The 70,257-nt window shown below is 42.1% G+C and overlaps 13 protein-coding genes and 1 pseudogene across 13 annotated transcripts; 5 read left to right on the top strand and 9 right to left on the bottom strand.

The window, feature by feature from the left end:
- Positions 1–26,893: 26,893 nt before the first annotated feature.
- Positions 26,894–27,205, bottom strand: LOC142150851 (histone H4). The gene has a single exon (XM_075206026.1). It carries the CDS (start codon positions 27,203–27,205, stop codon positions 26,894–26,896), a length of 312 nt encoding a protein of 103 aa, XP_075062127.1.
- Positions 27,206–28,565: 1,360 nt separating this feature from the next.
- On the bottom strand, positions 28,566–29,115 carry LOC142150244 (histone H2B 1.1-like). Its single transcript, XM_075205452.1, has one exon. It carries the CDS (start codon positions 29,092–29,094, stop codon positions 28,714–28,716), a length of 381 nt encoding a protein of 126 aa, XP_075061553.1. The 5' UTR covers positions 29,095–29,115; the 3' UTR covers positions 28,566–28,713.
- A 280-nt stretch (positions 29,116–29,395) lies between these two features.
- LOC142150243 (histone H2A type 1-like) lies at positions 29,396–29,804 on the top strand (annotated as a pseudogene).
- A 765-nt stretch (positions 29,805–30,569) lies between these two features.
- LOC142150242 (histone H3) lies at positions 30,570–33,214 on the top strand. Its single transcript, XM_075205451.1, has 2 exons — positions 30,570–30,676; positions 32,775–33,214. Exon 2 carries the CDS (start codon positions 32,788–32,790, stop codon positions 33,196–33,198), a length of 411 nt encoding a protein of 136 aa, XP_075061552.1. The 5' UTR covers positions 30,570–30,676; positions 32,775–32,787; the 3' UTR covers positions 33,199–33,214.
- Positions 30,587–31,404, bottom strand: LOC142150241 (histone H1B-like). The gene has a single exon (XM_075205450.1). The coding sequence runs from the start codon at positions 31,379–31,381 to the stop codon at positions 30,788–30,790; it is 594 nt and encodes a 197-aa protein (XP_075061551.1). The 5' UTR covers positions 31,382–31,404; the 3' UTR covers positions 30,587–30,787.
- Positions 33,215–33,896: 682 nt separating the features above from the next.
- On the bottom strand, positions 33,897–34,208 carry LOC142150850 (histone H4). The gene has a single exon (XM_075206025.1). It carries the CDS (start codon positions 34,206–34,208, stop codon positions 33,897–33,899), a length of 312 nt encoding a protein of 103 aa, XP_075062126.1.
- Positions 34,209–50,385: 16,177 nt separating this feature from the next.
- On the bottom strand, positions 50,386–50,845 carry LOC142150240 (histone H2A type 1-like). The gene has a single exon (XM_075205449.1). It carries the CDS (start codon positions 50,827–50,829, stop codon positions 50,437–50,439), a length of 393 nt encoding a protein of 130 aa, XP_075061550.1. The 5' UTR covers positions 50,830–50,845; the 3' UTR covers positions 50,386–50,436.
- Positions 50,846–51,139: 294 nt separating this feature from the next.
- On the top strand, positions 51,140–51,577 carry LOC142150239 (histone H2B 1.1-like). The gene has a single exon (XM_075205448.1). It carries the CDS (start codon positions 51,144–51,146, stop codon positions 51,522–51,524), a length of 381 nt encoding a protein of 126 aa, XP_075061549.1. The 5' UTR covers positions 51,140–51,143; the 3' UTR covers positions 51,525–51,577.
- Positions 51,578–52,857: 1,280 nt separating this feature from the next.
- On the bottom strand, positions 52,858–53,169 carry LOC142150849 (histone H4). Its single transcript, XM_075206024.1, has one exon. It carries the CDS (start codon positions 53,167–53,169, stop codon positions 52,858–52,860), a length of 312 nt encoding a protein of 103 aa, XP_075062125.1.
- A 1,448-nt stretch (positions 53,170–54,617) lies between these two features.
- LOC142150238 (histone H2B 1.1-like) lies at positions 54,618–55,079 on the bottom strand. Its single transcript, XM_075205447.1, has one exon. The coding sequence runs from the start codon at positions 55,077–55,079 to the stop codon at positions 54,699–54,701; it is 381 nt and encodes a 126-aa protein (XP_075061548.1). The 3' UTR covers positions 54,618–54,698.
- Positions 55,080–55,380: 301 nt separating this feature from the next.
- LOC142150237 (histone H2A type 1-like) lies at positions 55,381–55,991 on the top strand. Its single transcript, XM_075205445.1, has one exon. The coding sequence runs from the start codon at positions 55,396–55,398 to the stop codon at positions 55,786–55,788; it is 393 nt and encodes a 130-aa protein (XP_075061546.1). The 5' UTR covers positions 55,381–55,395; the 3' UTR covers positions 55,789–55,991.
- Positions 55,992–56,548: 557 nt separating this feature from the next.
- On the top strand, positions 56,549–59,291 carry LOC142150236 (histone H3). Its single transcript, XM_075205444.1, has 2 exons — positions 56,549–56,660; positions 58,760–59,291. The coding sequence occupies exon 2, from the start codon at positions 58,773–58,775 to the stop codon at positions 59,181–59,183; it is 411 nt and encodes a 136-aa protein (XP_075061545.1). The 5' UTR covers positions 56,549–56,660; positions 58,760–58,772; the 3' UTR covers positions 59,184–59,291.
- LOC142150235 (histone H1B-like) lies at positions 56,702–57,389 on the bottom strand. The gene has a single exon (XM_075205443.1). It carries the CDS (start codon positions 57,364–57,366, stop codon positions 56,773–56,775), a length of 594 nt encoding a protein of 197 aa, XP_075061544.1. The 5' UTR covers positions 57,367–57,389; the 3' UTR covers positions 56,702–56,772.
- A 588-nt stretch (positions 59,292–59,879) lies between the features above and the next one.
- Positions 59,880–60,191, bottom strand: LOC142150848 (histone H4). The gene has a single exon (XM_075206023.1). The coding sequence runs from the start codon at positions 60,189–60,191 to the stop codon at positions 59,880–59,882; it is 312 nt and encodes a 103-aa protein (XP_075062124.1).
- Positions 60,192–70,257: the final 10,066 nt, after the last annotated feature.

Here is a 70,257-nt window from a genome sequence, read left to right as displayed (position 1 = left end):
CACATCCACCCAAATATGGCAAGCAGCATGTGGGGGTATAAATTAGTAGACGCATGCTGTAAACAGATTAGACCGCTCAATTTATACACGGGATGAAATCGATGTGGCCCCATTATAGCTAATATAAATTACAGACTGAACGATGGCGTCGATAATCACAGTATTGTGCAGAAACAAGTAATCATAGGTGTGTGTGTAACGTGATATTAGGGAGCTAAACCTCTCACGGTCCTGGACATTAGTCGTACAGCTCTTTACAGACATAGTGGGCGGCCCTTAGAAGGGCCTTTGTGGTTTGTAATGGGATAGACAAAGAAATTAGCCTCCGAATCCGTACAGAGTGCGACCCTGACGTTTCAGGGCATACACGACATCCATGGCTGTGACAGTCTTTCTCTTTGCGTGCTCTGTGTAAGTGACGGCATCACGGATCACATTCTCCAGGAAGACCTTCAAGACACCGCGGGTTTCCTCGTAGATGAGCCCAGAGATGCGCTTCACACCTCCCCTACGAGCTAAACGACGGATAGCTGGTTTAGTGATGCCCTGGATGTTATCACGGAGAACCTTCCTGTGCCTCTTAGCACCGCCTTTCCCGAGCCCCTTGCCTCCTTTACCGCGTCCAGACATGATGTAACCTTCAGTCAAAAATGTTCCAACTGATACAGTTTAGCTGCGCAACAAGCTTCTTTTATGCAGCTGGGTCGGACCTGATAGGGGACATAAGAGGAAGGGGGCGTGTCCAGTAGGCAGCGGTTCTTTGTACGTTGTGTGACGCGGGCTTCGGTTCCCCCCTTATCACTGATTCGCTGAGCGCTCAACCGTTTGCGAATTTAAAATTCCCGCTCAGTCGCTCCTATTGTTTGCAGTGTATAGCTTACGAAGTAAAGCAATTTAATGTCTCCTTTAGTTGATCGATTGTACATGGCTGTGTGCGCGGTTTTGGGTTGTTTGACTGCATATTATGTAAATGTAAAACATTCTAATGGTTTAAGCTACAAGATAATCATTATGATAGTTCACAATGTAGTATTTGTAGTAAAAACCCAAAGACTAATCCTCTACAAAGTAAGCTGAGCAAAATATGTTCGCTGGCATCTGTGTACTTCTCTGGCTTTATCAAATTCCTTCTCTTAATTATTTTTCAACACCAAGAGCAGGGTGCTGGGCATAGTTGAGATGTATATTTAGTCTGCTTGCAGCCTCTCATGCCCATATTGAAGGTACCTTGACTCAGCACTGTCCATTCATTCTGTAACACAGGCTGCAAAGTAACAAACACATATTACTATATATTATTTTTAATTAATTTTATAGCTTGAGATCTCTCAAGATACATAAACAAGTTTTTGATCACAAGTCAAACTGCATCTTACAGTGGTCTCCACCTGCACACAGTGGATACAGACATGTTGGGGGTAAACCAATATACATGAACAATGCAGCCTTCAGTGCAACATCAATTAATTAGGAACAAGAGGAATCTCTGTACTTCAGGCCTCAGTGGTCACTACCTACTGGTCACTTGATATCTTGTATTCTCATGAATATTAGTTCAGGAAACAACATGGCTGCCTCACTGCATACATGAAGGGTGTAATTTAAAGAGGACCTGTCATGTTTTACAAGCCTGTTTCACATGGGAGTGATCAACATACTAAGAACATACCGAGCAGCAATCTGTCCCTCCAGATGAGATCAACATGTCAGCCGGGCTGTTTACCACACTGGCCGGGTTGTTCAACGTGATAACCACCAACACCATGGAAGCAATTGATTCTGGAGGGACAGTCCTGCCGTCCCACATTTAAGGACTTTTGTCCTGATTCGGTGACAGTTGGGAGATATGTCCCACTGAGTGATGCCCCTTCAATGTCACAAGTACTAGTGGCCGGTGTGTGCAGCACCTAAGGGATGTTTTTAGGGGAGCAGGCTGGGGACGTCCCAGCACTTCCAAAGCCAATGGGGCATATTTAAGAAAGCACAATAGTGCTCTTACCGTGAAATTAAGGTCCCTCTGTGTCCTCCGCATATTTATAAAGGGTGCATCGTAGCAGATATCGTGGATATATGCTGCTTTGCACTCCTCTACGTTTTTGGGAGCAGTCACCGAATAGTATGGTGACTTCTCTTGGCCGTAATCTAACATGTTCCGAAAAAAACTATTTTTTGGGGGGAAACTTGTCTTGATAATGTACGCCAGCTGAAGCTGGCGCTTATTATCATAAATGTCAGATTTCAGTGCTGTCAGATTTCAGTGCTGTCAGCTCTGGTCCGAAGAGCAGAGCTGGACAGCGCATGTGTGGAGGGATCACATGATCCCTCGCTGTCATTCACCGCTGTCTCTGCAACTATAGTTGCAGAGACAGATCGGGGATGTTTTTTTTTGCGCATGTGCAGTTTTTCGAACTGCACATGCGCAGTTCCAGAGTAAAGAAAAATGAAGAACACCTGGAGGAGATCCGTGGACACCGCATTCGGAAGAGGCGGGGTAAGTGTGATTTTTTTTTATCACAGGAACAGCAGTTTATCGCAACTGCTGCTTCTGTGATCCGTTTTTAATAAATCTGAGAAATAGTTCAATCCTTATCCATCCGATAAGGATTGATAACTATTGTTCATTTTTGCCGATGATTGATAAATGTGCCCCAATGTGAGGTGACCATGGCCCTTCCTTGTGCGCACACAATAACACTTTATTACATTACCTGCTTCCAATTCCTTCCGCCTTCTATCCAAACTACATCTCCCAGAATGCAGCTCGGCATTGACAAGGGTTGCCGGGAAAGCGGGCTCTATAATAAAGCGGACATCTCAGCCACAAGTAGCTTATTGGACAGCAGGTGGCGATGTTGTAATACTAAACTAGCTGAGAAGTAATTTCTCATGAATGGTGTTTCTACTTTATAACGTGTTTGTTTCAAGTTTCACAAGAACTTTATAAGCATTAAAGCACCATTATAAAATTAAACAACACTTTTTTTTCCATTTAAAAGCAAAGTAATATAGTTTCAGAGACGACACAAAACAGGAGAGGAAGGGTTTTAGTATCACATTATTTATACTAATTTCATGTTTAAGAGGTATAGAAATACTCTTCTAGTTTTTTTCTTCCCATTAATTCACTGCTAAATCTAAATATTGTATTTACAATTTTTATCACTGAAATAAATAAAAGTTTAATTCGGGCTGCATTTGGATGGACCATTGATGAGGCTGAAGAATACACCATCATACCCAGACCACCAAACTCTCCTTTACTGAAATTCAAAACTGAGGGAAGAGATACACAAATTAAACTGTTGCGGTACTGTAAGTCTCAGTGTAGAAGGGTATCCTGAGGAAGACAGCACTGGAGCCAACAAGGAGGTTAAAAAAGAAGAGGATTCTGCTTACTAGACCTCTGATCAAGGGCAGGTAAGTCTGGGCTCCCGTACGCTCTCACCGGGATTGACAACAGCGAATCTGAACATGATAGCGGTCAGCCAATCAATGACCAGCCAGTCCCGGCTCTTAGTCGACCATTTGAATTTTGCTGAGTCCAGCGCAGCCTGAAGAGGACAGAGTCACTTCAATCAATTTCAGCACCGAACAGGAGAAGAGGCACCATTGGCTGGAAGGACTGGAAGAAGTGGAAACGGTTGGAGAACATCTGATTCCTGCGCGGAGCAGGTAACTATGATTTACATAATGTGGGCACATCTATAGGCACTAGGACCGTGGAGTAGATAGTCATGTACAAGGCCCGGGGGCTTTTTAGGTGTATTTCAAGACATTAATATTTGGGGTACAATTGGCCAGGCCATGACCCTGGGGGCCGGGGTGGATTCAGGCTTGGAGCCTGTCCTGCATTTATTAGGTTTAGAGCCTAGGTTGGGCACGTGAGTCAGGCTTAGAGCCTGTAGCCATATAATAATTTGGCACTATGCCTACGTCTGTATCACCACTAACCACCAGGGACTGTTCCCCTCGCTCGTAAGATCCGTTTAGAGATACGTGCCCACTAGCATAGAATCCACTGTCACCACCATGTTTACACCAAGCTGTCTGCATGTAAGTAAGAGGGGTATACGCACTGTTACCCCAATTGTACTATTTGTGTTTCTGTGTTTTGCCCTCACAGCTGCTGAGAAGCAGAGTACACGGCCATCAAAGAGACATGACGCTCCAGGTGAGTGGTCTCTGTCTTTGCTGCTTGTTTGTTCTTGTGTGTTTTGTGCTGGTTTCTGGCAGGGTGTTGTGCCGATCGGTGCCTATGGATAGGTGAACCTGAGTATGGCAAGACCGTGAGGAATCAAAGATAATTAATACACCCCCATGTGGTGCCTGTTTGCGGATATCCCTGTGGTCAGAGCTGGATTAAGGTTCTGGTGGGCCTGGGGCACTTAAGACAGGGGTGTCCCCTATTGTCTGATATGGTCTTCATTTTAGACAAATAAACAGGCAATACTGTGTGCACTACTGATAGGTGCACGCATCTCTGATATCACGAGCAGTACAGTGTGAAGCAGGACTTACCTCCCCACTGTCCTTGCAGACAGACCAAATTCTGACTAAGCGAGACAGTCACCCAAATTCTGCGCTGCCCCATCATCTTCAGGACAGTTGGCAGATGGTCGTGCTCTCTCCTACCTGATCTTGTCACATTCCACCACCTGCGGCTGCTGGTGTCTTTAGATCAGTTGCTGCTTGTGTGGATTCTGGGATGTCGGGGCCCTATATGGGGGGGGGGGGGGGGGGGGGGGGAACGGGTACATAAAGTTTAGGAGTCCCCAAACAGTTCCATTAATAAATCCATAGCACCCCCTTTAATAATTAGGCCTCCCTCCCTGCAACCAGCCCTACATTTGAAATTAAGTAAAATGAATACAATTCACATTTAATAATAAGGGTGTGCACCGGCCACTTTTAGTGTTTTGAGTTCTGATTAGCTTTAGGTTTTGGGTTCTGATTTGTTTTGCCAAAACACCCGACTCAAGGTTTTGGTTCTGATTTAGGGTTTTCGGCTCTGAATTTTTATTTTTTTTTAAGAATAAAAACTGTTTTTTTTTTTGTTTTTTTTTTTGTTGTTTTTCACTCCTACGCTATTATTAACCTCTATAACATTCAATAACAATAATTTCCACTGATTTCCAGTCTATTCTAAACACCTCACATCTCTCAATATTGTTTTAAGGCCAAAAGGTTGCACCGAGATAGCTGGATGTCTAAGCTAAGCGGCACAAGTGGGCGGCACAAACACGTGGCCCATCTAGTAGTGGCACTGCAGTGGCAGACTGGATGGCAGTTTGAAAAACTAGGCTCCAAAGAGCACATAATGCCAAAAAAAGAGGTGCAAGATGGAATTGTCCTTGGGCCCTCCCACCCACCCTTATGTTGTTGAAATAGGACATGCACACTTTAACAAACCAATCATTTCAGCGACAGGGCCTACCAAACAACTGTGGCTGAAATGATTGGTTTGTTTGGGCCCCAACACCAAAAAAGCTATTCATCTCTCCCTGTACAAACTAAACAGGCTCTACTGAGGCAAGATGTCGTCCTCATCCTCAACCTCTGATTCCTCTCCCCCTACAGTGTGTACTTCCTCCTCCTCACACATTATCAATTTGTCCCCGCTGGACTCCACAACCACAGGTCCCTCTGTACTATCTGGAGGGCAGTGCTGTACTTGATTGAGGAATTGATAATTCATTTTTATGAACATCATTTTTTTTAACGTTCTGAGGAAGCAACCTCCTTCGCCGCTCACTGACCAGGTTCCCCGCTGCGCTAAAAACTCTTTCCGAGTACACACTGGAGGGGGGGCAACTAAGGTAAAATACAGCCAGTTTGTACAGGGGCTTCCAAACTGCCTTTTTTTTCCTGCCAGTAAGAATATGGACTGTGTGACATGTCTACTTGGATGGTGTCAGCAAAGTAATCCTCTACCATTTTTTCATTTGTGACAGCATCCAATGCAGCTGATCGAGATTGTGTTGGAAATTGACGAGGAGGGTTTTGCTGGTGTGCATACATCAGGACCAAGGGATTTAGGTGTCCCTAGACTGCTGACGGTCCTAGCCACAGTTCCTGAACTAAACACTGAATTATGAAGGTTATTCAGGTGACATATGAGGGAGGGTGTCCCTAGGTGGCCAAGATCCTTACCCCTGCTTAATTGAGCTTTACCTATGGCCATACATTTCTTGTCCGGATTGGGATATAAATAATTCCAGACCGAAGAGGTGGATTTCTTGGTCTTCTGGCCAGGCATGACAATGGGCTTTTTCTTCCCATGGACAACAACTGTTCCCCCCCCCCCCCCTGGTGGCTCATTTAAGATAACCAATTGAGCATCCTCCTCGTTAAGTTCCTCCTCAGCGCCAGCTACATCAATATCCTTATCCCGGTGTACAACATTGACACCTTCATTATCCAAACCTGGATCTACACTGTGGGTGATCCTTCCAGCATATGCAGAGGGCGTGCTGCAAATGGTGGTAGGAGCCACCTCTTCCCGTACAGTGATGGGAAGGTCAGGCTTCACAACCACTAACACCCTTGGACTCGCCTTGGGGATTTGTGATGTCATCTGTTTAAAAGGCAAAGTTGTTTGCTGTGCTGTTGATGACAGCTTAACTCTCTTAATTTTTTTTTGGAGGGGGGGGAGGAGGAGGGCTTAGATCCTTGGGTGAAGCTAAATCATTTATCCTTAACATGGGCCAGGGCCTAAGCCGTTCCTTGCCACTCTGTGTCGTAAATGGCATATTGGCAAGTTTACGTTTCTTTTCAGATGTTTTTAATTTCCTTTTTTTGCTAATTTTAGTGAACTTTGGGTTTTTGGATTTTACATGCCCTCTACTAGGAGATTGGTAATCGGCCTTGGCAGACAACGTTGATGGCATTTCATCGTCTATGTCATGACTAATGGCAGCAGCTTCAGCATTAAGAGGAAGTGGGTCTTGATCTTTCCCTACTTTATCCTCCAAATTTGTGTACTCCATTATAGTTTAATTTCTGGTACCAATATTTCTGGCCTGCAAGAACAGTGAGCGTATTTCAATTTTGCATAATATTTCTGGACTGCAAGAACAGTGAACGTAGGAAAATATTGCAGTACTAATATTTCTGGACTGCAAGAACAGTGAACGTGAGTAAATATTGCAGTACTAATATTTCTGCACTGCAAGAACAGTGAAAGTATTTTAATTTTGCAGTACTATTATTTCTGGACTGCAAGAACAGTGAACGTAGGTAAATATTGCAGTACTAACATTTCTGCACTGCAAGAACAGTGAAAGTATTTTAATTTTGCAGTACTAATATATCTGGACTGCAAGAACAGTGAACGTACGTAAATATTGCAGTACTAATATTTCTGGACTGCAAGTACAGTGAACGTACGTAAATATTGCAGTACTAATATTTTTGGACTGCAAGAACAGTGCATGTAGGTAAATATTGCAGTACTAATATTTCTGGACTGCAAGAACAGTGCATGTAGGTAAATATTGCAGTACTAATATTTCTGGACTGCAAGAACAGTGAACGTACGTAAATATTGCAGTACTAATATTTCTGGACTGCAAGTACAGTGAACGTACGTAAATATTGCAGTACTAATATTTTTGGACTGCAAGAACAGTGCATGTAGGTAAATATTGCAGTACTAATATTTCTGGACTGCAAGAACAGTGAACGTACATAAATATTGCAGTACTAATATTTCTGGACTGCAAGAACAGTGAACGTACGTAAATATTTCAGTACTAATATTTCTGGACTGCAAGAACAGTGAACGTAGGTAAATATTTAAGTACTAATATTTCTGGACTGCAGGAACAGTGACCGTAGGTAAATATTGCAGTACCAATATTTCTGGCCTGCAAGAACAGTGAACATAGGTGTATATTGCAGTACTAATATTTCTGGCCTGCAAGAACAGTGAACATATTTACATTTTACAGTACTAATATTTCTGGACTGCAAGAACAGTTAACATAGGTAATTATTGCAGTAATAATATTTCTGGACTGTAAGAACAGTGAACGTATTTTAATTTTGCAGTACTAATATTTCTGGACTGCAAGACAAGTGAACGTAGGTAATTATTGCAGTACTAATATTTCTGGCCTGCAAGAACAGTGAAATTATTTAAATTGTTGGTACTAATATTTCTGGACTGCAAGAACAGTTAACATAGGTAAATATTGCAGTACTAATATTTCTGGACAGCAAGAACAGAGAGCATAGGAAAATATTGCAGTACTAATATTTCTGGACTGCAAAAACAGTGAATGTATTTTAATTTTGCAGTACTATTATTTCTGGACTGCAAGAACAGTGGACGTAGGTAAATATTGCAGTACTAATATTTCTGGCCTGCAATAATAGTGAACGTAGGTAAATATTGCAGTACTAATATTTCTGGACTGCAGGAACAGTGATCGTAGGTAAATATTGCAGTACTAATATTTCTGGACTGCAGGAACAGTCACTGTAGGTAAATATTGCAGTCCCAATATTTTTGGCCTGCAAGAACAGTGAACATAGGTATATATTGCAGTACTAATGTTTCTGGACTGCAAGAACAGTGAACGTAGGTAAATATTGCAGTACTAATATTTCTGGACTGCAGGGACAGTGACCGTAGGTGAATACTGCAGTACTAATATTTCTGGACTGCAGGAACAGTCACCGTAGGTACATATTGCAGCACCAATATTTCTGGCCTGCAAGAACAGTGAACATAGGTATATATTGCAGTACTAATATTTCTGGACTGCAAGAACAGTGACCGTAGGTAAATATTCCAGTACTAATATTTCTGGACTGCAAGAACAGTGAACATAGGTGTATATTGCAGTACTAATATGTCTGGCCTGCAAGAACAGTGAACATATTTACATTTTACAGTACAAATATTTCTGGACTGCAAGAACAGTTAACATAGGTAATTATTGCAGTACTAATATTTCTGGACTGCAAGAACAGTGAACATAGGTAAATATTGCAGTACTAATATTTCTGGACTGTGAGAACAGTGAACGTATTTTAATTTTGCAGTACTAATATTTCTGGACTGCAAGACAAGCAAACGTAGGTAATTATTGCAGTACTAATATTTCTGGCCTGCAAGAACAGTGAACGTAGGTAAATATTGCAGTACTAATATTTCTGAACGACAAGAACAGCGAGCATAGGTGAATATTGCAGTAATAATATTTCTGGACTGCAAGAACAGTGAACATATTTTATTTTGCATAATATTTCATGACTGCAAGAACAGTGAACATAGGTAAATATTGCAGTACTAATATTTCTGGACGGCAAGAACAGTGAGCATAGGTAAATATTGCAGTACTAATATTTCTGGACTGCAAAAACAGTGAATGTATTTTAATTTTGCAGTACTATTATTTCTGGTCTGCAAGAACAGTGGACGTAGGTAAATATTGCAGTACTAATATTTCTGGCCTGCAATAATAGTGAACGTAGGTAAATATTGCAGTACTAATATTTCTGGACTGCAGGAACAGTGACCATAGGTAAATATTGCAGTACTAATATTTCTGGACTGCAGGAACAGTCACCGTAGGTAAATATTGCAGTCCCAATATTTTTGGCCTGCAAGAACAGTGAACATAGGTATATATTGCAGTACTAATGTTTCTGGACTGCAAGAACAGTGAACGTAGGTAAATATTGCAGTACTAATATTTCTGGACTGCAGGGACAGTGACTGTAGGTAAATATTGCAGTACTAATATTTCTGGACTGCAAGAACAGTGAACGTAGGTAAATATTTAAGTACTAATATTTCTGGACTGCAGGAACAGTGACCGTAGGTAAATATTGCAGTACCAATATTTCTGGCCTGCAAGAACAGTGAACATAGGTGTATATTGCAGTACTAATATTTCTGGCCTGCAAGAACAGTGACCGTAGGTAAATATTCCAGTACTAATATTTCTGGACTGCAAGAACAGTGAACATAGGTGTATATTCCAGTACTAATATTTCTGGACTGCAGGGACAGTGACCGTAGGTGAATATTGCAGTACTAATATTTCTGGACTGCAGGAACAGTCACCGTAGGTACATATTGCAGCACCAATATTTCTGGCCTGCAAGAACAGTGAACATAGGTATATATATTGCAGTACTAATATTTCTGGACTGCAAGAACAGTGACCGTAGGTAAATATTCCAGTACTAATATTTCTGGACAGCAAGAACAGTGAAAATAGGTGTATATTGCAGTACTAATATTTCTGGCCTGCAAGAACAGTGAACATATTTACATTTTACAGTATAAATATTTCTGGACTGCAAGAACAGTTAACATAGGTAATTATTGCAGTACTAATATTTCTGGACTGCAAGAACAGTGAACATAGGTAAATATTGCAGTACTAATATTTCTGCACTGTAAGAACAGTGAACGTATTTTAATTTTGCAGTACTAATATTTCTGGACTGCAAGACAAGTAAACGTAGGTAATTATTGCAGTACTAATATTTCTGGCCTGCAAGAACAGTGAACGTATTTAAATTTTTTAGTACTAATATTTCTGGACTGCAAGAACAGTTAACATAGGTAAATATTGCAGTACTAATATTTCTGGACGGCAAGAACAGCGAGCATAGGTAAATATTGCAGTACTAATATTTCTGGACTGCAAAAACAGTGAATGTATTTTAATTTTGCAGTACTATTATTTCTGGACTGCAAGAACAGTGAACGTAGGTAAATATTGCAGTAATAATATTTCTGGACTGCAGGAACAGTGACCGTAGGTAAATATTGCAGTACTAATATTTCTGGACTGCAGGAACAGTCACCGTAGGTAAATATTGCAGTACTAATATTTCTGGCCTGCAAGAACAGTGAACGTAGGTATATATTGCAGTACTAATGTTTCTGGACTGCAAGAACAGTGAACGTAGGTAAATATTGCAGTACTAATATTTCTGGACTGCAGGGACAGTGACCGTAGGTAAATATTGCAGTACTAATATTTCTGGACTGCAGGAACAGTCACCGTAGGTAAATATTACAGTACCAATATTTCTGGCCTGCAAGAGCAGTGAACATAGGTATATATTGCAGTACTAATATTTCTGGACTGCAAGAACAGTGACCGTAGGTAAATATTGCAGTACTAATATTTCTGGACTGCAAGAACAGTCACCGTAGGTAAATATTGCAGTACTAATATTTCTGGCCTGCAAAAACAGTGAACATATTTACATTTTACAGTACTAATATTTCTGGACTGCAAGAACAGGTAACGTATGTAATTATTGCAGTACTAATATTTCTGGACTGCAAGAAAAGTGAACATATGTAAATATTGTAGTACTAATATTTCTGGACTGTAAGAACAGTGAAAGTATTTTAATTTTGCAGTACTAATATTTCTGGACTTCAAGACAAGTGAACGTAGGTAATTATTGCAGTACTAATATTTCTGGCCTGCAAGAACAGTGAACGTATTTAAATTGTTTAGTACTAATATTTCTGGACTGCAAGAACAGTGAACATATTTTATTTTGCATAATATTTCATGACTGCAAGAACAGTGAACATAGGTAAATATTGCAGTACTATTATTTCTGGTCTGCAAGAACAGTGGACGTAGGTAAATATTGCAGTACTAATATTTCTGGCCTACAATAATAGTGAACATAGGTAAATATTGCAGTACTAATATTTCTGGACTGCAGGAACAGTGACCATAGGTAAATATTGCAGTACTAATATTTCTGGACTGCAAGAACAGTGACCGTAGGTAAATATTGCAGTACTAATATTTCTGGACTGCAAGAACAGTGAACGTAGGTAAATATTTAAGTACTAATATTTCTGGACTGCAGGAACAGTGACCGTAGGTAAATATTGCAGTACCAATATTTCTGGCCTGCAAGAACAGTGAACATAGGTGTATATTGCAGTACTAATATTTCTGGCCTGCAAGAACAGTGAACATATTTACATTTTACAGTACTAATATTTCTGGACTGCAAGAACAGTTAACATAGGTAATTATTGCAGTACTAATATTTCTGGACTGCAAGAACAGTGACCGTAGGTAAATATTCCAGTACTAATATTTCTGGACTGCAAGAACAGTGAACATAGGTGTATATTGCAGTACTAATATGTCTGGCCTGCAAGAACAGTGAACATATTTACATTTTACAGTACAAATATTTCTGGACTGCAAGAACAGTTAACATAGGTAATTATTGCAGTACTAATATTTCTGGACTGCAATAACAGTGAACATAGGTAAATATTGCAGTACTAATATTTCTGGACTGTGAGAACAGTGAACGTATTTTAATTTTGCAGTACTAATATTTCTGGACTGCAAGACAAGCAAACGTAGGTAATTATTGCAGTACTAATATTTCTGGCCTGCAAGAACAGTGAACGTAGGTAAATATTGCAGTACTAATATTTCTGGACGACAAGAACAGCGAGCATAGGTGAATATTGCAGTAATAATATTTCTGGACTGCAAGAACAGTGAACATATTTTATTTTGCATAATATTTCATGACTGCAAGAACAGTGAACATAGGTAAATATTGCAGTACTAATATTTCTGGACGGCAAGAACAGTGAGCATAGGTAAATATTGCAGTACTAATATTTCTGGACTGCAAAAACAGTGAATGTATTTTAATTTTGCAGTACTATTATTTCTGGTCTGCAAGAACAGTGGACGTAGGTAAATATTACAGTACTAATATTTCTGGCCTGCAATAATAGTGAACGTAGGTAAATATTGCAGTACTAATATTTCTGGACTGCAGGAACAGTGACCATAGGTAAATATTGCAGTACTAATATTTCTGGACTGCAGGAACAGTCACCGTAGGTAAATATTGCAGTCCCAATATTTTTGGCCTGCAAGAACAGTGAACATAGGTATACATTGCAGTACTAATGTTTCTGGACTGCAAGAACAGTGAACGTAGGTAAATATTGCAGTACTAATATTTCTGGACTGCAGGGACAGTGACCGTAGGTAAATATTGCAGTACTAATATTTCTGGACTGCAAGAACAGTGAACGTAGGTAAATATTTAAGTACTAATATTTCTGGACTGCAGGAACAGTGACCGTAGGTAAATATTGCAGTACCAATATTTCTGGCCTGCAAGAACAGTGAACATAGGTGTATATTGCAGTACTAATATTTCTGGCCTGCAAGAACAGTGACCGTAGGTAAATATTCCAGTACTAATATTTCTGGACTGCAAGAACAGTGAACATAGGTGTATATTCCAGTACTAATATTTCTGGACTGCAGGGACAGTGACCGTAGGTGAATATTGCAGTACTAATATTTCTGGACTGCAGGAACAGTCACCGTAGGTACATATTGCAGCACCAATATTTCTGGCCTGCAAGAACAGTGAACATAGGTATATATATTGCAGTACTAATATTTCTGGACTGCAAGAACAGTGACCGTAGGTAAATATTCCAGTACTAATATTTCTGGACTGCAAGAACAGTGAACATAGGTGTATATTGCAGTACTAATATTTCTGGCCTGCAAGAACAGTGAACATATTTACATTTTACAGTACAAATATTTCTGGACTGCAAGAACAGTTAACATAGGTAATTATTGCAGTACTAATATTTCTGGACTGCAAGAACAGTGAACATAGGTAAATATTGCAGTACTAATATTTCTGGACTGTAAGAACAGTGAACGTATTTTAATTTTGCAGTACTAATATTTCTGGACTGCAAGACAAGTAAACGTAGGTAATTATTGCAGTACTAATATTTCTGGCCTGCAAGAACAGTGAACGTATTTAAATTTTTTAGTACTAATATTTCTGGACTGCAAGAACAGTTAACATAGGTAAATATTGCAGTACTAATATTTCTGGACGGCAAGAACAGCGAGCATAGGTAAATATTGCAGTACTAATATTTCTGGACTGCAAAAACAGTGAATGTATTTTAATTTTGCAGTACTATTATTTCTGGACTGCAAGAACAGTGAACGTAGGTAAATATTGCAGTAATAATATTTCTGGACTGCAGGAACAGTGACCGTAGGTAAATATTGCAGTACTAATATTTCTGGACTGCAGGAACAGTCACCGTAGGTAAATATTGCAGTACTAATATTTCTGGCCTGCAAGAACAGTGAACGTAGGTATATATTGCAGTACTAATGTTTCTGGACTGCTAGAACAGTGAACGTAGGTAAATATTGCAGTACTAATATTTCTGGACTGCAGGGACAGTGACCGTAGGTAAATATTGCAGTACTAATATTTCTGGACTGCAGGAACAGTCACCGTAGGTAAATATTGCAGTACCAATATTTCTGGCCTGCAAGAGCAGTGAACATAGGTATATATTGCAGTACTAATATTTCTGGACTGCAAGAACAGTGACCGTAGGTAAATATTGCAGTACTAATATTTCTGGACTGCAAGAACAGTCACCGTAGGTAAATATTGCAGTACTAATATTTCTGGCCTGCAAAAACAGTGAACATATTTACATTTTACAGTACTAATATTTCTGGACTGCAAGAACAGGTAACATAGGTAAATATTGCAGTACTAATATTGCTGGACTGCAAGAACAGTGAACGTAGGTAAATATTGCAGTACTAATATTTCTGGCTTGCAAGAACAGTGAACATAGGTAAATATTGCAGTACTAATATTTCTGTACTGCAAGAAGAGTGAACTTAGGTAAATATTGCAGTACTAATATTTCTGGCCTGCAAGAACAGTGAACGTAGGTAAATATTGCAGTACTAATATTTCTGGACGACAGGAACAGCGAGCATAGGTGAATATTGCAGTAATAATATTTCTGGACTGCAAGAACAGTGAACATATTTTATTTTGCATAATATTTCATGACTGCAAGAACAGTGAACATAGGTAAATATTGCAGTACTAATATTTCTGGACGGCAAGAACAGTGAGCATAGGTAAATATTGCAGTACTAATATTTCTGGACTGCAAAAACAGTGAATGTATTTTAATTTTGCAGTACTATTATTTCTGGTCTGCAAGAACAGTGGACGTAGGTAAATATTGCAGTACTAATATTTCTGGCCTGCAATAATAGTGAACGTAGGTAAATATTGCAGTACTAATATTTCTGGACTGCAGGAACAGTGACCATAGGTAAATATTGCAGTACTAATATTTCTGGACTGCAGGGACAGTGACCGTAGGTAAATATTGCAGTACTAATATTTCTGGACTGCAGGGACAGTGACCGTAGGTAAATATTTCAGTACTAATATTTCTGGACTGCAAGAACAGTGAACATAGGTGTATATTGCAGTACTAATATTTCTGGCCTGCAAGAACAGTGAACATATTTACATTTTACAGTACAAATATTTCTGGACTGCAAGAACAGTTAACATAGGTAATTATTGCAGTACTAATATTTCTGGACTGTAAGAACAGTGAACATATTTTAATTTTGCAGTACTAATATTTCTGGACTGCAAGACAAGTAAACGTAGGTAATTATTGCAGTACTAATATTTCTGGCCTGCAAGAACAGTGAACGTATTTAAATTTTTTAGTACTAATATTTCTGGACTGCAAGAACAGTTAACATAGGTAAATATTGCAGTACTAATATTTCTGGACGGCAAGAACAGTGAGCATAGGTGAATATTGCAGTAATAATATTTCTGGACTGCAAGAACAGTGAACATATTTTATTTTGCATAATATTTCATGACTGCAAGAACAGTGAACATAGGTAAATATTGCAGTACTAATATTTCTGGCCTGCAAGAACAGTGAACGTAAGTAAATATTGCAGTATTAATATTTCTGGACTGCAAGAACAGTGAACAGACGTAAATATTGCAGTACTAATATTTCTGGACTGCAAGAACAGTGCACGTAGGTAAATATTGCAGTACTAATATTTCTGGACTGTAAGAACAGTGAACGTATTTTAATTTTGCAGTACTAATATTTTTGGACTGCAAGACAAGTGAACGTAGGTAATTATTGCAGTACTAGTATTTCTGGCCTGCAAGAACAGTGAACGTATTTAAATTTTTTAGTACTAATATTTCTGGACTGCAAGAACAGCGAGCATAGGTGAATATTGCAGTAATAATATTTCTGGACTGCAAGAACAGTGAACATATTTTATTTTGCATAATATTTCATGACTGCAAGAACAGTGAACATAGGTAAATATTGCAGTACTAATATTTCTGGACTGCAAAAACAGTGAATGTATTTTAATTTTGCAGTACTATTATTTCTGGACTGCAAGAACAGTGAACGTAAATAAATATTTCAGTACTAATATTTCTGGACTGCAAGAACAGTGAACATAGGTGTATATTGCAGTACTAATATTTCTGGCCTGCAAGAACAGTGAACATATTTACATTTTACAGTACTAATATTTCTGGACTGCAAGAACAGTTAACATAGGTAATTATTGCAGTACTAATATTTCTGGACTGCAAGAACAGTGAACATAGGTAAATATTGCAGTACTAATATTTCTGGACTGTAAGAACAGTGAACGTATTTTAATTTTGCAGTACTAATATTTCTGGACTGCAAGACAAGTGAACGTAGGTAATTATTGCAGTACTAATATTTCTGGACGGCAAGAACAGCGAGCATAGGTAAATATTGCAGTACTAATATTTCTTGACTGCAGGGACAGTGACCGTAGGTAAATATTGCAGTACTAATATTTCTGGACTGCAGGAACAGTCACCGTAGGTAAATATTGCAGTACCAATATTTCTGGCCTGCAAGAGCAGTGAACATAGGTATACATTGCAGTACTAATATTACTGGACTGCAACAACAGTGACCGTAGGTAAATATTGCAGTACTAATATTTCTGGCCTTCAAAAACAGTGAACATATTTACATTTTACAGTACTAATATTTCTGGACTGCAAGAAAAGTGAACATATGTAAATATTGTAGTACTAATATTTCTGGACTGTAAGAACAGTGAAAGTATTTTAATTTTGCAGTACTAATATTTCTGGACTGCAAGAACCGTGAACATATTTTATTTTGCATAATATTTCATGACTGCAAGAACAGTGAACATAGGTAAATATTGCAGTACTAATATTTCTGGACTGCAAAAACAGTGAATGTATTTTAATTTTGCAGTACTATTATTTCTGGACTGCAAGAACAGTGAACGTAAATAAATATTGCAGTACTAATATTTCTGGCCTGCAAGAACAGTGAACGTAGGTGAATAAGTACTAATATTTCTGGACTGCAAAAACAGTAAACGTAGGTATATATTGCAGTACTAATATTTCTGGCCTGCAAGAACAGTGAACGTATTTAAATTTTGCATAATATTTCTGGACTGCAAGAACAGTGAACGTAGGTAAATATTGCAGTACTAATATTTCTGGCCTGCAAGAACAGTGGACGTATTTTAAATGTTGAACATTGTTGAAACCGTCATGGCGCTTTATACAGAGGCGGGTTTGGAAACATCATTTCTGGCCGTTTGGACGGCGGGTTTAGCCTTAGTAAATCCAGTGATGGCTAAACTGCCGCCAAACCTGCCGAAAGTCGGCGGGTTTACAAACATGCCTGTTAGTAAATCTAGCCCTAAGTCTATATATCTTCTGTATACCCTTATCTGTGAGAAGAAAAACAAGATAGTTATCTTAAAACAGCAAACAGAACAAAAATTTTCATTCTTTACCATCGGCTAGCGATTAGGAGAGCAAACATTTGACAACATAAAACAAAACAAGCAAAAATAACAACAATTACCTTTTAAAATCAGTTTATTTCTTCTAAAAGTACACATTACTACTTACCACAGATTATTACTTGCCTTGCCTGGTCCTAATTTCCTAGCCTTGGCTCTAATATTTTCTTTACAATCTTTCCTCAAATGTCCCTTCTTAAGACAGTTAAAACACTTCAAAGATTTCTGTTTCTTGCGTCCCTTTATAGTGGTTTTTATAATTCTGAGGTTGTGGATGTAGTTTTTCTAACGCCTGGATACGCAACATCATTAACCTATCACTCTGTGCTTTTTCCTTTTTACATATATTATCATGTTCTATAGCATGCTCTCTAATATCATTTACCGTGAGACCTCTCCAATTAGGAAAAGAGGTTTTTATCCAGGTCCTTAGATCCTCCCGGAGGCCGTCCATTAGTACTGCAACAGCTACCTTTCTGTAAAGTGGATTCACCCTTATATCCAATATTCCTGTGTACTTAATCATGGCCGCTAGAGCCCTTGAAAAATAATCAGTTGTATTCTCATTACCTTTTTGTTTGATGGCATATATTTTGCCCCATTCCATAGTCACTGGAAAATATATGGCCAACTCTGTGATTATACGTCCAATATTATCCTGATTGTCATCCTCAGTTAAGGGTTTATCCTTCTCCAACCTACAACCCTTAATGAACTTTTGTACATCAGTATCGAGAGGAAGACAAGCTCTAAACAACACTCGCCAATCTTTATTAGTAGGCTCATGTGCATTACCTAAATGTCTAATAAATTTCTGACACTTGGCCAAATCTTTTCTAGGATCAGGGAAATCAGACATAATTGTAAATAGTTCCGTCTTAGTCCATGGAAAATACATGGCTACCTGTTTCATGGGAACTACACCATCTCTGTCCGCTTTCCCATTGGGAACTGCTGTTGTGCGGACAGGATATAAGCCTACCAAATCACTATGTTCTGAACTAGTTGCTGGAATCGCTGTTGCAGTACAATGAATGTCTCCCCCTTTGATAACCTTTACATTATTCTCACCAATTTCAGCTACTGCCCCTGCTGGTGGAACCATTCCTTTTCCTTGTCCGTGTATGTTACTGGCATGGGCAATGGCTGAAATGACTGTGGGTACATTTTCTTCCTTTAAAACATCACTTAAGACATTATACAAGTTACTAGTTACAGTTTTCACATTTTTGGTACTATCCGCCCCGACCGAATTTGTCGGGGGCGTGTTTGCGCTCAGTTTGCCACGCTTTGCAACGCACACTTCCGTAATACTTGTTTCCGGTACGCTTACTTCCGCTGACCACGCGCTCCCGTGTCACGTGTACCCTTCTTGTTGCCACAAATTTAAACAGTCATCATGTTCAATTCTCGTTTTTGTTGATTTAATCAACCACACTTTATCTCTAACATTATTTAACACCTCTGAGTCAAGACTACCTATGTTTGGGAAAGGTTTCACACACTCCCGGGTCATCTTGACCCATTTGTCGCAGTATGCCGTTGCATACGCACCGTATTTATTATAGATAACATACTTTGCAGAACCAACCGGCCATTCATTAGGCAGCACAACATGAACTATCTCTAGCGTTTGCTTCGCATCCATTATGAAAACAACCTATTTCTCAACGCTACACAAAAAATACTTTTACCTGTTCTCCTTTCAAACAGAGCTTACTAGAGATTTTTTTTTATTCGTGGACATTTTCAACAGGCATGTCCCCTTAAAGATATCAATGCCCTTCCTAGTTTGAGTACTTTACCACTGTTAGCAACCGATATCAATCAAGAATATCAGTGGTTGCAGCGTATTTCCTCCCACATCTCCCAAGTCGCAATCACGGCTGCACTAAATCAACCATGCGGTCCGACCGCACCGCTTACGGATACTAACTATCTGTAAGCTTTGCGATTAATATTTGGGAATGCCGCGAAAACCTGCTATTTTCGTTTTGAGTATGCTATGCATGCTCTGTGGTGTGTCTTTATCACCTGCTTTTTGTTAGAACAGAACACCACTCACACAAAGGTTTCTTTATATCCTGCTCAGCCCTAGAACAGAACCTTTGTTGTCAGGTCACCTTTTTTACCATGCCCCGTCAGACACACCTGAACAAAAGCGCTATCAATTTTAAATAGTTCCACACTGCCCTCCCAATACTTAATCAAGGCCCTGCCATGCGGTCAAACCGCACTGCTCAGAGATACTAGTTATCTGTGAACATTGTGATTGGCGGTGCAAAAATGTTGGGAGGTGTGGTCATGCATTTGGGGGCGTGGCAAACGTGCCATTGGGGCGTGGCTAACATAAAAACCACTAGGCTCTCAATTCGCCGGAGCGTCACATATGTTCAAGCACTCCTGACTTTCAGGACATCTACCACCACAGTGTAGTATACAAACAATGCAGTGTGTACACAAACAGTTCAGTCTTGGCCTACACCTTACATTGGGCACAACATTCACCAAAAATTGGTATTGTCCCTACTAGAATCACAACATTTCACACACTGTGCTGCTCTCTCCTACCTGTTCTTCTCACTTTCTCCACCTGTGGCTGCTGGTTTCTTTAGTTGTGGCTTGTCCGGATCCAGGAATGTTGAAGGACCTATTTTGAAAAAAAAATGGCTACATTTAGAAAATTACAGCCAGCCCCGGCCTTAAATCAATAGCACTCACGATTAATAATTAGGCCTTCCTCCAGCCCCAACATTAAAATAATAGTATTCACATTTAATAAATAAACCTATTTCACTTCCTGAAAACAGCCCCAGCAATACCTATTTCCCGCAACCATCACTGCCATTAAATAATTCATAGTCACATTTAATAAATAGACCTCATTCTCCCTAAACTCACCCCAAGATTCAATAGCCCCCAAACCACCCCATCTTAAATTAATAGTCCCTACTATTAAATTGCCTCACCATCACCCTACAAACAAAATAGCGCCCATTAATTAGCCGCCACCTACCTCACACACTACATTGCAACAAGCCCCCTGTGCCATCACACACATTACTGTGCCCCTTCATCACAACTACACTGTACCCCCTTATGCTCACACTGCGACCTCCATGCTGCTTTTCCCCCTTCTTTTTTACTTTGTGCCTCTCTCCCACTTTTTTTATTCCTCTGTTCCTCTCTCCCACTTTTTTCCTCCTCTGTTCCTCTCTCCCACTTTTTTTTCCTCCTCTGTTCCTCTCTCCCACTTTTTTTCCCTCCTCTGTTCCTCTCTCCCCAATTTTTTTTTATTCCTCTGTGGCTCTCTCCTTTTTTGTCCTCCTCTGTTCCTCTCTCCCACTTTTTTTCCCTCCTCTGTTCCTCTCTCCCCAATTTTTTTTTTATTCCCCTGTGGCTCTCTCCTTTTTTTCCTCCTCTGTTCCTCTCTCCCACTTTTTTTTTTATTCCCCTGTGGCTCTCTCCTTTTTTTCCTCCTCTGTTCCTCTCTCCCACTTTTTTTTTTATTACTCTGTGGCTCTCTCCTTTTTTTCCTCCTCTGTTTCTCTGTCCCCTTTCTTTATAGTACTGTCCCTCCCTGTTTTCCTCCCCTAGCCTCTCCGTTTCTTTACTTACCTTTTGTCAACTTCTTTCTTTTCTTTTCTGCTCTTCTGTCTTCTTTCTTCATGCTGGCTGTGGCGCTCCTCACTGACTGACAGGCGTGACTTGATGCCGTCACGCCCGGCAGTCAGTGTGAATGGAGGAGAGGAGGGACACGGCGCCGCGCGATCACGTGAGTATTTTTTTTTATTATTATTTATTTTTTCTTACAGCTCCCAAGAAACCCAAGACCCCCCCCCCCCCGCGGGGAAAAAAAAAAAAAGTTAAAAAAAAAATACCGCAAGAGAGAAAAATAAAATAAGAAAATAAATAAATTTTATTAGCAGCGAGGGCCCGTCCCGGGCCCCCTGGCATGGCCGAGCCCGGGTAAACTGTACCCGCTCCCCCCCCCTCTCGGCGGCCCTGCGTGTAAAAACCTATAGTTGCCTATAGTTACCAGTATATTTTTGCCTTTATGTATTCATTCACATACACACACATAACCTTGGTTTTCTGTACAGAAAATAAATTTCCCAAACAATGGCACTATCTTTTCAGAGATTTTACCAAGTGATTACACTATGCATAGCTAACAGACTATGATCATGACTGTTTACACACGTGGCAACAATACCGGAAGTTCATACACGCTAAACAGGAAGCACACATACACTAGGCAATGCAGTACCCTTTAAAACGCAAAACGACAATAAAAATAAACATTTTTCTTCCTTGTCCCTAGATTCAAATTAGCGTTCCTTCAGTCTATGCAACAACAGACATTCGGTTTCGCAATACAAAGTGAACCACAGGTCTTAAACACATTGCGTTCTTTCCTGTTATGTGACGCGTCTGTCAATCCACCCTTTGTTGAGGAACCGAATACCGTAAGCGTTGCATACCTGCCGATAACGTAACTCCTAAACTCACGAGCCCACAATTATTAAAGTAATTCTATTGTTTTAAAATAAGCATTGGCCAATCAATTGTATGTGTTTCCAAAGCACAAGGTGGTTTATTTTAGCAGATGTAAATAGTCAACAATTCAATACATGATTATATTATGATAAAGTACAGTACAGCACAGCCAATACCAAAAGATAAGTACATACCAATGCTATCGCATGCGCTCGCTGCGCACCCACGGGACCTGGTGGACAGTATATCTGTTAGAATACTGTGTCAGAGTTGACTGAGAGCCAAAGGGTGTGCAGCTATGATTATATACAGTACAGTGTTACACTTGAACAATAGAGATGACGTAGATTGTTTCTATAGGTCCAGACGTTGTGTGGGTCCAGGGTAAACAGATCATAGGCTGATTCAATCTAATGAATCCAAAGGTGGGGGTCGTCTATCCAGGGGGGTCTGCTCCTTTCATAGCCAGCATCATACAAAGGTGTATTCCCTAATATCAATAACTAAAGTATGCAATGTGTGATCTCTTCGCCGACTGCACCGGACAGCTGCTGATGAATAGGGTTTCAGTATGATACCAGACATGCCACCTTTCCCACAACCTGAACCTTGAGTATCACTGAAGTGTACATATAATATATATATATATATATATATATATATATATATATATATATATATATATATATATATATATATATATAAATGCTAGGTGGCGTCTGTGTGTAAAAAAAAAAAAAAAAGTTGCGGCGCCACCTGCTGGGCAGAGTTATACACTGACCTACTAAATTCTTAGTGTGTGTGGGGAAAAAAAAATCAAAAAGGGCTGAAATTTGGTATAAATAACTAAATGTTGTAATGCGAGTGTGTGCGTGCGTATGTTACAGTGCGATCGCATCACGCCACGTGTTACGTGGCGTACTCTTCGCAATTGCACGGCAAACCAATATTAAACCAATACTTTCGTTCATCCAATTATACGACTTTGACTATATGTGTGTGTGTGTGTGTGTGTGTGTGTGTGTGTGAGGACACCTAGCACACCAGTAAGAGACCTTATTGAGATTATATATTTGTACATGGGTTTACAGTTCATGTTATATACACTTGGATAGTGGAACAAATAGAGCACATATAGAACGTTTATTACTGATTCTCTATGAAGTGATCATTGTATCTAAGTGTGCTTATGTTGTACTTTTACACAACATCATATGTTTAAATATGCACAAACACAAAAGGCATCACAGTTGGTGGAACTATCAGCACATTTTCGAAGGACGGTGGTGAGTGTGAACACACTTCCAAATTTGCACGACATTGTTAAATTATTGTTGGTGAGTTTTAGGAAGTTTATAAAACAAAATCTACCGATACAAAGTGCTTTGCTACAATATATGATTGTGCGAGTGCAGATGTTGTTGCAATACTTTATCTGAAGGTCAGAAATTGCAGTCATGTAAGATTTATTATTAAAATCTAGTGATTATCATTATAAATAAGTATGAGTCATCAAGCTATAGGAAGCTTGTATTGCCTGTTGTTCTCCGATTCCCTGTACTTTCAAGTGTCAATCTAGCATCTCTCTCATCTATAAAAGTTATGTGGAACAATAGCATCACCGTGTGGTCAGTATTGATAGCTGCCTGTGTTTTTCCTTTTCAGATACATCGTCATTTTTAGGTCTGGTAGCATGTATAATACTTTATACTGTAACCAATTTTAATTCGAGAGCCTGCCTGTAATCGGATTAATTCAGATTTATCTAGTAAGCAAAAATTACACGCATTTGAAAGAGCCAATGAAATGTGTTTAAATCAATCAATTTTGAATGGCTGGCCCTCGAAATCTAAGGGGAAAGAGCAGCTTCTCGTCACTCCTTTATACACAGCACAAAGGCTCTTCTCGGAGCCACCTAATCCTCTCTCTACAGCAAGTGAGACCCCATCTCACTGCTTTCTACTACACGAAGCCGCTGATATATGTGGTTGAAAGGATCCATGGAGCAGTTCCAATGAGAATAAAGGCTACGTGCATAATTTAGAGCTGAAAATGTGTATGAAACGGGACAGCTAAATTGTGGGGAAATTGTGGGAAACCGTATCTGGCTCAAAAGTAGAACTACCAGGGAACCTTTGATTACCCAGATAAAACGAATAGTAATGTGTATAGAGCTCTAGTAAGAAAACGTGGGTGGCTCTGAAAAGAGCCTTTGTGTTGTGGGGGTGTCAGTGGGGAGTAAATCACTTGCTCTTAGCTGCCTTGTGGCTCTCGGTCTTCTTGGGCAGCAGCACGGCCTGGATGTTGGGCAGGACGCCTCCCTGGGCGATCGTCACCCCACCGAGCAGCTTGTTTAGCTCTTCGTCGTTGCGCACAGCCAGCTGCAGGTGGCGGGGGATGATACGGGTCTTCTTGTTATCACGGGCGGCATTTCCAGCCAACTCCAGAATCTCAGCCGTCAGGTACTCGAGCACGGCGGCCAGATAGACAGGAGCTCCGGCTCCCACACGATGAGCATAGTTCCCCTTCCTCAAAAGACGGTGAACACGGCCAACAGGAAACTGAAGACCGGCCCGAGATGAGCGAGTCTTGGCCTTAGCCCGGGTCTTACCGCCTTGTTTGCCTCTACCAGACATGTTATGCTCAGGTTAATTCAATACACACGAGTAGCAAACTCCGCCTTCATTCCTTTATTTATATGTTCGAAAAACAAACGACTGCATCTGTGATTGGTCCGTTTTCAGACTGGCCAGTGACAAAAATGTTCGGGCACTCACCAATCAGCACAGGGAGAAGGGGTATAGCTTTTCTAAAGATCCCGTGACAGAACTAACCAATAGCGCCTAGAGCTGAAGATAAGGTTAATTTACATAGACTGCCTATAAATACAGCGATTGTGGGCGGTGCTAGTAATAGTTTCTTTACACTCTGTCGAGATCTTGTTATTGCAATGCCTGAACCAGCCAAGTCTGCACCTGCGGCCAAAAAGGGCTCCAAGAAAGCCGTGACCAAGACCCAGAAGAAAGATGGGAAGAAGCGTAGAAAGACCAGGAAGGAGAGTTATGCTATCTACGTGTACAAGGTGCTGAAGCAGGTCCACCCTGATACCGGCATCTCCTCCAAGGCCATGGGTATCATGAACTCCTTTGTTAATGACATTTTTGAGCGCATCGCAGGCGAAGCCTCCCGCCTGGCTCACTACAACAAGCGCTCCACCATCACCTCCCGGGAGATCCAGACCGCTGTGCGTCTACTGCCCGGTGAGCTGGCAAAGCACGCCGTGTCTGAGGGCACCAAGGCCGTCACCAAGTACACCAGCGCCAAGTAATCTGCAATCTCTGTTCTAAGATAACACAAAGGCTCTTTTAAGAGCCACCCAAATCTTCTCAATCGAGGCTATGACATTTGCTAGATCCCGCATGTTCTTTGTGGTGTTTTGTATCTCCGCGAAACCATCACATTTCAAGCTACTCGTTCTTGCAATACCCCACATATTGTTCCTTACGCTTTAATCACTGCCTAGCATTTCCCTTCAGATCATGTAAGGGCCGATATTTGTAACGCTGTGCAGCCCAAGGTCTTTTAATAACGTGAATAACAGGTCTTGAGTAATAGATGTTCTAAAACTGCCATGCGTAGAATCTAGATGAAATAAGTGGTATATGGGGGTATGTTTGTGCTCTAGGACATGGACATACTACAACTCTTTGAAGATTGAGTGGGTGGCTCTCAAAAGAGCCTTTTTGTTTTTCAACATGGCAAAGAAATTGGCCTCCGAAACCGTACATAGTGGAGACCTAAGCGATTGAAAAAGGGGCTTTCCCAGCTTTCTCGTATCTAATGGATGCATCACTCGCCGCCCATATAGACTCTTGAATAGAGAAAACTTGGTGGACTCCTGAGATACCTCGTTAAATGTAAAGAGGAGCTGTTGCAGGGTCTTCTCCCAGTCTCCTCCCTCCGTGCTGACATATGTGCAGAGAAAATGTTTAACGCACCATTGCAACACTCACATTACCAATTAGTTCGTGGATAGGGGGATGGTACGCTAGGGTCTTACCACAAGATTTTCCCTGTAGAGTCTTTATAATTTCCCCAGGATACGTATTTCTCAATTCCTGTGGGAAACCCACCCTGAAAGAACCACTGCTTCTGGATACGAGGTGGTAATCAATATTTTTTCATTTTGGCTGGTATGGGGCAGGAAGAATATAATGTCTTTCTCAATCGATGCTATGACACCCTTTGTATTATTACCCCGTTTATTATGTTGCTTTGTATTTTTTGAAAGTCTCCTGGTTACGTTTCCCTGTACTCGTCCCCCAACATGTAAACCCGTTCCACAGCTGGGATTTACGCTCATTTGACTACACGTTGTAAAAGCATAGATTAGTGGTCTTCGCCTACTTTATACAATGGTTGAGACGGATGTCTGCGGTGTAACTCCCGCACTCAGAACAGGCTGCGAGTGATGGTGTCACTATTCACTCATGTATTGGATCTACGTGTAACAAAGCCGTGGGGTGATATGCTGTAGTATCTTAAAATGCTACAGACCTATTCCTCCAGTAATCATGGGCATAATAGTAAACTTACAGCTCTTTGAAGACTGAGTGGGTGGCTCTTAAAAGAGCCTTTGTGTGTAATGGGATACAGAGAAATTAACCTCCAAACCCGTACAGAGTGCGACCCTGACGTTTCAGGGCATACACGACATCCATGGCTGTGACAGTCTTTCTCTTTGCGTGCTCTGTGTAAGTGACGGCATCACGGATCACATTCTCCAGGAAGACCTTCAGGACACCGCGGGTCTCCTCGTAGATGAGCCCAGAGATGCGCTTCACACCTCCCCTACGAGCTAAACGACGGATAGCTGGTTTAGTGATGCCCTGGATGTTATCACGGAGCACCTTCCTGTGCCTCTTAGCACCGCCTTTCCCGAGCCCCTTGCCTCCTTTACCGCGTCCAGACATGATTTGCACTGCTGGCGTTGCCTAATCAACTGATGTGAATTGGTTGTACAGCAAACTTCTTTAATACAGTTAAGTCGGACCTGAAAGGACACAAAGTATAGAGGAAGAAATGGGCGTGTCATTTGATAATTATTGCTACATGTGGCTTTCGTTCCCCTTGCCGATTGGCTGAACGAGCAGCCGTTAAAGATTTTAAAATTCCCGCCGCGTCGCTTATAGTCATTGTAGTGTTTAGCTTATGATCTTATTTAATTTAGTTTCTCATTTTAGCTGAATGGTTATCTGTCTGTTTTTTTCAAGTTGTGTGACGGCATTTTATTATGTAGAAATTACACATTTTAGAGTTTTAATCTGCAATCTATAACACTGGTCGGTTGTTAACATATATTGATGATGAAAGTAATAATATATTTGTAATATAAGGTGGTAGCAGTGTAGTTATCTGTCGTGTTTCAGTTGGATCTAATCTTGTATTCCTTTAAATACCTTTGAATTTACTAGTGACAGGCTCTGTACATTTTTAACTGCAGCCACAAATAAAAACACTAAATATAATATGACTTATTTGAATAATGCATTAGAATGAGGATTTCTGCCTGAAATTGACTTTTTAAAGCGTAGAACCAGCCTAGTGTATGTCAAATGACAGCAACATCTGTAATGATATAAAGATATAAAAAAAAAAAAAAAAAATGGACTTCAATGGTTATTTTCAAAACACCGCAAGCTCTGGTGAAGTAACGCTCTCATGTGGCGAGAGCAGGATGATGGGCAGTACTGACTGTGCAGCAATCCCTGTACCCCATATTGAAAGTACCTTGTTTGTAATGTCTAATTTCACGCATTTAGAATTCTTAAATGTGTCCAGGTTGAGACCTTTCTGTGCTTGCTGGCTATCCGGGATTGCCCATTTAGTCCGCAGATGACTGGGAGGTGACCACCACTGTGTTTTAATAAAGGTTATTCCTCCCTTAGTTTCGCCAGTGTATGTGCCACAATGTATTGTTACTAATGTATATTGTATGCTTTATGAGAGCCGACAGAATTAAATATGTTGTGTTGGCACCGGTACCTGGTCTGCAGAAGAACTATAGCCAGTGGTCAACAGATTTCTAATGAGAAGCCCGGACAGCACAGCCTGCTCTAGAGGCGCTAAATACCGGTCAGGCAGCTGACACTAGTCGGGTCAGAGTTCCTTCTAGCCGCCTAGATGCAGCAGGGAGCACGGGGCAGTTAGAGAGCAGCCAGGTGCAGTTTGGTAACAGAAGGTAAGGACAGAATGATTTACTGACATACGAGATCTAAAAGGCATTTCATTCATGTTTGCTGAAAGCGAACACGTTATGTTTATAGACGGGTACCCGGACAGTAAGAGCTGCACGTGGGCTTGTGTTTGCAAGGAACACAAAGAGCAGCGGGATCCAACAAGTGTCATAGCCTCGATTAAGAAGATTTGGGTGGCTCTTAAAAGAGCCTTTGTGGCAACTCGGAAAGGAGGAATTTGCAGATTACTTGGCGCTGGTGTACTTGGTGACGGCCTTAGTGCCCTCAGACACGGCGTGCTTGGCCAGCTCACCGGGCAGCAGTAGACGCACAGCGGTCTGGATCTCCCGGGAGGTGATGGTGGAGCGCTTGTTGTAGTGAGCCAGGCGGGAGGCTTCTCCTGCGATGCGCTCAAAAATGTCATTAACAAAGGAGTTCATGATACCCATGGCCTTGGAGGAGATGCCGGTATCAGGGTGGACCTGCTTCAGCACCTTGTACACGTAGATAGCATAACTCTCCTTCCTGGTCTTTCTACGCTTCTTCCCATCTTTCTTCTGGGTCTTGGTCACGGCTTTCTTGGAGCCCTTTTTGGCCGCAGGAGCAGACTTTGCTGGATCAGGCATTCTTAAAACAAATACTGGTCAGTGAGTCAGCGACTATTACTTGCACCTCCCACAATCGCCCTATTTATAAGCAGCCCATGTAACTAAGACTTATATCCAGCTCTATATGCTATTGGCTAGTCATGTCATGTGATGTGTTTCAATATCATACCCACCTCTATCTTATACGGATTGGTGGATACCTGAACATCAGCTGCATTGGCTAGTCCGAAAACAGACCAATCAGAGATGCAGGAGTTTGTCACTGAAAGGTATAAATAAAAGGATGAGGGAGGAGTTTAATCACAGTAGTTTATTACGAAATACGCAACTGAAAATGTCTGGTAGAGGCAAACAAGGCGGAAAGACCCGGGCTAAGGCCAAGACTCGCTCATCTCGGGCTGGGCTTCAGTTTCCAGTTGGACGTGTTCACCGTCTTTTGAGAAAGGGTAATTATGCCGAGCGTGTGGGAGCCGGAGCTCCTTGTCTATCTGGCCGCCGTGCTCGAGTACCTAACGGCTGAGATTCTGGAGTTGGCAGGAAATGCCGCCCGTGATAACAAGAAGACCCGCATCATCCCCCGCCACCTGCAGCTGGCTGTGCGCAACGATGAAGAGCTAAACAAGCTGCTCGGTGGGGTGACGATCGCCCAGGGAGGCGTCCTGCCCAACATCCAGGCCGTGCTGCTGCCCAAGAAGACCGAGAGCCACAAGGCAGCTAAGAGCAAGTGATTTACTCCCCACTGACACCCCCACAACACAAAGGCTCTTTTCAGGGCCACCCACAGTTTCTTGCGAGAGCTTTATACATTACTTATTGCTTTATCTGGATAGTCGGAAGCTGACTGACAGTTTTACTATTGAGCTAGACGAGAAACAGCCTTTTCTCCTCAGATTCTGCTGTTCAGTCCTTCAAACTTTCATTTAATATTCCTTGCGTCCTTCAGAACGCCTGCTTTATATTTTGCTTACCACTTAAATCTGAAGCGATAATATTACTATTAGAATTTTACCTACGTAAGACCTGACAGGCTCCCGAATTAAAGTTGAAAGACTAGAAAACCATTTATTGTAAACAATCTTAAAAATTACAATGTATCTGATAAACGGCAGACGTCACTACTGATCACACGGTGGTAGTATTGATTTACACACAGTAATAGTATATAAGAGATACGTTACTACGGTGTATGACACTTGTCAGCACAGTGAATCGGAGACCAATACAAGCTTCCTATGGTGTCGATAACAAATACTTGATGATAATCACTGGATTTAAATAATCTGACATAACCGTCCAATAGGTAGCAGTTGTATAGCGTATGACCTAGTAAGAAAATAATACCGTAATATAAACATAAGGAGTTTCCGTCCTTTGCTCATTTTGTTCAGGGGCAGTAAACGGTTTATGAAGCTACACACGGGGTGTAGAAGAGCGACATAATTGCTTATAGAAAATAACCATTGTCACGGTGCACTGACGTTATGTGTATGTAACTATCAATGTGTGTGTAAACTAGTCAGATGTCTGGAGGTATTTGTTACCGGGGACCATAAGGGGTTCACATCTGCTTTGTTGAGCCAGAAGCAGTCACCACCACAGGGTAAAAGATAGAGGATGGATGGGGGGGTACATTATAGCTCAGTCAAGACCGAGTGGGTGGCTCTCAAAAGAGCCTTTGTGTAACGGGGCACCGGAGTGCGGATCTGCAGTTTTACTTCTTCTTAGGAGCTGTCTTCTTGGGCTTCGCTGCTTTCTTAGCCGGGCTCTTGGTCACTTTAGGCTTCGCTGCCTTCTTGGCCACTTTAGGCTTAGCCGCCTTCTTGGCCGGGCTCTTGGTCACTTTAGGCTTCGCTGCCTTCTTGGCCGGGCTCTTGGCCACCTTCTTGGATTTCACAGCGACTTTTGGCTTCTTTGGGCTTTTTGCAGCCTTCTTGGCAACTGCCGGTTTTTTCGCCTTTTTAGGGCTCTTGGATGCGCTCGGAGCCTTCTTGGGGGACTTGGATACTTTCTTGGCTTTGGCCACTGCTGCCTTCTTCACCGCCTTGTCCTTGCTGTCCAACTGTTTCTTGTTCAGCTTAAAGGAGCCGGAGGCACCGCTGCCTTTCACCTGGATGAGGGTTTCTTTGGTCACCAAGCTCTTGATCGCCAACTTCAGGCGGCTGTTGTTCTTCTCCACATCGTATCCTCCGGCAGCCAGAGCTTTCTTCACAGCGGCCAGGGAAATCCCATTACGCTCCTTGGATGCAGCTGCCACCTTTACAATCTGCTCAGACACGCTGGGACCGGACGCTTTGCTGCTCTTCATGGATCCTGCTGAAGCTGCTTTCTTGGGCCGCTTACTCTTGGCGGGGGCCTCTGCTGGAGCAGCAGGCGCTGCGGCTGGGACTGGCTCAGACATCCTCCAATACAAATGACTATGACTCTATGCTCAAACTGACACGTTTAGTTGTAGGACTTGTTCAACCAAGAATTTATATACAGCTCAGGGATATGCGGCCATTGGCTGAGATAAAGAACCAGCCGCTGTGTTTATTGGTGGATAGCGAAGCCACGCCCACTATTCCTTCTCTGCAGTTCCAGGATGTCTGCGATCTCTTTTGTGTTTCTTTTGAGGGAAGTAATGAGACCTTTATAGGACATATGATAGTGTCTGCTCGTTCTCCAGCTTGTCAGCTGTAAATCATGTGCTGACATTTGCTGCTGAGTAAGCTTATCAAAGGTACTAAAAACATATCCGACCTCTTTACCATCTACAACGGGTCTCATCTCTCTTATCCATACATTAATGGCAGGGTCCTACCAGATAACTCTCAATAGATGATTACCAGCAGCCTAGAGCTTGAGATAGTCAGCTGCCACAGGTAGAAACGACTGCAGATGTTCACAGACAAACACAGCTTGTTGTGTTCAGGTCATCTCAACAACCCCTTGCGGTCTGCGGGAACTGCTGGTAACTTGTCCAGCTTCCCTTCATCCCCTTCAGTTGGCATTGGGAGGAAGGGAACATTAATCGAATTTTTGCTAAGCAAACCACCTGATGTAATGAAAAGGCATTGTCCAGGGCTATTATAGCCACCTACGTATTCGGATATATAGTGACCCCAGGTCACCAGTGGTTTGGTTTTGTGCGGGAAAAATGTCTGAAACAATCAAAGCCTCCAGCAGAGGCCTCGGCCGTGGAGACTCCAAGAAGAGCAGGAAAACATTGGATCACAAATACAAATAATTGCACAGTGATTTCAGATCGATAATTTAAAACCCGTGTTTGTCATTATCAACAAGGCATAAATATAGATCTACAAAAGTGATTATATTCCCTGACGTGGTTCGAATCCTTTTACTATCCCTAGTTATTATCCCTCTCGTCTTCGCTGAATGTGATGCAATGGCACCCCCGTGTGGTCAATGTGGATAGCTTTTTTACATACATTGTAATTATCGTGACTGGAAACACTTAATTTTTTATTATTACACATCATTTAATTCGAGAGCTTGCCAGGCCTTCTTAAGTTATAATAATATATAATATTAAAAATTACGAGTCAAGTAATAAGCAAAGAATTTAGGCGGGCATTTTGAAAGTTAAGACGCAGTTTTTAAGCCAATCAATTTGAAGGGCGTTCTTAACTCATCCAATTGCATTGCAGCACACTGTATAAATAGGATTGTTAAGAATCTGCATCTTATATTCTTTATAGAATCAGTAGAACTATGGCCAGGACCAAGCAGACCGCTCGTAAGTCCACCGGTGGGAAAGCTCCCCGCAAGCAGCTGGCAACTAAAGCCGCCCGGAAGAGCGCCCCAGCTACCGGTGGTGTGAAGAAACCTCACCGTTACCGGCCAGGCACCGTCGCTCTGAGGGAGATCCGCCGCTACCAGAAGTCCACTGAGCTGTTGATCCGCAAGCTGCCCTTCCAGCGCTTGGTGCGGGAGATCGCCCAGGACTTCAAGACCGACCTGCGCTTCCAGAGCTCGGCTGTCATGGCTCTGCAAGAGGCCAGCGAGGCTTATCTGGTGGGGCTCTTCGAGGACACCAACCTGTGCGCCATCCACGCTAAGAGGGTGACCATCATGCCCAAAGACATCCAGCTGGCCCGCAGGATCCGAGGGGAGAGGGCATAAGGACTCGGCACTGACTTACACACACAGCACAAAGGCTCTTTTCAGAGCCACCAAATCTTTCTCTAAACGAGCTGCAGCATTATTCTGTGTAGTAACATTTTAATCAGAAGTTATTATCTATGTGTAAAATCTCTGCATTTTGTTTGCCGATGTGGATTCTAATTACACATATTCTATATGATCAGCGCGATTAGATAATTAACACTGGGCCGTTGTTGTCCACGTCTGACTCGTTTCCTTTGTTCCCTCTGGTAATACTGTGCAATTCACGGGAATCCGTCAACATTCCCCTCCCAAAGCCAACAGCCTTTTACACAATATCTCGGGAAAAGGTGGGTGGCTCCAAAGAGCAAGCGGGTTCCGGGGTAGTGATTCACTTGCACATCCACCCAAATATGGCAAGCAGCATGTGGGGGTATAAATTAGTAGACGCATGCTGTAAACAGATTAGACCGCTCAATTTATACACGGGATGAAATCGATGTGGCCCCATTATAGCTAATATAAATTACAGACTGAACGATGGCGTCGATAATCACAGTATTGTGCAGAAACAAGTAATCATAGGTGTGTGTGTAACGTGATATTAGGGAGCTAAACCTCTCACGGTCCTGGACATTAGTCGTACAGCTCTTTACAGACATGGTGGGCGGCCCTTAGAAGGGCCTTTGTGGTTTGTAATGGGATAGACAAAGAAATTAGCCTCCGAATCCGTACAGAGTGCGACCCTGACGTTTCAGGGCATACACGACATCCATGGCTGTGACAGTCTTTCTCTTTGCGTGCTCTGTGTAAGTGACGGCATCACGGATCACATTCTCCAGGAAGACCTTCAAGACACCGCGGGTTTCCTCGTAGATGAGCCCAGAGATGCGCTTCACACCTCCCCTACGAGCTAAACGACGGATAGCTGGTTTAGTGATGCCCTGGATGTTATCACGGAGAACCTTCCTGTGCCTCTTAGCACCGCCTTTCCCGAGCCCCTTGCCTCCTTTACCGCGTCCAGACATGCTGTAACTTTCAGTCAAAAATGTTCCAACTGATACAGTTTAGCTGCGCAACAAGCTTCTTTTATGCAGCTGGGTCGGACCTGATAGGGGACATAAGAGGAAGGGGGCGTGTCCAGTAGGCAGCGGTTCTTTGTACGTTGTGTGACGCGGGCTTCGGTTCCCCCCTTATCACTGATTCGCTGAGCGCTCAACCGTTTGCGAATTTAAAATTCCCGCTCAGTCGCTCCTATTGTTTGCAGTGTATAGCTTACGAAGTAAAGCAATTTAATGTCTCCTTTAGTTGATCGATTGTACATGGCTGTGTGCGCGGTTTTTGGTTGTTTGACTGCATATTATGTAAATGTAAAACATTCTAGTGGTTTAAGCTACAAGATAATCATTATGATAGTTCACAATGTAGTATTTGTAGTAAAAACCCAAAGACTAATCCTCTACAAAGTAAGCTGAGCAAAATATGTTCGCTGGCATCTGTGTACTTCTCTGGCTTTATCAAATTCCTTCTCTTAATTATTTTTCAACACCAAGAGCAGGGTGCTGGGCATAGTTGAGATGTATATTTAGTCTGCTTGCAGCCTCTCATGCCCATATTGAAGGTACCTTGACTCAGCACTGTCCATTCATTCTGTAACACAGGCTGCAAAGTAACAAACACATATTACTATATATTATTTTTAATTAATTTTATAGCTTGAGATCTCTCAAGATACATAAACAAGTTTTTGATCACAAGTCAAACTGCATCTTACAGTGGTCTCCACCTGCACACAGTGGATACAGACATGTTGGGGGTAAACCAATATACATGAACAATGCAGCCTTCAGTGCAACATCAATTAATTAGGAACAAGAGGAATCTCTGTACTTCAGGCCTCAGTGGTCACTACCTACTGGTCACTTGATATCTTGTATTCTCATGAATATTAGTTCAGGAAACAACATGGCTGCCTCACTGCATACATGAAGGGTGTAATTTAAAGAGGACCTGTCATGTTTTACAAGCCTGTTTCACATGGGAGTGATCAACATACTAAGAACATACCGAGCAGCGATCTGTCCCTCCAGATGAGATCAACATGTCAGCCGGGCTGTTTACCACACTGGCCGGGTTGTTCAACGTGATAACCACCAACACCATGGAAGCAATTGATTCTGGAGGGACAGTCCTGCCGTCCCACATTTAAGGACTTTTGTCCTGATTCGGTGACAGTTGGGAGATATGTCCCACTGAGTGATGCCCCTTCAATGTCACAAGTACTAGTGGCTGGTGTGTGCAGCACCTAAGGGATGTTTTTAGGGGAGCAGGCTGGGGACGTCCCAGCACTTCCAAAGCCAATGGGGCATATTTAAGAAAGCACAATAGTGCTCTTACCGTGAAATTAAGGTCCCTCTGTGTCCTCCGCATATTTATAAAGGGTGCATCGTAGCAGATATCGTGGATATATGCTGCTTTGCACTCCTCTACGTTTTTGGGAGCAGTCACCGAATAGTATGGTGACTTCTCTTGGCCGTAATCTAACATGTTCCGAAAAAAACTATTTTTTGGGGGGAAACTTGTCTTGATAATGTACGCCAGCTGAAGCTGGCGCTTATTATCATAAATGTCAGATTTCAGTGCTGTCAGATTTCAGTGCTGTCAGCTCTGGTCCGAAGAGCAGAGCTGGACAGCGCATGTGTGGAGGGATCACATGATCCCTCGCTGTCATTCACCGCTGTCTCTGCAACTATAGTTGCAGAGACAGATCGGGGATGTTTTTTTTTGCGCATGTGCAGTTTTTCGAACTGCACATGCGCAGTTCCAGAGTAAAGAAAAATGAAGAACACCTGGAGGAGATCCGTGGACACCGCATTCGGAAGAGGCGGGGTAAGTGTGATTTTTTTTTTATCACAGGAACAGCAGTTTATCGCAACTGCTGCTTCTGTGATCCGTTTTTAATAAATCTGAGAAATAGTTCAATCCTTATCCATGCGATAAGGATTGATAACTATTGTTCATTTTTGCCGATGATTGATAAATGTGCCCCAATGTGAGGTGACCATGGCCCTTCCTTGTGCGCACACAATAACACTTTATTACATTACCTGCTTCCAATTCCTTCCGCCTTCTATCCAAACTACATCTCCCAGAATGCAGCTCGGCATTGACAAGGGTTGCCGGGAAAGCGGGCTCTATAATAAAGCGGACATCTCAGCCACAAGTAGCTTATTGGACAGCAGGTGGCGATGTTGTAATACTAAACTAGCTGAGAAGTAATTTCTCTCATGAATGGTGTTTCTACTTTATAACGTGTTTGTTTCAAGTTTCACAAGAACTTTATAAGCATTAAAGCACCATTATAAAATTAAACAACACTTTTTTTTCCATTTAAAAGCAAAGTAATATAGTTTCAGAGACGACACAAAACAGGAGAGGAAGGGTTTTAGTATCACATTATTTATACTAATTTCATGTTTAAGAGGTATAGAAATACTCTTCTAGTTTTTTTCTTCCCATTAATTCACTGCTAAATCTAAATATTGTATTTACAATTTTTATCACTGAAATAAATAAAAGTTTAATTCGGGCTGCATTTGGATGGACCATTGATGAGGCTGAAGAATACACCATCATACCCAGACCACCAAACTCTCCTTTACTGAAATTCAAAACTGAGGGAAGAGATACACAAATTAAACTGTTGCGGTACTGTAAGTCTCAGTGTAGAAGGGTATCCTGAGGAAGACAGCACTGGAGCCAACAAGGAGGTTAAAAAAGAAGAGGATTCTGCTTACTAGACCTCTGATCAAGGGCAGGTAAGTCTGGGCTCCCGTACGCTCTCACCGGGATTGACAACAGCGAATCTGAACATGATAGCGGTCAGCCAATCAATGACCAGCCAGTCCCGGCTCTTAGTCGACCATTTGAATTTTGCTGAGTCCAGCGCAGCCTGAAGAGGACAGAGTCACTTCAATCAATTTCAGCACCGAACAGGAGAAGAGGCACCATTGGCTGGAAGGACTGGAAGAAGTGGAAACGGTTGGAGAACATCTGATTCCTGCGCGGAGCAGGTAACTATGATTTACATAATGTGGGCACATCTATAGGCACTAGGACCGTGGAGTAGATAGTCATGTACAAGGCCCGGGGGCTTTTTAGGTGTATTTCAAGACATTAATATTTGGGGTACAATTGGCCAGGCCATGACTCTGGGGGCCGGGGTGGATTCAGGCTTGGAGCCTGTCCTGCATTTATTAGGTTTAGAGCCTAGGTTGGGCACGTGAGTCAGGCTTAGAGCCTGTAGCCATATAATAATTTGGCACTATGCCTATGTCTGTATCACCACTAACCACCAGGGACTGTTCCCCTCGCTCGTAAGATCCGTTTAGAGATACGTGCCCACTAGCATAGAATCCACTGTCACCACCATGTTTACACCAAGCTGTCTGCATGTAAGTAAGAGGGGTATACGCACTGTTACCCCAATTGTACTATTTGTGTTTCTGTGTTTTGCCCTCACAGCTGCTGAGAAGCAGAGTACACGGCCATCAAAGAGACATGACGCTCCAGGTGAGTGGTCTCTGTCTTTGCTGCTTGTTTGTTCTTGTGTGTTTTGTGCTGGTTTCTGGCAGGGTGTTTTGCCGATCGGTGCCTATGGATAGGTGAACCTGAGTATGGCAAGACCGTGAGGAATCAAAGATAATTAATACACCCCCATGTGGTGCCTGTTTGCGGATATCCCTGTGGTCAGAGCTGGATTAAGGTTCTGGTGGGCCTGGGGCACTTAAGACAGGGGTGTCCCCTATTGTCTGATATGGTCTTCATTTTAGACAAATAAACAGGCAATACTGTGTGCACTACTGATAGGTGCACGCATCTCTGATATCACGAGCAGTACAGTGTGAAGCAGGACTTACCTCCCCACTGTCCTTGCAGACAGACCAAATTCTGACTAAGCGAGACAGTCACCCAAATTATGCGCTGCCCCATCATCTTCAGGACAGTTGGCAGATGGTCGTGCTCTCTCCTACCTGATCTTGTCACATTCCACCACCTGCGGCTGCTGGTGTCTTTAGATCAGTTGCTGCTTGTGTGGATTCTGAGATGTCGGGGCCCTATATGGGGGGGGGGGGGGAACGGGTACATAAAGTTTAGGAGTCCCCAAACAGTTCCATTAATAAATCCATAGCACCCCCTTTATTAATTAGGCCTCCCTCCCTGCAACCAGCCCTACATTTGAAATTAAGTAAAATGAATACAATTCACATTTAATAATAAGGGTGTGCACCGGCCACTTTTAGTGTTTTGAGTTCTGATTAGCTTTAGGTTTTGGGTTCTGATTTGTTTTGCCAAAACACCCGACTCAAGGTTTTGGTTCTGATTTAGGGTTTTCGGCTCTGAATTTTTATTTTTTTTTAAGAATAAAAACTGTTTTTTTTTTTGGTTTTTTTTTTGTTGTTTTTCACTCCTACGCTATTATTAACCTCTATAACATTCAATAACAATAATTTCCACTGATTTCCAGTCTATTCTAAACAACTCACATCTCTCAATATTGTTTTAAGGCCAAAAGGTTGCACCGAGATAGCTGGATGTCTAAGCTAAGCGGCACAAGTGGGCGGCACAAACACGTGGCCCATCTAGTAGTGGCACTGCAGTGGCAGACTGGATGGCAGTTTGAAAAACTAGGCTCCAAAGAGCACATAATGCCAAAAAAAAGAGGTGCAAGATGGAATTGTCCTTGGGCCCTCCCACCCACCCTTATGTTGTTGAAATAGGACATGCACACTTTAACAAACCAATCATTTCAGCGACAGGGCCTACCAAACAACTGTGGCTGAAATGATTGGTTTGTTTGGGCCCCAACACCAAAAAAGCTATTCATCTCTCCCTGTACAAACTAAACAGGCTCTACTGAGGCAAGATGTCGTCCTCATCCTCAACCTCTGATTCCTCTCCCCCTACAGTGTGTACTTCCTCCTCCTCACACATTATCAATTTGTCCCCGCTGGACTCCACAACCACAGGTCCCTCTGTACTATCTGGAGGGCAGTGCTGTACTTGATTGAGGAATTGATAATTCATTTTTATGAACATCATTTTTTTTAACGTTCTGAGGAAGCAACCTCCTTCGCCGCTCACTGACCAGGTTCCCCGCTGCGCTAAAAACTCTTTCCGAGTACACACTGGAGGGGGGACAACTAAGGTAAAATACAGCCAGTTTGTACAGGGGCTTCCAAACTGCCTTTTTTTTCCTGCCAGTAAGAATATGGACTGTGTGACATGACTACTTGGATGGTGTCAGCAAAGTAATCCTCCACCATTTTTTCATTTGTGACAGCATCCAATGCAGCTGATCGAGATTGTGTTGGAAATTGACGAGGAGGGTTTTGCTGGTGTGCATACATCAGGACCAAGGGATTTAGGTGTCCCTAGACTGCTGACGGTCCTAGCCACAGTTCCTGAACTAAACACTGAATTATGAAGGTTATTCAGGTGACATATGAGGGAGGGTGTCCCTAGGTGGCCAAGATCCTTACCCCTGCTTAATTGAGCTTTACCTATGGCCATACATTTCTTGTCCGGATTGGGATATAAATAATTCCAGACCGAAGAGGTGGATTTCTTGGTCTTCTGGCCAGGCATGACAATGGGCTTTTTCTTCCCATGGACAACAACTGTCCCCCCCCCCCCCCCCTGGTGGCTCATTTAAGATAACCAATTCAGCATCCTCCTCGTTAAGTTCCTCCTCAGCGCCAGCTACATCAATATCCTTATCCCGGTGTACAACATTGACACCTTCATTATCCAAACCTGGATCTACACTGTGGGTGATCCTTCCAGCATATGCAGAGGGCGTGCTGCAAATGGTGGTAGGAGCCACCTCTTCCCGTACAGTGATGGGAAGGTCAGGCTTCACAACCACTAACACCCTTGGACTCGCCTTGGGGATTTGTGATGTCATCTGTTTAAAAGGCAAAGTTGTTTGCTGTGCTGTTGATGACAGCTTAACTCTCTTAATTTTTTTTTGGAGGGGGGGGAGGAGGAGGGCTTAGATCCTTGGGTGAAGCTAAATCATTTATCCTTAACACGGGCCAGGGCCTAAGCCGTTCCTTGCCACTCTGTGTCGTAAATGGCATATTGGCAAGTTTACGTTTCTCCTCAGATGTTTTTAATTTCCTTTTTTTGCTAATTTTAGTGAACTTTGGGTTTTTGGATTTTACATGCCCTCTACTAGGAGATTGGTAATCGGCCTTGGCAGACAACGTTGATGGCATTTCATTGTCTATGTCATGACTAATGGCAGCAGCTTCAGCATTAAGAGGAAGTGGGTCTTGATCTTTCCCTACTTTATCCTCCAAATTTGTGTACTCCATTTGTTTAATTTCTGGTACCAATATTTCTGGCCTGCAAGAACAGTGAGCGTATTTCAATTTTGCATTATATTTCTGGACTGCAAGAACAGTGAACGTAGGAAAATATTGCAGTACTAATATTTCTGGACTGCAGAAACAGTGATCGTAGGTAAATATTGCAGTACTAATATTTCTGGACTGCAGGAACAGTCACTGTAGGTAAATATTGCAGTCCCAATATTTTTGGCCTGCAAGAACAGTGAACATAGGTATATATTGCAGTACTAATATTTCTGGCCTGCAAGAACAGTGAACGTATTTAAATTTTTTAGTACTAATATTTCTGGACTGCAAGAACAGTTAACATAGGTAAATATTGCAGTACTAATATTTCTGGACGGCAAGAACAGCGAGCATAGGTAAATATTGCAGTACTAATATTTCTGGACTGCAAAAACAGTGAATGTATTTAAATTTTGCAGTACTATTATTTCTGGACTGCAAGAACAGTGAACGTAGGTAAATATTGCAGTAATAATATTTCTGGACTGCAGGAACAGTGACCGTAGGTAAATATTGCAGTACTAATATTTCTGGACTGCAGGAACAGTCACCGTAGGTAAATATTGCAGTACTAATATTTCTGGCCTGCAAGAACAGTGAACGTAGGTATATATTGCAGTACTAATGTTTCTGGACTGCAAGAACAGTGAACGTAGGTAAATATTGCAGTACTAATATTTCTGGACTGCAGGGACAGTGACCGTAGGTAAATATTGCAGTACTAATATTTCTGGACTGCAGGAACAGTCACCGTAGGTAAATATTGCAGTACCAATATTTCTGGCCTGCAAGAGCAGTGAACATAGGTATATATTGCAGTACTAATATTTCTGGACTGCAAGAACAGTCACCGTAGGTAAATATTGCAGTACTAATATTTCTGGCCTGCAAAAACAGTGAACATATTTACATTTTACAGTACTAATATTTCTGGACTGCAAGAAAAGTGAACATATGTAAATATTGTAGTACTAATATTTCTGGACTGTAAGAACAGTGAAAGTATTTTAATTTTGCAGTACTAATATTTCTGGACTTCAAGACAAGTGAACGTAGGTAATTATTGCAGTACTAATATTTCTGGCCTGCAAGAACAGTGAACATAGGTAAATATTGCAGTACTAATATTGCTGGACTGCAAGAACAGTGAACGTAGGTAAATATTGCAGTACTAATATTTCTGGCTTGCAAGAACAGTGAACATAGGTAAATATCGCAGTACTAATATTTCTGTACTGCAAGAAGAGTGAACTTAGGTAAATATTGCAGTACTAATATTTCTGGCCTGCAAGAACAGTGAACGTAGGTAAATATTGCAGTACTAATATTTCTGGACGACAAGAACAGCGAGCATAGGTGAATATTGCAGTAATAATATTTCTGGACTGCAAGAACAGTGAACATATTTTATTTTGCATAATATTTCATGACTGCAAGAACAGTGAACATAGGTAAATATTGCAGTACTAATATTTCTGGACGGCAAGAACAGTGAGCATAGGTAAATATTGTAGTACTAATATTTCTGGACTGCAAAAACAGTGAATGTATTTTAATTTTGCAGTACTATTATTTCTGGTCTGCAAGAACAGTGGACGTAGGTAAATATTGCAGTACTAATATTTCTGGCCTGCAATAATAGTGAACGTAGGTAAATATTGCAGTACTAATATTTCTGGACTGCAGGAACAGTGACCATAGGTAAATATTGCAGTACTAATATTTCTGGACTGCAGGAACAGTCACCGTAGGTAAATATTGCAGTCCCAATATTTTTGGCCTGCAAGAACAGTGAACATAGGTATATATTGCAGTACTAATGTTTCTGGACTGCAAGAACAGTGAACGTAGGTAAATATTGCAGTACTAATATTTCTGGACTGCAGAGACAGTGACCGTAGGTAAATATTGCAGTACTAATATTTCTGGACTGCAAGAACAGTGAAATTATTTAAATTGTTGGTACTAATATTTCTGGACTGCAAGAACAGTTAACATAGGTAAATATTGCAGTACTAATATTTCTGGACAGCAAGAACAGAGAGCATAGGTAAATATTGCAGTACTAATATTTCTGGACTGCAGGAACAGTCACTGTAGGTAAATATTGCAGTCCCAATATTTTTGGCCTGCAAGAACAGTGAACATAGGTATATATTGCAGTACTAATGTTTCTGGACTGCAAGAACAGTGACCGTAGGTAAATATTGCAGTACTAATATTTCTGGCCTTCAAAAACAGTGAACATATTTACATTTTACAGTACTAATATTTCTGGACTGCAAGAACAGGTAACGTATGTAATTATTGCAGTACTAATATTTCTGGACTGCAAGAAAAGTGAACATATGTAAATATTGTAGTACTAATATTTCCGGACTGTAAGAACAGTGAAAGTATTTTAATTTTGCAGTACTAATATTTCTGGACTGCAAGAACCGTGAACATATTTTATTTTGCATAATATTTCATGACTGCAAGAACAGTGAACATAGGTAAATATTGCAGTACTAATATTTCTGGACTGCAAAAACAGTGAATGTATTTTAATTTTGCAGTACTATTATTTCTGGACTGCAAGAACAGTGAACGTAAATAAATATTGCAGTACTAATATTTCTGGCCTGCAAGAACAGTGAACATAGGTGAATAAGTACTAATATTTCTGGACTGCAAAAACAGTAAACGTAGGTATATATTGCAGTACTAATATTTCTGGCCTGCAAGAACAGTGAACGTATTTAAATTTTGCATAATATTTCTGGACTGCAAGAACAGTGAACGTAGGTAAATATTGCAGTACTAATATTTCTGGCCTGCAAGAACAGTGGACGTATTTTAAATGTTGAACATTGTTGAAACCGTCATGGCGCTTTATACAGAGGCGGGTTTGGAAACATCATTTCTGGCCGTTTGGACGGCGGGTTTAGCCTTAGTAAATCCAGTGATGGCTAAACTGCCGCCAAACCCGCCGAAAGTCGGCGGGTTTACAAACATGCCTGTTAGTAAATCTAGCCCTAAGTCTATATATCTTCTGTATACCCTTATCTGTGAGAAGAAAAACAAGATAGTTATCTTAAAACAGCAAACAGAACAAAAATTTTCATTCTTTACCATCGGCTAGCGATTAGGAGAGCAAACATTTGACAACATAAAACAAAACAAGCAAAAATAACAACAATTACCTTTTAAAATCAGTTTATTTCTTCTAAAAGTACACATTACTACTTACCACAGATTATTACTTGCCTTGCCTGGTCCTAATTTCCTAGCCTTGGCTCTAATATTTTCTTTACAATCTTTCCTCAAATGTCCCTTCTTAAGACAGTTAAAACACTTCAAAGATTTCTGTTTCTTGCGTCCCTTTATAGTGGTTTTTATAATTCTGAGGTTGTGGATGTAGTTTTTCTAACGCCTGGATACGCAACATCATTAACCTATCACTCTGTGCTTTTTCCTTTTTACATATATTATCATGTTCTATAGCATGCTCTCTAATATCATTTACCGTGAGACCTCTCCAATTAGGAAAAGAGGTTTTTATCCAGGTCCTTAGATCCTCCCGGAGGCCGTCCATTAGTACTGCAACAGCTACCTTTCTGTAAAGTGGATTCACCCTTATATCCAATATTCCTGTGTACTTAATCATGGCCGCTAGAGCCCTTGAAAAATAATCAGTTGTATTCTCATTACCTTTTTGTTTGATGGCATATATTTTGCCCCATTCCATAGTCACTGGAAAATATATGGCCAACTCTGTGATTATACGTCCAATATTATCCTGATTGTCATCCTCAGTTAAGGGTTTATCCTTCTCCAACCTACAACCCTTAATGAACTTTTGTACATCAGTATCGAGAGGAAGACAAGCTCTAAACAACACTCGCCAATCTTTATTAGTAGGCTCATGTGCATTACCTAAATGTCTAATAAATTTCTGACACTTGGCCAAAGCTTTTCTAGGATCAGGGAAATCAGACATAATTGTAAATAGTTCCGTCTTAGTCCATGGAAAATACATGGCTACCTGTTTCATGGGAACTACACCATCTCTGTCCGCTTTCCCATTGGGAACTGCTGTTGTGCGGACAGGATATAAGCCTACCAAATCACTATGTTCTGAACTAGTTGCTGGAATCGCTGTTGCAGTACAATGAATGTCTCCCCCTTTGATAACCTTTACATTATTCTCACCAATTTCAGCTACTGCCCCTGCTGGTGGAACCATTCCTTTTCCTTGTCCGTGTATGTTACTGGCATGGGCAATGGCTGAAATGACTGTGGGTACATTTTCTTCCTTTAAAACATTACTTAAGACATTATACAAGTTACTAGTTACAGTTTTCACATTTTTGGTACTATCCGCCCCGACCGAATTTGTCGGGGGCGTGTTTGCGCTCAGTTTGCCACGCTTTGCAACGCACACTTCCGTAATACTTGTTTCCGGTACGCTTACTTCCGCTGACCACGCGCTCCCGTGTCACGTGTACCCTTCTTGTTGCCACAAATTTAAACAGTCATCATGTTCAATTCTCGTTTTTGTTGATTTAATCAACCACACTTTATCTCTAACATTATTTAACACCTCTGAGTCAAGACTACCTATGTTTGGGAAAGGTTTCACACACTCCCGGGTCATCTTGACCCATTTGTCGCAGTATGCCGTTGCATACGCACCGTATTTATTATAGATAACATACTTTGCAGAACCAACCGGCCATTCATTAGGCAGCACAACATGAACTATCTCTAGCGTTTGCTTCGCATCCATTATGAAAACAACCTATTTCTCAACGCTACACAAAAAATACTTTTACCTGTTCTCCTTTCAAACAGAGCTTACTAGAGATTTTTTTTTATTCGTGGACGTTTTCAACAGGCATGTCCCCTTAAAGATATCAATGCCCTTCCTAGTTTGAGTACTTTACCACTGTTAGCAACCGATATCAATCAAGAATATCAGTGGTTGCAGCGTATTTCCTCCCACATCTCCCAAGTCGCAATCACGGCTGCACTAAATCAACCATGCGGTCCGACCGCACCGCTTACGGATACTAACTATCTGTAAGCTTTGCGATTAATATTTGGGAATGCCGCGAAAACCTGCTATTTTCGTTTTGAGTATGCTATGCATGCTCTGTGGTGTGTCTTTATCACCTGCTTTTTGTTAGAACAGAACACCACTCACACAAAGGTTTCTTTATATCCTGCTCAGCCCTAGAACAGAACCTTTGTTGTCAGGTCACCTTTTTTACCATGCCCCGTCAGACACACCTGAACAAAAGCGCTATCAATTTTAAATAGTTCCACACTGCCCTCCCAATACTTAATCAAGGCCCTGCCATGCGGTCAAACCGCACTGCTCAGAGATACTAGTTATCTGTGAACATTGTGATTGGCGGTGCAACAATGTTGGGAGGTGTGGTCATGCATTTGGGGGCGTGGCAAACGTGCCATTGGGGCGTGGCTAACATAAAAACCACTAGGCTCTCAATTCGCCGGAGCGTCACATATGTTCAAGCACTCCTGACTTTCAGGACATCTACCACCACAGTGTAGTATACAAACAATGCAGTGTGTACACAAACAGTTCAGTCTTGGCCTACACCTTACATTGGGCACAACATTCACCAAAAATTGGTATTGTCCCTACTAGAATCACAACATTTCACACACTGTGCTGCTCTCTCCTACCTGTTCTTCTCACTTTCTCCACCTGTGACTGCTGGTTTCTTTAGTTGTGGCTTGTCCGGATCCAGGAATGTTGAAGGACCTATTTTGAAAAAAAAAATGGCTACATTTAGAAAATTACAGCCAGCCCCGGCCTTAAATCAATAGCACTCACGATTAATAATTAGGCCTTCCTCCAGCCCCAACATTCAAATAATAGTATTCACATTTAATAAATAAACCTATTTCACTTCCTGCAAACAGCCCCAGCAATACCTATTTCCCGCAACCATCACTGCCATTAAATAATTCATAGTCACATTTAATAAATAGACCTCATTCTCCCTAAACTCACCCCAAGATTCAATAGCCCCCAAACCACCCCATCTTAAATTAATAGTCCCTACTATTAAATTGCCTCACCATCACCCTACAAACAAAATAGCGCCCATTAATTAGCCGCCACCTACCTCACACACACTACATTGCAACAAGCCCCCTGTGCCATCACACACATTACTGTGCCCCTTCATCACAACTACACTGTACCCCCTTATGCTCACACTGCGACCTCCATGCTGCTTTTCCCCCTTCTTTTTTACTTTGTGCCTCTCTCCCACTTTTTTTATTCCTCTGTTCCTCTCTCCCACTTTTTTTCCTCCTCTGTTCCTCTCTCCCACTTTTTTTCCCTCCTCTGTTCCTCTCTCCCCAATTTTTTTTTATTCCTCTGTGGCTCTCTCCTTTTTTGTCCTCCTCTGTTCCTCTCTCCCACTTTTTTTCCCTCCTCTGTTCCTCTCTCCCCAATTTTTTTTTTATTCCCCTGTGGCTCTCTCCTTTTTTTCCTCCTCTGTTCCTCTCTCCCACTTTTTTTTTATTCCCCTGTGGCTCTCTCCTTTTTTTCCTCCTCTGTTCCTCTCTCCCACTTTTTTTTTTATTACTCTGTGGCTCTCTCCTTTTTTTCCTCCTCTGTTTCTCTGTCCCCTTTCTTTATAGTACTGTCCCTCCCTGTTTTCCTCCCCTAGCCTCTCCGTTTCTTTACTTACCTTTTGTCAACTTCTTTCTTTTCTTTTCTGCTCTTCTGTCTTCTTTCTTCATGCTGGCTGTGGCGCTCCTCACTGACTGACAGGCGTGACTTGATGCCGTCACGCCCGGCAGTCAGTGTGAATGGAGGAGAGGAGGGACACGGCGCCGCGCGATCACGTGAGTATTTTTTTTTATTATTATTTATTTTTTCTTACAGCTCCCAAGAAACCCAAGACCCCCCCCCGCGGAAAAAAAAAAAAAAAGTTAAAAAAAAAATACCGCAAGAGAGAAAAATAAAATAAGAAAATAAATAAATTTTATTAGCAGCGAGGGCCCGGCCCGGGCCCCCTGGCATGGCCGGGCCCGGGTAAACTGTACCCGCTCCCCCCCCCCTCTCGGCGGCCCTGCGTGTAAAAAACTATAGTTGCCTATAGTTACCAGTATATTTTTGTCTTTATGTATTCATTCACATACACACACATAACCTTTGTTTTCTGTACAGAAAATAAATTTCCCAAGCAATGGCACTATCTTTTCAGAGATTTTACCAAGTGATTACACTATGCATAGCTAACAGGCTATGATCATGACTGTTTACACACGTGGCAACAATACCGGAAGTTCATACACGCTAAACAGGAAGCACACATACACTAGGCAATGCAGTACCCTTTAAAACGCAAAACGACAATAAAAATAAACATTTTTCTTTCTTGTCCCTAGATTCAAATTAGCGTTCCTTCAGTCTATGCAACAACAGACATTCGGTTTCGCAATACAAAGTGAACCACAGGTCTTAAACACATTGCGTTCTTTCCTGTTATGTGACGCGTCTGTCAATCCACCCTTTGTTGAGGAACCGAATACCGTAAGCGTTGCATACCTGCCGATAACGTAACTCCTAAACTCACGAGCCCCCAATTATTAAAGTAATTCTATTGTTTTAAAATAAGCATTGGCCAATCAATTGTATGTGTTTCCAAAGCACAAGGTGGTTTATTTTAGCAGATGTAAATAGTCAACAATTCAATACATGATTATATTATGATAAAGTACAGTACAGCACAGCCAATACCAAAAGATAAGTACATACCAATGCTATCGCATGCGCTCGCTGCGCACCCACGGGACCTGGTGGACAGTATATCTGTTAGAATACTGTGTCAGAGTTGACTGAGAGCCAAAGGGTGTGCAGCTATGATTATATACAGTACAGTGTTACACTTGAACAATAGAGATGACGTAGATTGTTTCTATAGGTCCAGACGTTGTGTGGGTCCAGGGTAAACAGATCATAGGCTGATTCAATCTAATGAATCCAAAGGTGGGGGTCGTCTATCCAGGGGGGTCTGCTCCTTTCATAGCCAGCATCATACAAAGGTGTATTCCCTAATATCAATAACTAAAGTATGCAATGTGTGATCTCTTCGCCGACTGCACCGGACAGCTGCTGATGAATAGGGTTTCAGTATGATACCAGACATGCCACCTTTCCCACAACCTGAACCTTGAGTATCACTGAAGTGTACATATAATATATATATATATATATATATATATATATATATATATATATATATATATATATATATATATATATATATATATATATATATATATATATATATAAATGCTAGGTGGCGTCTGTGTGTAAAAAAAAAAAAAGTTGCGGCGCCACCTGCTGGACAGAGTTATACACTGACCTACTAAATTCTTAGTGTGTGTGGGGAAAAAAAAATCAAAAAGGGCTGAAATTTGGTATAAATAACTAAATGTTGTAATGCGAGTGTGTGCGTGCGTATGTTACAGTGCGATCGCATCACGCCACGTGTTACGTGGCGTACTCTTCGCAATTGCACGGCAAACCAATATTAAACCAATACTTTCGTTCATCCAATTATACGACTTTGACTATATGTGTGTGTGTGTGTGTGTGTGAGGACACCTAGCACACCAGTAAGAGACCTTATTGAGATTATATATTTGTACATGGGTTTACAGTTCATGTTATATACACTTGGATAGTGGAACAAATAGAGCACATATAGAACGTTTATTACTGATTCTCTATGAAGTGATCATTGTATCTAAGTGTGCTTATGTTGTACTTTTACACAACATCATATGTTTAAATATGCACAAACACAAAAGGCATCACAGTTGGTGGAACTATCAGCACATTTTCGAAGGACGGTGGTGAGTGTGAACACACTTCCAAATTTGCACGACATTGTTAAATTATTGTTGGTGAGTTTTAGGAAGTTTATAAAACAAAATCTACCGATACAAAGTGCTTTGCTACAATATATGATTGTGCGAGTGCAGATGTTGTTGCAATACTTTATCTGAAGGTCAGAAATTGCAGTCATGTAAGATTTATTATTAAAATCTAGTGATTATCATTATAAATAAGTATGAGTCATCAACCTATAGGAAGCTTGTATTGCCTGTTGTTCTCCGATTCCCTGTACTTTCAAGTGTCAATCTAGCATCTCTCTCATCTATCAAAGTTATGTGGAACAATAGCATCACCGTGTGGTCAGTATTGATAGCTGCCTGTGTTTTTCCTTTTCAGATACATCGTCATTTTTAGGTCTGGTAGCATGTATAATACTTTATACTGTAACCAATTTTAATTCGAGAGCCTGCCTGTAATCGGATTAATTCAGATTTATCTAGTAAGCAAAAATTACACGCATTTGAAAGAGCCAATGAAATGTGTTTAAATCAATCAATTTTGAATGGCTGGCCCTCGAAATCTAAGGGGAAAGAGCAGCTTCTCGTCACTCCTTTATACACAGCACAAAGGCTCTTCTCGGAGCCACCTAATCCTCTCTCTACAGCAAGTGAGACCCCATCTCACTGCTTTCTACTACACGAAGCCGCTGATATATGTGGTTGAAAGGATCCATGGAGCAGTTCCAATGAGAATAAAGGCTACGTGCATAATTTAGAGCTGAAAATGTGTATGAAACGGGACAGCTAAATTGTGGGAAACCGTATCTGGCTCAAAAGTAGAACTACCAGGGAACCTTTGATTACCCAGATAAAACGAATAGTAATGTGTATAGAGCTCTAGTAAGAAAACGTGGGTGGCTCTGAAAAGAGCCTTTGTGTTGTGGGGGTGTCAGTGGGGAGTAAATCACTTGCTCTTAGCTGCCTTGTGGCTCTCGGTCTTCTTGGGCAGCAGCACGGCCTGGATGTTGGGCAGGACGCCTCCCTGGGCGATCGTCACCCCACCGAGCAGCTTGTTTAGCTCTTCATCGTTGCGCACAGCCAGCTGCAGGTGGCGGGGGATGATGCGGGTCTTCTTGTTATCACGGGCGGCATTTCCAGCCAACTCCAGAATCTCAGCCGTCAGGTACTCGAGCACGGCGGCCAGATAGACAGGAGCTCCGGCTCCCACACGATGAGCATAGTTCCCCTTCCTCAAAAGACGGTGAACACGGCCAACAGGAAACTGAAGACCGGCCCGAGATGAGCGAGTCTTGGCCTTAGCCCGGGTCTTACCGCCTTGTTTGCCTCTACCAGACATGTTATGCTCAGGTTAATTCAATACACACGAGTAGCAAACTCCGCCTTCATTCCTTTATTTATATGTTCGAAAAACAAACGACTGCATCTGTGATTGGTCCGTTTTCAGACTGGCCAGTGACAAAAATGTTCGGGCACTCACCAATCAGCACAGGGAGAAGGGGTATAGCTTTTCTAAAGATCCCGTGACAGAACTAACCAATAGCGCCTAGAGCTGAAGATAAGGTTAATTTACATAGACTGCCTATAAATACAGCGATTGTGGGCGGTGCTAGTAATAGTTTGTTTACACTCTGTCGAGATCTTGTTATTGCAATGCCTGAACCAGCCAAGTCTGCACCTGCGGCCAAAAAGGGCTCCAAGAAAGCCGTGACCAAGACCCAGAAGAAAGATGGGAAGAAGCGTAGAAAGACCAGGAAGGAGAGTTATGCTATCTACGTGTACAAGGTGCTGAAGCAGGTCCACCCTGATACCGGCATCTCCTCCAAGGCCATGGGTATCATGAACTCCTTTGTTAATGACATTTTTGAGCGCATCGCAGGCGAAGCCTCCCGCCTGGCTCACTACAACAAGCGCTCCACCATCACCTCCCGGGAGATCCAGACCGCTGTGCGTCTACTGCTGCCCGGTGAGCTGGCAAAGCACGCCGTGTCTGAGGGCACCAAGGCCGTCACCAAGTACACCAGCGCCAAGTAATCTGCAATCTCTGTTCTAAGATAACACAAAGGCTCTTTTAAGAGCCACCCAAATCTTCTCAATCGAGGCTATGACATTTGCTAGATCCCGCATGTTCTTTGTGGTGTTTTGTATCTCCGCGAAACCATCACATTTCAAGCTACTCGTTCTTGCAATACCCCACATATTGTTCCTTACGCTTTAATCACTGCCTAGCATTTCCCTTCAGATCATGTAAGGGCCGATATTTGTAACGCTGTGCAGCCCAAGGTCTTTTAATAACGTGAATAACAGGTCTTGAGTAATAGATGTTCTAAAACTGCCATGCGTAGAATCTAGATGAAATAAGTGGTATATGGGGGTATGTTTGTGCTCTAGGCCATGGACATACTACAACTCTTTGAAGATTGAGTGGGTGGCTCTCAAAAGAGCCTTTTTGTTTTTCAACATGGCAAAGAAATTGGCCTCCGAAACCGTACATAGTGGAGACCTAAGCGATTGAAAAAGGGGCTTTCCCAGCTTTCTCGTATCTAATGGATGCATCACTCGCCGCCCATATAGACTCTTGAATAGAGAAAACTTGGTGGACTCCTGAGATACCTCGTTAAATGTAAAGAGGAGCTGTTGCAGGGTCTTCTCCCAGTCTCCTCCCTCCGTGCTGACATATGTGCAGAGAAAATGTTTAACGCACCATTGCAACACTCACATTACCAATTAGTTCGTGGATAGGGGGATGGTACGCTAGGGTCTTGCCACAAGATTTTCCCTGTAGAGTCTTTATAATTTCCCCAGGATACGTATTTCTCAATTCCTGTGGGAAACCCACCCTGAAAGAACCACTGCTTCTGGATACGAGGTGGTAATCAATATTTTTTCATTTTGGCTGGTATGGGGCAGGAAGAATATAATGTCTTTCTCAATCGATGCTATGACACCCTTTGTATTATTACCCCGTTTATTATGTTGCTTTGTATTTTTTGAAAGTCTCCTGATTACGTTTCCCTGTACTCGTCCCCCAACATGTAAACCCGTTCCACAGCTGGGATTTACGCTCATTTGACTACACGTTGTAAAAGCATAGATTAGTGGTCTTCGCCTACTTTATACAATGGTTGAGACGGATGTCTGCGGTGTAACTCCCGCACTCAGAACAGGCTGCGAGTGATGGTGTCACTATTCACTCATGTATTGGATCTACGTGTAACAAAGCCGTGGGGTGATATGCTGTAGTATCTTAAAATGCTACAGACCTATTCCTCCAGTAATCATGGGCATAATAGTAAACTTACAGCTCTTTGAAGACTGAGTGGGTGGCTCTTAAAAGAGCCTTTGTGTGTAATGGGATACAGAGAAATTAACCTCCAAACCCGTACAGAGTGCGACCCTGACGTTTCAGGGCATACACGACATCCATGGCTGTGACAGTCTTTCTCTTTGCGTGCTCTGTGTAAGTGACGGCATCACGGATCACATTCTCCAGGAAGACCTTCAGGACACCGCGGGTCTCCTCGTAGATGAGCCCAGAGATGCGCTTCACACCTCCCCTACGAGCTAAACGACGGATAGCTGGTTTAGTGATGCCCTGGATGTTATCACGGAGCACCTTCCTGTGCCTCTTAGCACCGCCTTTCCCGAGCCCCTTGCCTCCTTTACCGCGTCCAGACATGATTTGCACTGCTGGCGTTGCCTAATCAACTGATGTGAATTGGTTGTACAGCAAACTTCTTTAATACAGTTAAATCGGACCTGAAAGGACACAAAGTATAGAGGAAGAAATGGGCGTGTCATTTGATAATTATTGCTACATGTGGCTTTCGTTCCCCTTGCCGATTGGCTGAACGAGCAGCCGTTAAAGATTTTAAAATTCCCGCCGCGTCGCTTATAGTCATTGTAGTGTTTAGCTTATGATCTTATTTAATTTAGTTTCTCATTTTAGCTGAATGGTTATCTGTCTGTTTTTTTCAAGTTGTGTGACGGCATTTTATTATGTAGAAATTACACATTTTAGAGTTTTAATCTGCAATCTATAACACTGGTCGGTTGTTAACATATATTGATGATGAAAGTAATAATATATTTGTAATATAAGGTGGTAGCAGTGTAGTTATCTGTCGTGTTTCAGTTGGATCTAATCTTGTATTCCTTTAAATACCTTTGAATTTACTAGTGACAGGCTCTGTACATTTTTAACTGCAGCCACAAATAAAAACACTAAATATAATATGACTTATTTGAATAATGCATTAGAATGAGGATTTCTGCCTGAAATTGACTTTTTAAAGCGTAGAACCAGCCTAGTGTATGTCAAATGACAGCAACATCTGTAATGATATAAAGATATAAAAAAAAAAAAAAAAAAAAAAAAAAAAAAAAAAAAAACTGGACTTCAATGGTTATTTTCAAAACACCGCAAGCTCTGGTGAAGTAACGCTCTCATGTGGCGAGAGCAGGATGCTGGGCAGTACTGACTGTGCAGCAATCCCTGTACCCCATATTGAAAGTACCTTGTTTGTAATGTCTAATTTCACGCATTTAGAATTCTTAAATGTGTCCAGGTTGAGACCTTTCTGTGCTTGCTGGCTATCCGGGATTGCCCATTTAGTCCGCAGATGACTGGGAGGTGACCACCACTGTGTTTTAATAAAGGTTATTCCTCCCTTAGTTTCGCCAGTGTATGTGCCACAATGTATTGTTACTAATGTATATTGTATGCTTTATGAGAGCCGACAGAATTAAATATGTTGTGTTGGCACCGGTACCTGGTCTGCAGAAGAACTATAGCCAGTGGTCAACAGATTTCTAATGAGAAGCCCGGACAGCACAGCCTGCTCTAGAGGCGCTAAATACCGGTCAGGCAGCTGACACTAGTCGGGTCAGAGTTCCTTCTAGCCGCCTAGATGCAGCAGGGAGCACGGGGCAGTTAGAGAGCAGCCAGGTGCAGTTTGGTAACAGAAGGTAAGGACAGAATGATTTACTGACATACGAGATCTAAAAGGCATTTCATTCATGTTTGCTGAAAGCGAACACGTTATGTTTATAGACGGGTACCCGGACAGTAAGAGCTGCAAGTGGGCTTGTGTTTGCAAGGAACACAAAGAGCAGCGGGATCCAACAAGTGTCATAGCCTCGATTAAGAAGATTTGGGTGGCTCTTAAAAGAGCCTTTGTGGCAACTCGGAAAGGAGGAATTTGCAGATTACTTGGCGCTGGTGTACTTGGTGACGGCCTTAGTGCCCTCAGACACGGCGTGCTTGGCCAGCTCACCGGGCAGCAGTAGACGCACAGCGGTCTGGATCTCCCGGGAGGTGATGGTGGAGCGCTTGTTGTAGTGAGCCAGGCGGGAGGCTTCTCCTGCGATGCGCTCAAAAATGTCATTAACAAAGGAGTTCATGATACCCATGGCCTTGGAGGAGATGCCGGTATCAGGGTGGACCTGCTTCAGCACCTTGTACACGTAGATAGCATAACTCTCCTTCCTGGTCTTTCTACGCTTCTTCCCATCTTTCTTCTGGGTCTTGGTCACGGCTTTCTTGAAGCCCTTTTTGGCCGCAGGAGCAGACTTTGCTGGATCAGGCATTCTTAAAACAAATACTGGTCAGTGAGTCAGCGACTATTACTTGCACCTCCCACAATCGCCCTATTTATAGGCAGCCCATGTAACTAAGACTTATATCCAGCTCTATATGCTATTGGCTAGTCATGTCATGTGATGTGTTTCAATATCATACCCACCTCTATCTTATACGGATTGGTGGATACCTGAACATCAGCTGCATTGGCTAGTCCGAAAACAGACCAATCAGAGATGCAGGAGTTTGTCACTGAAAGGTATAAATAAAAGGATGAGGGAGGAGTTTAATCACAGTAGTTTATTACGAAATACGCAACTGAAAATGTCTGGTAGAGGCAAACAAGGCGGAAAGACCCGGGCTAAGGCCAAGACTCGCTCATCTCGGGCTGGGCTTCAGTTTCCAGTTGGACGTGTTCACCGTCTTTTGAGAAAGGGTAATTATGCCGAGCGTGTGGGAGCCGGAGCTCCTGTCTATCTGGCCGCCGTGCTCGAGTACCTAACGGCTGAGATTCTGGAGTTGGCAGGAAATGCCGCCCGTGATAACAAGAAGACCCGCATCATCCCCCGCCACCTGCAGCTGGCTGTGCGCAACGATGAAGAGCTAAACAAGCTGCTCGGTGGGGTGACGATCGCCCAGGGAGGCGTCCTGCCCAACATCCAGGCCGTGCTGCTGCCCAAGAAGACCGAGAGCCACAAGGCAGCTAAGAGCAAGTGATTTACTCCCCACTGACACCCCCACAACACAAAGGCTCTTTTCAGGGCCACCCACATTTTCTTGCGAGAGCTTTATACATTACTTATTGCTTTATCTGGATAGTCGGAAGCTCACTGACAGTTTTACTATTGAGCTAGACGAGAAACAGCCTTTTCTCCTCAGATTCTGCTGTTCAGTCCTTCAAACTTTCATTTAATATTCCTTGCGTCCTTCAGAACGCCTGCTTTATATTTTGCTTACCACTTAAATCTGAAGCGATAATATTACTATTAGAATTTTACCTACGTAAGACCTGACAGGCTCCCGAATTAAAGTTGAAAGACTAGAAAACCATTTATTGTAAACAATCTTAAAAATTACAATGTATCTGATAAACGGCAGACGTCACTACTGATCACACGGTGGTAGTATTGATTTACACACAGTAATAGTATATAAGAGATACGTTACTACGGTGTATGACACTTGTCAGCACAGTGAATCGGAGACCAATACAAGCTTCCTATGGTGTCGATAACAAATACTTGATGATAATCACTGGATTTAAATAATCTGACATAACCGTCCAATAGGTAGCAGTTGTATAGCGTATGACCTAGTAAGAAAATAATACCGTAATATAAACATAAGGAGTTTCCGTCCTTTGCTCATTTTGTTCAGGGGCAGTAAACGGTTTATGAAGCTACACACGGGGTGTAGAAGAGCGACATAATTGCTTATAGAAAATAACCATTGTCACGGTGCACTGACGTTATGTGTATGTAACTATCAATGTGTGTGTAAACTAGTCAGATGTCTGGAGGTATTTGTTACCGGGGACCATAAGGGGTTCACATCTGCTTTGTTGAGCCAGAAGCAGTCACCACCACAGGGTAAAAGATAGAGGATGGATGGGGGGGGTACATTATAGCTCAGTCAAGACCGAGTGGGTGGCTCTCAAAAGAGCCTTTGTGTAACGGGGCACCGGAGTGCGGATCTGCAGTTTTACTTCTTCTTAGGAGCTGTCTTCTTGGGCTTCGCTGCTTTCTTAGCCGGGCTCTTGGTCACTTTAGGCTTCGCTGCCTTCTTGGCCACTTTAGGCTTAGCCGCCTTCTTGGCCGGGCTCTTGGTCACTTTAGGCTTCGCTGCCTTCTTGGCCGGGCTCTTGGCCACCTTCTTGGATTTCACAGCGACTTTTGGCTTCTTTGGGCTTTTTGCAGCCTTCTTGGCAACTGCCGGTTTTTTCGCCTTTTTAGGGCTCTTGGATGCGCTCGGAGCCTTCTTGGGGGACTTGGATACTTTCTTGGCTTTGGCCACTGCTGCCTTCTTCACCGCCTTGTCCTTGCTGTCCAACTGTTTCTTGTTCAGCTTAAAGGAGCCGGAGGCACCGCTGCCTTTCACCTGGATGAGGGTTTCTTTGGTCACCAAGCTCTTGATCGCCAACTTCAGGCGGCTGTTGTTCTTCTCCACATCGTATCCTCCGGCAGCCAGAGCTTTCTTCACAGCGGCCAGGGAAATCCCATTACGCTCCTTGGATGCAGCTGCCACCTTTACAATCTGCTCAGACACGCTGGGACCGGACGCTTTGCTGCTCTTCATGGATCCTGCTGAAGCTGCTTTCTTGGGCCGCTTACTCTTGGCGGGGGCCTCTGCTGGAGCAGCAGGCGCTGCGGCTGGGACTGGCTCAGACATCCTCCAATACAAATGACTATGACTCTATGCTCAAACTGACACGTTTAGTTGTAGGACTTGTTCAACCAAGAATTTATATACAGCTCAGGGATATGCGGCCATTGGCTGAGATAAAGAACCAGCCGCTGTGTTTATTGGTGGATAGCGAAGCCACGCCCACTATTCCTTCTCTGCAGTTCCAGGATGTCTGCGATCTCTTTTGTGTGTCTTTTGAGGGAAGTAATGAGACCTTTATAGGACATATGATAGTGTCTGCTCGTTCTCCAGCTTGTCAGCTGTAAATCATGTGCTGACATTTGCTGCTGAGTAAGCTTATCAAAGGTACTAAAAACATATCCGACCTCTTTACCATCTACAACGGGTCTCATCTCTCTTATCCATACATTAATGGCAGGGTCCTACCAGATAACTCTCAATAGATGATTACCAGCAGCCTAGAGCTTGAGATAGTCAGCTGCCACAGGTAGAAACGACTGCAGATGTTCACAGACAAACACAGCTTGTTGTGTTCAGGTCATCTCAACAACCCCTTGCGGTCTGCGGGAACTGCTGGTAACTTGTCCAGCTTCCCTTCATCCCCTTCAGTTGGCATTGGGAGGAAGGGAACATTAATCGAATTTTTGCTAAGCAAACCACCTGATGTAATGAAAAGGCATTGTCCAGGGCTATTATAGCCACCTACGTATTCGGATATATAGTGACCCCAGGTCACCAGTGGTTTGGTTTTGTGCGGGAAAAATGTCTGAAACAATCAAAGCCTCCAGCAGAGGCCTCGGCCGTGGAGACTCCAAGAAGAGCAGGAAAACATTGGATCACAAATACAAATAATTGCACAGTGATTTCAGATCGATAATTTAAAACCCGTGTTTGTCATTATCAACAAGGCATAAATATAGATCTACAAAAGTGATTATATTCCCTGACGTGGTTCGAATCCTTTTACTATCCCTAGTTATTATCCCTCTCGTCTTCGCTGAATGTGATGCAATGGCACCCCCGTGTGGTCAATGTGGATAGCTTTTTTACATACATTGTAATTATCGTGACTGGAAACACTTAATTTTTTAATATTACACATCATTTAATTCGAGAGCTTGCCAGGCCTTCTTAAGTTATAATAATATATAATATTAAAAATTACGAGTCAAGTAATAAGCAAAGAATTTAGGCGGGCATTTTGAAAGTTAAGACGCAGTTTTTAAGCCAATCAATTTGAAGGGCGTTCTTAACTCATCCAATTGCATTGCAGCACACTGTATAAATAGGATTGTTAAGAATCTGCATCTTATATTCTTTATAGAATCAGTAGAACTATGGCCAGGACCAAGCAGACCGCTCGTAAGTCCACCGGTGGGAAAGCTCCCCGCAAGCAGCTGGCAACTAAAGCCGCCCGGAAGAGCGCCCCAGCTACCGGTGGTGTGAAGAAACCTCACCGTTACCGGCCAGGCACCGTCGCTCTGAGGGAGATCCGCCGCTACCAGAAGTCCACTGAGCTGTTGATCCGCAAGCTGCCCTTCCAGCGCTTGGTGCGGGAGATCGCCCAGGACTTCAAGACCGACCTGCGCTTCCAGAGCTCGGCTGTCATGGCTCTGCAAGAGGCCAGCGAGGCTTATCTGGTGGGGCTCTTCGAGGACACCAACCTGTGCGCCATCCACGCTAAGAGGGTGACCATCATGCCCAAAGACATCCAGCTGGCCCGCAGGATCCGAGGGGAGAGGGCATAAGGACTCGGCACTGACTTACACACAGCACAAAGGCTCTTTTCAGAGCCACCAAATCTTTCTCTAAACGAGCTGCAGCATTATTCTGTGTAGTAACATTTTAATCAGAAGTTATTATCTATGTGTAAAATCTCTGCATTTTGTTTGCCGATGTGGATTCTAATTACACATATTCTATATGATCAGCGCGATTAGATAATTAACACTGGGCCGTTGTTGTCCACGTCTGACTCGTTTCCTTTGTTCCCTCTGGTAATACTGTGCAATTCACGGGAATCCGTCAACATTCCCCTCCCAAAGCCAACAGCCTTTTACACAATATCTCGGGAAAAGGTGGGTGGCTCCAAAGAGCAAGCGGGTTCCGGGGTAGTGATTCACTTGCACATCCACCCAAATATGGCAAGCAGCATGTGGGGGTATAAATTAGTAGACGCATGCTGTAAACAGATTAGACCGCTCAATTTATACACGGGATGAAATCGATGTGGCCCCATTATAGCTAATATAAATTACAGACTGAACGATGGCGTCGATAATCACAGTATTGTGCAGAAACAAGTAATCATAGGTGTGTGTGTAACGTGATATTAGGGAGCTAAACCTCTCACGGTCCTGGACATTAGTCGTACAGCTCTTTACAGACATGGTGGGCGGCCCTTAGAAGGGCCTTTGTGGTTTGTAATGGGATAGACAAAGAAATTAGCCTCCGAATCCGTACAGAGTGCGACCCTGACGTTTCAGGGCATACACGACATCCATGGCTGTGACAGTCTTTCTCTTTGCGTGCTCTGTGTAAGTGACGGCATCACGGATCACATTCTCCAGGAAGACCTTCAAGACACCGCGGGTTTCCTCGTAGATGAGCCCAGAGATGCGCTTCACACCTCCCCTACGAGCTAAACGACGGATAGCTGGTTTAGTGATGCCCTGGATGTTATCACGGAGAACCTTCCTGTGCCTCTTAGCACCGCCTTTCCCGAGCCCCTTGCCTCCTTTACCGCGTCCAGACATGCTGTAACTTACAGTCAAAAATGTTCCAACTGATACAGTTTAGCTGCGCAACAAGCTTCTTTTATGCAGCTGGGTCGGACCTGATAGGGGACATAAGAGGAAGGGGGCGTGTCCAGTAGGCAGCGGTTCTTTGTACGTTGTGTGACGCGGGCTTCGGTTCCCCCCTTATCACTGATTCGCTGAGCGCTCAACCGTTTGCGAATTTAAAATTCCCGCTCAGTCGCTCCTATTGTTTGCAGTGTATAGCTTACGAAGTAAAGCAATTTAATGTCTCCTTTAGTTGATCGATTGTACATGGCTGTGTGCGCGGTTTTTGGTTGTTTGACTGCATATTATGTAAATGTAAAACATTCTAGTGGTTTAAGCTACAAGATAATCATTATGATAGTTCACAATGTAGTATTTGTAGTAAAAACCCAAAGACTAATCCTCTACAAAGTAAGCTGAGCAAAATATGTTCGCTGGCATCTGTGTACTTCTCTGGCTTTATCAAATTCCTTCTCTTAATTATTTTTCAACACCAAGAGCAGGGTGCTGGGCATAGTTGAGATGTATATTTAGTCTGCTTGCAGCCTCTCATGCCCATATTGAAGGTACCTTGACTCAGCACTGTCCATTCATTCTGTAACACAGGCTGCAAAGTAACAAACACATATTACTATATATTATTTTTAATTAATTTTATAGCTTGAGATCTCTCAAGATACATAAACAAGTTTTTGATCACAAGTCAAACTGCATCTTACAGTGGTCTCCACCTGCACACAGTGGATACAGACATGTTGGGGGTAAACCAATATACATGAACAATGCAGCCTTCAGTGCAACATCAATTAATTAGGAACAAGAGGAATCTCTGTACTTCAGGCCTCAGTGGTCACTACCTACTGGTCACTTGATATCTTGTATTCTCATGAATATTAGTTCAGGAAACAACATGGCTGCCTCACTGCATACATGAAGGGTGTAATTTAAAGAGGACCTGTCATGTTTTACAAGCCTGTTTCACATGGGAGTGATCAACATACTAAGAACATACCGAGCAGCGATCTGTCCCTCCAGATGAGATCAACATGTCAGCCGGGCTGTTTACCACACTGGCCGGGTTGTTCAACGTGATAACCACCAACACCATGGAAGCAATTGATTCTGGAGGGACAGTCCTGCCGTCCCACATTTAAGGACTTTTGTCCTGATTCGGTGACAGTTGGGAGATATGTCCCACTGAGTGATGCCCCTTCAATGTCACAAGTACTAGTGGCCGGTGTGTGCAGCACCTAAGGGATGTTTTTAGGGGAGCAGGCTGGGGACGTCCCAGCACTTCCAAAGCCAATGGGGCATATTTAAGAAAGCACAATAGTGCTCTTACCGTGAAATTAAGGTCCCTCTGTGTCCTCCGCATATTTATAAAGGGTGCATCGTAGCAGATATCGTGGATATATGCTGCTTTGCACTCCTCTACGTTTTTGGGAGCAGTCACCGAATAGTATGGTGACTTCTCTTGGCCGTAATCTAACATGTTCCGAAAAAAACTATTTTTTGGGGGGAAACTTGTCTTGATAATGTACGCCAGCTGAAGCTGGCGCTTATTATCATAAATGTCAGATTTCAGTGCTGTCAGCTCTGGTCCGAAGAGCAGAGCTGGACAGCGCATGTGTGGAGGGATCACATGATCCCTCGCTGTCATTCACCGCTGTCTCTGCAACTATAGTTGCAGAGACAGATCGGGGATGGTTTTTTTTGCGCATGTGCAGTTTTTCGAACTGCACATGCGCAGTTCCAGAGTAAAGAAAAATGAAGAACACCTGGATGAGATCCGTGGACACCGCATTCGGAAGAGGCGGGGTAAGTGTGATTTTTTTTTTATCACAGGAACAGCAGTTTATCGCAACTGCTGCTTCTGTGATCCGTTTTTAATAAATCTGAGAAATAGTTCAATCCTTATCCATGCGATAAGGATTGATAACTATTGTTCATTTTTGCCGATGATTGATAAATGTGCCCCAATGTGAGGTGACCATGGCCCTTCCTTGTGCGCACACAATAACACTTTATTACATTACCTGCTTCCAATTCCTTCCGCCTTCTATCCAAACTACATCTCCCAGAATGCAGCTCGGCATTGACAAGGGTTGCCGGGAAAGCGGGCTCTATAATAAAGCGGACATCTCAGCCACAAGTAGCTTATTGGACAGCAGGTGGCGATGTTGTAATACTAAACTAGCTGAGAAGTAATTTCTCTCATGAATGGTGTTTCTACTTTATAACGTGTTTGTTTCAAGTTTCACAAGAACTTTATAAGCATTAAAGCACCATTATAAAATTAAACAACACTTTTTTTTCCATTTAAAAGCAAAGTAATATAGTTTCAGAGACGACACAAAACAGGAGAGGAAGGGTTTTAGTATCACATTATTTATACTAATTTCCTGTTTAAGAGGTATAGAAATACTCTTCTAGTTTTTTTCTTCCCATTAATTCACTGCTAAATCTAAATATTGTATTTACAATTTTTATCACTGAAATAAATAAAAGTTTAATTCGGGCTGCATTTGGATGGACCATTGATGAGGCTGAAGAATACACCATCATACCCAGACCACCAAACTCTCCTTTACTGAAATTCAAAACTGAGGGAAGAGATACACAAATTAAACTGTTGCGGTACTGTAAGTCTCAGTGTAGAAGGGTATCCTGAGGAAGACAGCACTGGAGCCAACAAGGAGGTTAAAAAAGAAGAGGATTCTGCTTACTAGACCTCTGATCAAGGGCAGGTAAGTCTGGGCTCCCGTACGCTCTCACCGGGATTGACAACAGCGAATCTGAACATGATAGCGGTCAGCCAATCAATGACCAGCCAGTCCCGGCTCTTAGTCGACCATTTGAATTTTGCTGAGTCCAGCGCAGCCTGAAGAGGACAGAGTCACTTCAATCAATTTCAGCACCGAACAGGAGAAGAGGCACCATTGGCTGGAAGGACTGGAAGAAGTGGAAACGGTTGGAGAACATCTGATTCCTGCGCGGAGCAGGTAACTATGATTTACATAATGTGGGCACATCTATAGGCACTAGGACCGTGGAGTAGATAGTCATGTACAAGGCCCGGGGGCTTTTTAGGTGTATTTCAAGACATTAATATTTGGGGTACAATTGGCCAGGCCATGACCCTGGGGGCCGGGGTGGATTCAGGCTTGGAGCCTGTCCTGCATTTATTAGGTTTAGAGCCTAGGTTGGGCACGTGAGTCAGGCTTAGAGCCTGTAGCCATATAATAATTTGGCACTATGCCTACGTCTGTATCACCACTAACCACCAGGGACTGTTCCCCTCGCTCGTAAGATCCGTTTAGAGATACGTGCCCACTAGCATAGAATCCACTGTCACCACCATGTTTACACCAAGCTGTCCGCATGTAAGTAAGAGGGGTATACGCACTGTTACCCCAATTGTACTATTTGTGTTTCTGTGTTTTGCCCTCACAGCTGCTGAGAAGCAGAGTACACGGCCATCAAAGAGACATGACGCTCCAGGTGAGTGGTCTCTGTCTTTGCTGCTTGTTTGTTCTTGTGTGTTTTGTGCTGGTTTCTGGCAGGGTGTTTTGCCGATCGGTGCCTATGGATAGGTGAACCTGAGTATGGCAAGACCGTGAGGAATCAAAGATAATTAATACACCCCCATGTGGTGCCTGTTTGCGGATATCCCTGTGGTCAGAGCTGGATTAAGGTTCTGGTGGGCCTGGGGCACTTAAGACAGGGGTGTCCCCTATTGTCTGATATGGTCTTCATTTTAGACAAATAAACAGGCAATACTGTGTGCACTACTGATAGGTGCACGCATCTCTGATATCACGAGCAGTACAGTGTGAAGCAGGACTTACCTCCCCACTGTCCTTGCAGACAGACCAAATTCTGACTAAGCGAGACAGTCACCCAAATTCTGCGCTGCCCCATCATCTTCAGGACAGTTGGCAGATGGTCGTGCTCTCTCCTACCTGATCTTGTCACATTCCACCACCTGCGGCTGCTGGTGTCTTTAGATCAGTTGCTGCTTGTGTGGATTCTGGGATGTCGGGGCCCTATATGGGGGGGGGGGGGACGGGTACATAAAGTTTAGGAGTCCCCAAACAGTTCCATTAAAAAATCCATAGCACCCCCTTTAATAATTAGGCCTCCCTCCCTGCAACCAGCCCTACATTTGAAATTAAGTAAAATGAATACAATTCACATTTAATAATAAGGGTGTGCACCGGCCACTTTTAGTGTTTTGAGTTCTGATTAGCTTTAGGTTTTGGGTTCTGATTTGTTTTGCCAAAACACCCGACTCAAGGTTTTGGTTCTGATTTAGGGTTTTCGGCTCTGAATTTTTATTTTTTTTTAAGAATAAAAACTGGGTTTTTTTTTGTTTTTTTTTGTTGTTTTTCACTCCTACGCTATTATTAACCTCTATAACATTCAATAACAATAATTTCCACTGATTTCCAGTCTATTCTAAACACCTCACACCTCTCAATATTGTTTTAAGGCCAAAAGGTTGCACCGAGATAGCTGGATGTCTAAGCTAAGCGGCACAAGTGGGCGGCACAAACACGTGGCCCATCTAGTAGTGGCACTGCAGTGGCAGACTGGATGGCAGTTTGAAAAACTAGGCTCCAAAGAGCACATAATGCCAAAAAAAGAGGTGCAAGATGGAATTGTCCTTGGGCCCTCCCACCCACCCTTATGTTGTTGAAATAGGACATGCACACTTTAACAAACCAATCATTTCAGCGACAGGGCCTACCAAACAACTGTGGCTGAAATGATTGGTTTGTTTGGGCCCCAACACCAAAAAAGCTATTCATCTCTCCCTGTACAAACTAAACAGGCTCTACTGAGGCAAGATGTCGTCCTCATCCTCAACCTCTGATTCCTCTCCCCCTACAGTGTGTACTTCCTCCTCCTCACACATTATCAATTTGTCCCCGCTGGACTCCACAACCACAGGTCCCTCTGTACTATCTGGAGGGCAGTGCTGTACTTGATTGAGGAATTGATAATTCATTTTTATGAACATCATTTTTTTTAACGTTCTGAGGAAGCAACCTCCTTCGCCGCTCACTGACCAGGTTCCCCGCTGCGCTAAAAACTCTTTCCGAGTACACACTGGAGGGGGGACAACTAAGGTAAAATACAGCCAGTTTGTACAGGGGCTTCCAAACTGCCTTTTTTTTCCTGCCAGTAAGAATATGGACTGTGTGACATGTCTACTTGGATGGTGTCAGCAAAGTAATCCTCCACCATTTTTTCATTTGTGACAGCATCCAATGCAGCTGATCGAGATTGTGTTGGAAATTGACGAGGAGGGTTTTGCTGGTGTGCATACATCAGGACCAAGGGATTTAGGTGTCCCTAGACTGCTGACGGTCCTAGCCACAGTTCCTGAACTAAACACTGAATTATGAAGGTTATTCAGGTGACATATGAGGGAGGGTGTCCCTAGGTGGCCAAGATCCTTACCCCTGCTTAATTGAGCTTTACCTATGGCCATACATTTCTTGTCCGGATTGGGATATAAATAATTCCAGACCGAAGAGGTGGATTTCTTGGTCTTCTGGCCAGGCATGACAATGGGCTTTTTCTTCCCATGGACAACAACTGTCCCCCCCCCCCCCCCCCCCCCTGGTGGCTCATTTAAGATAACCAATTCAGCATCCTCCTCGTTAAGTTCCTCCTCAGCGCCAGCTACATCAATATCCTTATCCCGGTGTACAACATTGACACCTTCATTATCCAAACCTGGATCTACACTGTGGGTGATCCTTCCAGCATATGCAGAGGGCGTGCTGCAAATGGTGGTAGGAGCCACCTCTTCCCGTACAGTGATGGGAAGGTCAGGCTTCACAACCACTAACACCCTTGGACTCGCCTTGGGGATTTGTGATGTCATCTGTTTAAAAGGCAAAGTTGTTTGCTGTGCTGTTGATGACAGCTTAACTCTCTTAATTTTTTTTTGGAGGGGGGGGAGGAGGAGGGCTTAGATCCTTGGGTGAAGCTAAATCATTTATCCTTAACACGGGCCAGGGCCTAAGCCGTTCCTTGCCACTCTGTGTCGTAAATGGCATATTGGCAAGTTTACGTTTCTTTTCAGATGTTTTTAATTTCCTTTTTTTGCTAATTTTAGTGAACTTTGGGTTTTTGGATTTTACATGCCCTCTACTAGGAGATTGGTAATCGGCCTTGGCAGACAACGTTGATGGCATTTCATCGTCTATGTCATGACTAATGGCAGCAGCTTCAGCATTAAGAGGAAGTGGGTCTTGATCTTTCCCTACTTTATCCTCCAAATTTGTGTACTCCATTATAGTTTAATTTCTGGTACCAATATTTCTGGCCTGCAAGAACAGTGAGCGTATTTCAATTTTGCATAATATTTCTGGACTGCAAGAACAGTGAACGTAGGAAAAGATTGCAGTACTAATATTTCTGGACTGCAAGAACAGTGAACGTGAGTAAATATTGCAGTACTAATATTTCTGCACTGCAAGAACAGTGAAAGTATTTTAATTTTGCAGTACTATTATTTCTGGACTGCAAGAACAGTGAACGTAGGTAAATATTGCAGTACTAATATTTCTGCACTGCAAGAACAGTGAAAGTATTTTAATTTTGCAGTACTAATATATCTGGACTGCAAGAACAGTGAACGTACGTAAATATTGCAGTACTAATATTTCTGGACTGCAAGTACAGTGAACGTACGTAAATATTGCAGTACTAATATTTTTGGACTGCAAGAACAGTGCATGTAGGTAAATATTGCAGTACTAATATTTCTGGACTGCAAGAACAGTGAACGTACGTAAATATTGCAGTACTAATATTTCTGGACTGCAAGAACAGTGAACGTACGTAAATATTGCAGTACTAATATTTCTGGACTGCAAGTACAGTGAACGTACGTAAATATTGCAGTACTAATATTTTTGGACTGCAAGAACAGTGCATGTAGGTAAATATTGCAGTACTAATATTTCTGGACTGCAAGAACAGTGAACGTACATAAATATTGCAGTACTAATATTTCTGGACTGCAAGAACAGTGAACGTACGTAAATATTTCAGTACTAATATTTCTGGACTGCAAGAACAGTGAACGTAGGTAAATATTTAAGTACTAATATTTCTGGACTGCAGGAACAGTGACCGTAGGTAAATATTGCAGTACCAATATTTCTGGCCTGCAAGAACAGTGAACATAGGTGTATATTGCAGTACTAATATTTCTGGCCTGCAAGAACAGTGAACATATTTACATTTTACAGTACTAATATTTCTGGACTGCAAGAACAGTTAACATAGGTAATTATTGCAGTAATAATATTTCTGGACTGTAAGAACAGTGAACGTATTTTAATTTTGCAGTACTAATATTTCTGGACTGCAAGACAAGTGAACGTAGGTAATCATTGCAGTACTAATATTTCTGGCCTGCAAGAACAGTGAAATTATTTAAATTGTTGGTACTAATATTTCTGGACTGCAAGAACAGTTAACATAGGTAAATATTGCAGTACTAATATTTCTGGACAGCAAGAACAGAGAGCATAGGAAAATATTGCAGTACTAATATTTCTGGACTGCAAAAACAGTGAATGTATTTTAATTTTGCAGTACTATTATTTCTGGACTGCAAGAACAGTGGACGTAGGTAAATATTGCAGTACTAATATTTCTGGCCTGCAATAATAGTGAACGTAGGTAAATATTGCAGTACTAATATTTCTGGACTGCAGGAACAGTGATCGTAGGTAAATATTGCAGTACTAATATTTCTGGACTGCAGGAACAGTCACTGTAGGTAAATATTGCAGTCCCAATATTTTTGGCCTGCAAGAACAGTGAACATAGGTATATATTGCAGTACTAATGTTTCTGGACTGCAAGAACAGTGAACGTAGGTAAATATTGCAGTACTAATATTTCTGGACTGCAGGGACAGTGACCGTAGGTGAATATTGCAGTACTAATATTTCTGGACTGCAGGGACAGTGACCGTAGGTGAATATTGCAGTACTAATATTTCTGGACTGCAGGAACAGTCACCGTAGGTACATATTGCAGCACCAATATTTCTGGCCTGCAAGAACAGTGAACATAGGTATATATTGCAGTACTAATATTTCTGGACTGCAAGAACAGCGACCGTAGGTAAATATTCCAGTACTAATATTTCTGGCCTGCAAGAACAGTGAACATATTTACATTTTACAGTACAAATATTTCTGGACTGCAAGAACAGTTAACATAGGTAATTATTGCAGTACTAATATTTCTGGACTGCAAGAACAGTGAACATAGGTAAATATTGCAGTACTAATATTTCTGGACTGTAAGAACAGTGAACGTATTTTAATTTTGCAGTACTAATATTTCTGGACTGCAAGAACAGTGAACGTATTTAAATTTTTTAGTACTAATATTTCTGGACTGCAAGAACAGTTAACATAGGTAAATATTGCAGTACTAATATTTCTGGCCTGCAAGAACAGTGAACGTATTTAAATTTTTTAGTACTAATATTTCTGGACTGCAAGAACAGTTAACATAGGTAAATATTGCAGTACTAATATTTCTGGACGGCAAGAACAGCGAGCATAGGTAAATATTGCAGTACTAATATTTCTGGACTGCAAAAACAGTGAATGTATTTTAATTTTGCAGTACTATTATTTCTGGACTGCAAGAACAGTGAACGTAGGTAAATATTGCAGTAATAATATTTCTGGACTGCAGGAACAGTGACCGTAGGTAAATATTGCAGTACTAATATTTCTGGACTGCAGGAACAGTCACCGTAGGTAAATATTGCAGTACCAATATTTCTGGCCTGCAAGAGCAGTGAACATAGGTATATATTGCAGTACTAATATTTCTGGACTGCAAGAACAGTCACCGTAGGTAAATATTGCAGTACTAATATTTCTGGCCTGCAAAAACAGTGAACATATTTACATTTTACAGTACTAATATTTTTGGACTGCAAGAACAGGTAACGTATGTAATTATTGCAGTACTAATATTTCTGGACTGCAAGAAAAGTGAACATATGTAAATATTGTAGTACTAATATTTCTGGACTGTAAGAACAGTGAAAGTATTTTGATTTTGCAGTACTAATATTTCTGGACTTCAAGACAAGTGAACGTAGGTAATTATTGCAGTACTAATATTTCTGGCCTGCAAGAACAGTGAACGTATTTAAATTGTTTAGTACTAATATTTCTGGACTGCAAGAACAGTTAACATAGGTAAATATTGCAGTACTAATATTGCTGGACTGCAAGAACAGTGAACATAGGTAAATATTGCAGTACTAATATTTCTGTACTGCAAGAAGAGTGAACTTAGGTAAATATTGCAGTACTAATATTTCTGGCCTGCAAGAACAGTGAACGTAGGTAAATATTGCAGTACTAATATTTCTGGACGACAAGAACAGCGAGCATAGGTGAATATTGCAGTAATAATATTTCTGGACTGCAAGAACAGTGAACATATTTTATTTTGCATAATATTTCATGACTGCAAGAACAGTGAACATAGGTAAATATTGCAGTACTAATATTTCTGGACGGCAAGAACAGTGAGCATAGGTAAATATTGCAGTACTAATATTTCTGGACTGCAAAAACAGTGAATGTATTTTAATTTTGCAGTACTATTATTTCTGGTCTGCAAGAACAGTGGACGTAGGTAAATATTGCAGTACTAATATTTCTGGCCTGCAATAATAGTGAACGTAGGTAAATATTGCAGTACTAATATTTCTGGACTGCAGGAACAGTGACCATAGGTAAATATTGCAGTACTAATATTTCTGGACTGCAGGAACAGTCACCGTAGGTAAATATTGCAGTCCCAATATTTTTGGCCTGCAAGAACAGTGAACATAGGTATATATTGCAGTACTAATGTTTCTGGACTGCAAGAACAGTGAACGTAGGTAAATATTGCAGTACTAATATTTCTGGACTGCAAGGACAGTGACCGTAGGTAAATACTGCAGTACTAATATTTCTGGACTGCAAGA

Source organism: Mixophyes fleayi, chromosome 4, assembly GCF_038048845.1.
Source record: "Mixophyes fleayi isolate aMixFle1 chromosome 4, aMixFle1.hap1, whole genome shotgun sequence".
Taxonomy (NCBI): Eukaryota; Metazoa; Chordata; class Amphibia; order Anura; family Limnodynastidae; genus Mixophyes; species Mixophyes fleayi.
This window is presented reverse-complemented; position numbering and strand designations above follow the sequence as displayed.

Coding starts and splice junctions, on each gene's coding strand:
- LOC142150848 (XM_075206023.1), bottom strand. CDS start 60,191: ATGTCTGGACGCGGTAAAGGAGGCAAGGGGCTCGGGAAAGGCGGTGCT.
- LOC142150241 (XM_075205450.1), bottom strand. CDS start 31,381: ATGAAGAGCAGCAAAGCGTCCGGTCCCAGCGTGTCTGAGCAGATTGTA.
- LOC142150242 (XM_075205451.1), top strand. CDS start 32,788: ATGGCCAGGACCAAGCAGACCGCTCGTAAGTCCACCGGTGGGAAAGCT.
- LOC142150240 (XM_075205449.1), bottom strand. CDS start 50,829: ATGTCTGGTAGAGGCAAACAAGGCGGTAAGACCCGGGCTAAGGCCAAG.
- LOC142150237 (XM_075205445.1), top strand. CDS start 55,396: ATGTCTGGTAGAGGCAAACAAGGCGGAAAGACCCGGGCTAAGGCCAAG.
- LOC142150849 (XM_075206024.1), bottom strand. CDS start 53,169: ATGTCTGGACGCGGTAAAGGAGGCAAGGGGCTCGGGAAAGGCGGTGCT.
- LOC142150238 (XM_075205447.1), bottom strand. CDS start 55,079: ATGCCTGATCCAGCAAAGTCTGCTCCTGCGGCCAAAAAGGGCTTCAAG.
- LOC142150850 (XM_075206025.1), bottom strand. CDS start 34,208: ATGTCTGGACGCGGTAAAGGAGGCAAGGGGCTCGGGAAAGGCGGTGCT.
- LOC142150236 (XM_075205444.1), top strand. CDS start 58,773: ATGGCCAGGACCAAGCAGACCGCTCGTAAGTCCACCGGTGGGAAAGCT.
- LOC142150851 (XM_075206026.1), bottom strand. CDS start 27,205: ATGTCTGGACGCGGTAAAGGAGGCAAGGGGCTCGGGAAAGGCGGTGCT.
- LOC142150239 (XM_075205448.1), top strand. CDS start 51,144: ATGCCTGAACCAGCCAAGTCTGCACCTGCGGCCAAAAAGGGCTCCAAG.
- LOC142150235 (XM_075205443.1), bottom strand. CDS start 57,366: ATGAAGAGCAGCAAAGCGTCCGGTCCCAGCGTGTCTGAGCAGATTGTA.
- LOC142150244 (XM_075205452.1), bottom strand. CDS start 29,094: ATGCCTGATCCAGCAAAGTCTGCTCCTGCGGCCAAAAAGGGCTCCAAG.